Source organism: Gossypium hirsutum, chromosome A12 (assembly GCF_007990345.1).
Source record: "Gossypium hirsutum isolate 1008001.06 chromosome A12, Gossypium_hirsutum_v2.1, whole genome shotgun sequence".
NCBI classification, from domain to species: Eukaryota; Viridiplantae; Streptophyta; class Magnoliopsida; order Malvales; family Malvaceae; genus Gossypium; species Gossypium hirsutum.
In genome coordinates, this window is record NC_053435.1 from 3,696,835 (window position 1) to 3,752,846 (window position 56,012).

Sequence of the window (56,012 nt, forward strand, 5' to 3'; positions counted from 1 at the left end):
ACACATGTTTCTAGTTTGGTCCTGATTTATGAGTAAAAACTTCAAGGAACAAAGTAAAAATAAGGTATAGTTTAGGGAATAAATAATGCATTAAGCATAAACAAAACATACTTGGCAGGACCGTAGTCAATGGAGTGCTGCTAGCTTGCAATTCCCTTCAAAAGAAAAAAAAGTCAAACTTTCTTTAATATCTTATAACGTTCATCAGGTTTCTTGGAGTTGCATTTTGGAGAGGGATCAAATTCCAAACGCTTTAATTTTTAAGAGGGAGTTTTTTGTTCTACAAAAGGGAATGTAAAATTGAGCAAATTCAGATAATTTTACCTCCAATGTATATTTTTGTTATACCCTCATTCGTATCAAGCCAGTAGTAAGTGAAGAGGATATAATTAGTAAAATAGTTGTCAATAAGTCGAAAGGTAGTCCACAACCCTCTTTTCCAAGATGACCATTTGGACAAGTGCGTGCCACCCGCCATTTGGGTCCTCAAACTTTATCTGGAACATGAAGTTGTTGGTCACCAAATATCCACGTGAGTTTAATTACTTCATACCATCAAGTCAGAATAAATGACAAGATCTATCCCGTAACAAACATCATTGTCCCATCGAAGACATTCACCCCAAATGTTTCATAATGATGGCTTAGTGACAAGTCCAACATGTTAACATCACCTTACATGAAACCCTTGCCTATAAGTACCTTCAAGAACAAGAAAGAAAAGATTGATTCTTAAAGATACTAAGCCTACACTTTATTAACTCACTTTTAGCCTTCAGTCTTCATACTCTCCTCATATTCACCTTTCAAAACTTCTAGCTTTCCATCCTGGCTAGGTGAACTGGCTTCCACAGCAACTACTACTCTCTTCTTCATATATTCTCTTTGTTGTATCATTGTATCACCAGTTGGTGTGGTGAGTGTGAAAAACATAGGTTCACAATCATTGGGTGGTATCCTCATTGACCAGACTAACCAGGCCATCAATTCAACCAACTAAATCCACTCTTCCACTTCACCCAGCACCTCCATCCCACTTGCCTCAAGAACTCCCATTTGTATGAACTTTACCTAGAATCCTTCTCCTTTTACCCCTGTAGGAACCCCTTTACGGTACGCGATTATCCTTTTCCCCTACCCTGAAACAATTGATGAAGCACTAAGGGATCCGTTGGTTTCCAACCCTGTCATTTCTACTTCACCAATAGTAACCATTCCCCAGCTGCTCCGACTCCACCAATTATCATAGTGCCTCAACCGCAATGTGATGTCCCCTCCTAGATACTCATCATTTGTAAGAGGCATAACTTGTCTCACAACCATGCCTGCTCCATCGACCGTGACCCACACTCCCTTGGACTAGGGTTCTCACCAACAAACGCCAAGTCCTTAGCTTCATGAATCGGAAACTCAAGAAAAGTTGTGACTTTTAAAAGAGCAGTTTTCCCAATAGGAGCACCCTTTAAAGAACAAAAAGAACAACAACGCGTCTTTGACCAAAGGAACACCCAGAATGAGCTACATATTACTAAGCTAAGAGCTGTATGGGAGGTCCTTAAATAAGAGTTCCCTTACCTACGGTAGAACCATAACAACCCCAACTATTTCTTTTGATTCCCTTCGAATGGCTGGTACAGATTCTAGAAGACCTTGAGCTTTGGGTCCTTCTTTCTCTCTTGACAAAGGATGATGAAGCCAGTCGACAACCATCAAGAGGTTAGTGATAGTTGTGTAATAGTCCAAATTTGTCGGCCCATAAATAAATAATTAATTAAAAAAACAAAACAAAAAAATACTTATTAAATAATAAAGTCCATTTACAGTCCATTTACAAAACCCAGTTACATTTATAGCCCAAGACCCGATTAGCCCTATACCTGGTTGCACCCAAAGGCTTAAAACCCTTAGCCCAAATACCTAAAACTACCCAGTGCCCAATTACACCCAAGCCCATATTATAGACCAAATGCTGCCCAAAATACACAGGGCCCAAGTGGCCCAATCTGTTAACGGGAGACAGAAAGCCTAGAGTTTCAGAAACCCTAGGCGCCGCAAGCACTCCAACCGTCACTCTCCAATCGACGTCTCCATTAGTGCCGTGATTCCAGGCCCCGTATCGGGCCGTGATCGGCGCGTGAATCAACGCCAGTATACCATTATCAGTGCCCGATCATCGCTAGTCTCCTCGTCGTCACCTGCAAAAAGAGAAAGAACACAGCAAACAAGGCAAGAAATCGAATAGGGAATAAACCAAACTTGTAAATAGAGGCTATAAAAGCCGAATCATTTCACTGTAACAAGGACCGATTTTTACAGATACAAAAAATATACACACATATATACACAGAAGAAAGAAATAAGAAGCAGTTGTTTACTTAAAAAAGGTGATTTTGTTATATTTTTTTTCTTCTGTGTTCAACGCATATAAATCATTTTTTTAAAAAACGGTTAAGTTTAAAAGGGAGAAGGGATTACCTGCGATTCGCCGAGAGGAACGAAGGCTTTTAGCCTTCCCATCGCCGTGTACGGCGGCACGTACAGCGTGTGGGCGCTTGTAGTCCAGTGGCCGGAGGGCTCCATTTTTCTCCTCTTTTAGAGGATTTCAAAGTTTTTTTTTTAAAAAACTGATTACAAAATAAATTTTGGGTTAAGTTTTGACATATATAGCATTACAAAAACAGTGTCGTTTTGGCTTAGTTCAATAAGCACTAAAACGGCACCGTTTTAATAGAGGATCCGCGCGTTGACCCAATGACCCGGGGAGGATTCCGCGTGTTTTTGATAAATGGGCAAATTGCCCAATCGATCCTTCCGTTTTTTTAAAATTTATGATTTCATTTTATTTTTATTTTAAATTGGCCCTAACCTTTTATATTTAATTCAATTTAGTCCCGATGGCCATTAAAATCTATTCTGGAGAACGACGTCGTTTTTAGGGATTAGGGCTAATTGCCCAGTGAGTCCCTTAGATTTTAATGTGTATTTCAATTAGGCCCAAATTTTTTTTATTTATTTGTAATTAGCCCTAATTTTTAATAAAATTCGATTTTTGTCTTTTTTATATATATTTAATGTATTTTAAAATACTATATATATTATTTATTTTTATAAACATTAGTTATATATAAAAATAATGTATATTATTTTTATTTATATATTATATTATTATATACGTTTCTTATAAATTTTTATTGTATATACATTTTACTTTATATATTATTTATTTTACTATATTTATAATGTAAATTATTATATATTATTATATTATTTTTATTATTAACTATTTATTATGTATAATTAACATTTTTAAATTATTATTGAAAATTACATTTTTATATATCATTATCTAAAGTTTAGTATGTAATATTCTAAAATTTTAACATGAAATTTTGTTCCTATTTAACATATTAATATTTTATAAATATATATTAAGTATTTAAGTTATTAAATTTATATATTGACCATTGTTTCTTAAATTATTATTTATTATTATTTATATATCGTTAAATTTTTTTTACTTCGTTTATTCTTTTTGAATTGAATTTAGATTTTATCCTTCAATATATAATTTGTTTGTTTATTTTAGTATCTTTTATGTATTTATCATTTTAATATAATAATCTTATCTCATAAATTATTTGTTATTATTTATTGTTTTTACACATTTGCATGAAAATTGATTATTTATGGCATTATTCCAAGTTGTGTTTGCATGAAATGTTATTGCGCATATATTATATAACTGGTATTGTTCTATTCATTATTCGCTACGTTGTATTTTGCATGGAATGATAATGCATGAATGTGTATGTTATTTACAATTACATATGCGTAAAATGATAATGTATATTGTGTGATTTACGTCATTATTTATTTTTTCTCTATACTACATTTGCGTGAAATGTTGAAGCGTATATCATATAGCTTAGTTTATTTAATATTAATCTTTTGTAATATGTTAAATATATCATTGCTTTAAAAATTATTTCATTCGATCCAAAGGAATTAAAAAATAAGGCAATATTTTTGGTACTAGGGAATTCGGGAAATAGTGTCCTAACATGCTGGGTTGCGATTTCCCGTTTGTCTAAATGCCTAAAATATCCTTCTAAATAAGTTTTGAAAATCTCAAGATGATTTCAGTTACGAAAGTTTAAGAGTATCGTGTCCAAACATGCTGGATATGATATTTATATTCTTTGAAGTGAAAGGATCTTGATTTTTAAACTCAAATTATTACGGTTTTAAAAGAGATCATATTTCTAAATTCTTTCAAACTTTTGACATTAAGACAAAACTATTCAATTGGGTACCAATTTTGGGCGTTGCGAGGGTGCTAACCCTTCCTCGTACGTAACTGACTCTCGAGCCCGTTTTCTCATAATTTCGTAGACCAAAATGTTTTATAAGGTGATCCAATCACACTTTAAAAGGTTAGTGGCGAATCCCGTTTTTAAAATACCCTTTGTCTTTTAAAAAGAGGTTTCGACAGCTTAGCGACTCCGCTAGGGACTTATAAGAGAGTTAAGCCAAGAAATTGATTTTTTGTGTCTTAATGTCAAAAGTTTGGAAAATTTTAAAATATCGATCATTTTACATGTGTTTGCTGCATATGTTGTTACTTTGATTTCGCACATTGCATTTGTATGACCGCTGTGGTCGCACCTTTAAGTGGGAGTGAGAAGCTACACTTTCGTGAGGTTTTCACCCCCGTATGAGCTAGTGGATTACTTCCGGGATATTGTACCTATGTCTTCGTGAGATTTTCATCTCTGCATGGCCATAGGGAAATGTGTCCCCCTGAACTGAACTTGGTCTATATGAGCCTATAATGGATGAGGACCGAGGAATCTGCTGGTTCAGGTACCTTCGCTTTAGAACTGAAACTCATATAGTGAACTTTAAGTGCTTACCCTAGGGATTATGGTGATAGTTTTTAGTAAACTACCCTTATAAGTGTTTGTTTGTTATACTTTTATATGATACTAATTTATTTTGTTTTACTATCATTGCCTGTCATTCAACATTCAAAGGTATCGATTCACGGTTCGATTTTTGGGTTAGAAAGTTTTGTAATGGGGAACAAATATCTTGATAAAGTGGAGGACAATGCCTCTGTTTGTACCTGGTCAGAGAAAACCCAGTTAAAGAAAGGAGATAGTATTACTGAGGGGTATACATCAGAGTTATGGGACTTCACTCGCATTAATTCGACACAGAATGAGTTTCAAGAGTTGAGAGACATTTGGGCCCAATGGGATGATGAGGCTAAGTAGCTTTTCTATCAGAATTATGGAGATCTTCCCTATTTCCTAGACATCAAGGTAGATAAGCATCTGTTCTGAGCTATGGTACAGTTTTGGAACCCTGCTTATAGTTGTTTTACATTTGGGGAAGTAGACTTAGTACCTACTTTGGAGGAGTATACGACCTTGCTTCGCTACCCAAAAATTCAAGGTAACAAAGCTTATGTTAGGGCAGCTAATCCCACAACTTTCGTGAAGAAATTAGTGATGATTACAGGGGTGAGTAAACAGTGGGCCGCAGCTCGAATCCAACAAAAGGGTGATAGCAAATGTATTTCGTGGGCAAGTTTGAGGGATTTGATATTGGCACACCCAGATGTGAAAAAGAATGTTGATGTCCTGGCTTTAAGTATATATGGATTGATGATTTTCCCAAAGGCTATAGGGCACATAGATGAGGTAGTTGCAGATTTATTCGATCGAATTAGTAAGCAGAACACGCCTGTGCCTGCAATCCTAGCTGAGACGTTTAGATCCTTGAGTGCATGTCAGAGAGCTGGTGAAGGTAGATTTATTGGATGTGCACAATTGTTGTTAGTTTGGTTCCACGGTCACTTTTGGAAGGTTGATAAGGTTCATTGCCGGGTGTTCTTCAAAGACTATTCTCCACTAAAGGAAGTAACAACTATACCGATGAGGGATGACATTAGAGAGGAAAGGTGGATAGAAATACTCCAGAACCTCCGAGAAGAAGATGTTATGTGGAAAGCCCCTTGGATGACTCCTAGCGAAATCCTTTATCGTTACGGGAACTTTGATTAGATACCTCTTCCCGAAATTTGGGGGGTTGTTGGTTATGCACCATTACTTGTCCTAAGGCAATACAAGCCAGAACAGTTTATACCGGTAACACAAGGGCTAGCTAAGAGTGACTTCTCATATAAAGGTGATCATTATAAGAAGAAGATGCGAGAAATCTCCGAGGCTTGGAAGAAGGTTTGCTGTATGAAGATTCTGACTAAAGGACCGACGACAACTTTTGAATACAAAGGGTGGTTTAGTAAGAGGGTCAATGATAACATCCCTAGACCAAGTTTGGAGGCTGCTCGATCAATGGAGGAGAAGTTACGAGTGATTCCATCAGAGTTAGAGGTCATAAAGCAAGAGTTTGAAATGAAGAGTTTGGAGCTTGGAAGAAAGATAGAGAGGCTCGAGTAGGAAAAGATGTACCTAAGTTTAGACGTTGACGTTCAAAAAATCGAGGTCGAGAAAGTAAGGAAAGAAAAGAGAAAGATTGAGGAAGACTAAGATGACTTGAAGACGCAGTATAAGAAGACATAACTATCATTGAAAAGAGCTGGATTGGGGAAGTCTTCAGAGCAGTGGCAACAAGAGGTTCAAGAAGAAAAAGCCAAAGCCGAGTATTGGGAGAAGAAGTTCCAAAAGATGCAGTCGCGTAATCAGGCCCTAGAGAAGAAAAATCAAGGATTAAAAACTAAGGTGGCTGAGCTTGGACAATCTCTTCATCATCACCAAAGTCGTAACTTTGCGGTCGAGTTAAAGGCAAGCTTGGATAAGATTGAGGAAATGAAACACAATATTGGAGGGTTAGAAGCAGCACTACAAGACTGTGAGCTACGGATTGAGCAGCTCAAGGCAAGAGAAAAACAGTAGAAGGGAGAACTTCACCATCTTCAGGATCAAGTTGGAGATAGGGATTATCTCATGGGAGAAGCTATAGTCCAGATTCGAGAGGTTGCTGATTTACAAGACCTAGCAGCACAAGCTAATGTATTGAGTACAAAATATGAGTTAGTGTCAGATAGAGGTCTAGAGTTAGCTTTGTTGTTGGATAGGGTTAAAACCTTGGGCCTGAGGGCAAAGGTGTATTTGTAATCCGTTTTGTGTAAAGATTTTTGTTTCTTAAATAACATTTTCTAAAAAGAAACTGAATCAGAATCGATATCTTTTAGCATTCATGCATTTGTATCTCATCACATCATATGCATTCAAGTTTATAGAAAGACCCTAATTAGTTAAAATTATTAGGGAGAAAGAGAAAGTAAGAGCAAGAAAATCTGGAAGCAACACATCCTTACGGTACACGTGCTAAGTCAAAGAATATGGATCAAAGACTTGAGCAGATTCAGAAAGAAATGCAAGAGCAGTTACAGGAGCAATTGGCAAAAATCCAACAAGAGATGAAGGATCAAATGTTGGAGGCTCAAAGGAATATGATGACTGAGATGGCTTAGCTGTTGAGGGGAACAACAGATAAAGGAAAAGCCCCTATGACTACCACTGAAGAGGATAACGAGGGTCATCCTCTTGGTTTCACTCCACCTCACGTACAGACCCAACCTGAGGCATATCTCCGGGAGCCATCTGTCACAATAAGGCCTCAACAGGGTCTAGTCGATGCTGGAATACCCATGAACTTTCAAACTGGTTCGGGATTCAATCCTGGAGACAATCCTGCCAATCCGGTTATTCTCGATCTAGATGTAGCTGAGAGGGAAGAAATGAGACTCGAATCATCAAGGCAATTAGAGGAACGTTGCAGATAGTTAGAGGATAAATTTAGGGCACTAGAAAACGCTGATAATAGTCAGGGAATGGATGCTAAGGACTTGAGTTTAGTCCCAGATTTGGTACTTCCCCATAAGTTCAAAATGCCGGAATTCGAGAAGTACAATAGGGCTACTTGCCCGGAAACCCATATTACCATGTTCTGTAGACGGATGACTGGTTATGTAAACAATGATCAATTATTGATCCATTGTTTTCAGGATAGTTTGGTTGGGGCAACAGCTAGGTGGTATAATCAACTAAGTCGCGCAAGGATCGGTTCTTGGAGAGACTTAGCGCAAGCTTTTATGCAGCAATATAATCATGTGACTGACATGATTCCTGATAGAATTACCTTGAAAAACATGGAAAAGAAGCCTAATGAGAGCTTTAGGCAATATGCACAGAGGTGGATGGAGGTTGCCATGCAAGTTCAACCACCGCTCTTGGAGAAAGAAACTACCATGCTGTTCATTAACACTTTAAAGGCCCCATTCATTACCCACATGATTGGAAGTACCACCAAGAGTTTTGTCGATATAGTTATGGCGGAAGAAATGATTGAGAACGCCATAAGAGGTGGCAAGATAGAGGGGGAAGCTACTAAAAGATCAGCCTCAAGAAGGAAGGATAATGAGGTGAATAATACGAGTAGCTATAATTCAAAAGCGGTTACGATTAGCCAGTCCAGAGTAACTACGGTTGGGCAACAAGATTCTCAAAAGTAGGGATCTGGTTCGAGACAGAATTCTGAAAATGTCTCATTTACGCTTATTCCAGTAACGTATCGGGAGCTTTATCAAAGTTTATTCAATGCGCATGCAATAGTCCCTTTTCATTTGAAACCGTTACAACCACCATATCCCAAATGGTATGATGCAAATGCCAAATGTGAGCACCATGCGAGGATATCTGGGCATACAATTGAAAATTGCACTGGTTTTAAGAAGGCAGTGGAAAGACTAATCAAGATGGGGGTCATAAAATTTGACGGCACCCCTAGTACAGAGAACCCATTGCCAAATCATGGTAATCAAGGGGTAAATGCAGTTGGGGATACGGGTATGAGAAGGATTAAAGAGGGCGTGTTCGAGGTAAGAACGCCGATGAAAATTATTTGGAAAAAAATGCTGAAAAGAGATATGATAATCTCTAAAGAGAGGAATAAAGGAGTAATGGACTACTGTGAGTTCCATGCTGAAGAGGGGCACGAGATCCAGAAATGCGACGAGTTTAAGGCCTTGGTAGAAAGCCTTATGGACAACAAAGGGCTAGAATTTTATGATGTTGGCTCAAATGAGGGACATAAGTGCACATTAGAAGGTGCACTGGAGAATCAAAATCGGTCGAGGATTATTATTTCTTTACCAGTAAGTAATGAAGTTGAAACACCAACGGTACCGAAAGTCATCATTCATAAACCTGTTCCCTTTCCTTATAAGGATAACAAGAGGGTACCCTGGAATTATAACTGCCATGTGTCAATGCTGGAGAAGGAGGATATAGCTAGTGCTTCTAAGGAAGCTCAAGGTGAGGGTTCTTACACACGTAGTGGGAAGCGCTACGATACAGAAGGCGTCAAAGTTGAGCCTGCAAAAGCAAAAGCTTTAAACAAAGGAAAATGGACCGAGACACTGGTTAATGAGCCAATGAAGGAAGAAGAAGCCAGAGAATTTTTAAAATTCTTAAAACACAGTGAGTACAGCGTGGTTGAATAATTGCGGCAAACAACCAGCTCGTATATCAGTGTTGGCTTTGCTTCTAAGTTTAGAGGTACATCGGGAAGCATTAATGAAGGTGCTCAATAAGACTTATGTTTCTAAGGATATATCCGTCAACAAGTTGGATCGATTAGTTAGTAACATAAGTGCTGACAATTTCATTTATTTCAACGATGATGAAATCCCACTGGGAGGTATGGGATCAGCTAAGGCTTTGCACATTACCACTCGCTGCAAAGGATATACATTGCCGAGTGTGCTTATTGATAATGGATCAGCCTTAAATGTCATGCCGTTGTCCACACTGAATAGATTACCCATTGACAGTTCTCACATGAATGCATACCATAATGTAGTGCGAGCATTTGATGGCACGAGAGAAAGGTCATGGGAAGAATTGATATTCCTTTAATGATTGGGCCAAACATGTATGAGGTGGACTTTTTAGTGATGGACATCAAGCCCTCTTACAATTACCTATTGGGGAGGCCTTGGATATATTCGGCAGGAGCGGTGCCCTCATCTCTACACCAAAAATTGAAGTTAGTAGCTGATGGACGGTTGGTCACTATAAATGCGGAGGAGGACATTATAGCGACAATTACCAGTAGTGCACCCTATGTAGAAGCAAACGAGGAGGCAATTGAATGCTCTTTCCGTTCATTAGAATTTGTCAACGCAACATTCATTTCAGAGGGGAATGAGGTGCCGGTACCCAAGATATCCAGAACTACAAGGATGGGTTTGCAAATGACAATGGGAAGAGGAGCCTTGCCAGGAAAAGGATTGGGAAGATATCTTCAAGGAGGGATTCAAATTTCAGAGTTAAAGGAGAAGAGTGACCATTTTGGTTTGGGTTTCAAGCCAGATCAAAAGCAAAGGAGGATGGAAATGGAGAAGCGTCAAGAAAGGAGAAGGGTGCGTTTAAGCGAAAAAGAAGTAGAGTGGGAATCGATGAAATTCCCCCATATATCCCAAACCTTAGTATCAGGAGGGATAATTCACCCTAAAAGAGGGTTGTTTGAAGAAGGAGGTTGTTACATCAATGCTGTGTATAATGAAGAGTCTGAACGAAGAAACCTTGAGGGCATTCGCCCTTACGAACCAGGAAGCTCTTTAAATAATTGGGTTGCAGAGGAACTTCCTGTAGTTTTTAAAGATTCTTCAGAGTAATTTCTAGAATACTTTTATTGCTCTAAGGCCTAGGAGTAGTAAGATTTCATTTGTAAAATAGGCTCATGTTCAGATATTTACATTTCAATAAAACATAATTTATGTTATCAATTCAAGTGAATTTTCTTTTATACTGTTCAATATTCTTTTGACCTTTACATTCTTTCATTTCATTCATAACATATATAAAAAAACTTTCCGAAAATTCATTTATTCTTTGTATATTCTTTCGTACCACGCAGGTCTCTAGATATCAATGACATGAGCACTAATACTACAAATCCTATATTCTCTTTTGAGCAAGACATGTGTTTAGAAGAACTTCAGGATTTTGAAGATGATAGGGATTGTGATATGTCTCCAGATATTTTAAGAATGGTGAAGCAAGAGGAGAAACAAATCCTACCCCGTGAGAAAGAGGTAATAGAAAATGTAGCCTTGGAGGAAGGGAAGGAGGTGAAAATTGGCACGCATATTGCTAAAGAAACGAGACAAGGCTTTGTTGAGCTACTACGGGAATTCAAAGATATCTTTGCATGGTCATATGAGGATATGCCAGGTTTAAATACTGATATCATAGTACATCGCCTCCTCATAAAACAAGATTGCAAGCCAGTCCAACAAAAATTGCGAAGGATGAGGCCTGATATTGTGCTGAAAATAAAAGATGAAGTCAAAAAGCAGTTTGATGCTGGATTCCTACAAGAGGTTAAGTATTCAGAATGGGTGGCCAACATTGTGCCTGTCCCTAAGAAGGATGGGAAGGTATGAATGTGCGTTGACTACAGAGATCTGAATAAAGCTAGCCCAAAGGATAACTTTCCCTTGCCGCACATCGACACGTTGGTGGACAATACAGCGGGATATTCATTATTCTCCTTTATGGATGGTTTCTCAGGGTACAATCAGATAAAGATGCATCCTGAGGACATGGATAAAACCACATTTATAACATTATGGGGCACCTTTTGTTACAAGGTAATGCCCTTCGGACTAAAGAATGTAGGGTCAACATATCAAAGGGTTATGGTGACCTTATTTCATGATATGATGCATAAGGAGATTGAGGTGTATGTTGATGACATGATTGCTAAATCTGTAACACCCCCTACTCGTATCCATTGTCGGAATAGGGTACGAGGCATTACCGGAGTTTACTGAACATTTTCAGATAATTCTGAGTCATTTATTATTCATATTTTAGAAATAATCATAACGTTTCTCTATTGGGCCCTCGAAGCCCTAAACATACATTAAAAACCAATCGGAATTAAATCGGGATTATAAAAAAAAAATTCGCAAAATCTTAAATTTTATTTTTATCTAAGTACTTACTATTTCAATGCTCCTTATAATTAAACATGTTACCGTTCAATCAATAGGTTGGCACTTGTCTAAACGTCAAACAACATCATTGTTAGAATACTTGCACACATTTCATCTAAATTCAACATTGATATACTTATTTTCTCTACATATCGCACTTGAGTTTAATAATAATCTCAACTTACATAATTTCCTTGTATCAACATATCAAAGATAATCATATATGTACATGTCATGAAACATATCATGCTCTTACCGTTTCTTCATAAGCATATATCATTCATTTCATTATATCAATATTTCATGCTCCATCATTTCCATATATTTTATGTATATTTATTTCGGTAATAGTTTATATCAAACTTGACATAAATTATATTCCATGTACTTATACTTATTTCGTTTATTTATCTTCATAATTATTTCATACAACTATTTTGTACATATATTTCCATATGACCAGTTCTTGTAAACATTTCACACAACCATTTCATATAACCATTCGTCATCTGATAAGTATTACCTGAATATCAATTGTTCAATAGATGTGATAATGTCTCCCATCCACGGTCTTATTTATCTTTGACATGATGCCATAGTGTCTTTCAACTATGGTCTTACTCATTCATTTTCTGCCATGTTGCCATGGTATCTTTCAACCATGGTCTTATTCTTTTCATGTCACGTTGCCATGGTATCTTTCAACCATGGTCTTATTCATTTCATATCAGGTTGCCATGGTATCTTTCAACCATGGTCTTACACATTTCATATCAGGTTGCCATGGTATCTTTCAACCATGGTCTTATTCTTTTCATATCAGAGAGCACACTCCCGCGAACCTCATCCTTACAGTGGGATTACCAGTCCAGGCTAAATCCCCTGTAATATAAACTCATAGAGTATTGTCGGGATTACCAGTCCAGGCTAAATCCCCTGCAACGACAATTACTCTAATGAGCTTAGATCTGAATTACCAGTCCAGGCTAAATTCAGACCCTAATTCGGATTACCCGTCCGGGGTAAATCCATTTTACACGTATTCTTCGGGAGGGCTGTATCAGAATAGGATCACCCGTCCGGGCTAGATCCTTTTTACCGTCAATTCCTTTTCAGAGATCCATCGAATTTTCCTTTCATTCAACCGAGTTTTATTTTCAATTTATATCGAGTATTAGCAATATTTCATCAATTATCATGAATTGAACATTCAAATCATATTTTCATCACATAACCACATATTTCAAGTATTTAAAATACAATTCAAGTTACACAAACTTACCTCATTGCTTGTTTGTGTTTATAATTTCATTAATCCGATATCTTTTATTTTCCACGATCAAGTCTCATTTTTGAGTCGTCCGGATCTTTATAAATAAATTTGATCATCATTTTCATTCATTTCATATTCTAATGCATTTAATTAATGCTCTAGGAAAAATTACCATTTTACCCCTAAACTTTTAATTAATGACGATTTCATCTTTAGGGTTAGGAAAATAAAATTCCTGCAATTTAATCCTTATTTCTAGATATTATTCTCATACATATTGATAACAATCCATGAATTCTATAAAATATCAGAATTTTCCATAATTTCAACACTTTTCAATTTAATCCCTAAAACATGTTTTCCTCCGATCTTGAACTAAATTAATAATTTCATTCAATTTTGTAATTTAAATAATAAAATAATCCATTTCATGCAATTTGGTCATTTCTGACATTTTTAAAAAATTACCCATAAATTTTTACTTTTATTCAATTTAGTCCCTGAGCCTAAAACATGCAAATTAGCCATGCTAGATGAATATTCATACATATTTTTCCTCCTCCTCCTCTCCATTCCACATCCTTAGTGTATATAACACACTTGTAAGTAACATTATCTATAATTTTTATTATTTACTTTTATGAATATTCAAGCTATCCATCTGTGTCATACTCACTAAATTATTTATAACTCGAGATACGGAACTCAAAATTAAGATCCGTTAATTTTCCCTGAAACTAGACTCATATATATTCTTACCAGAAAATTTTCAGAATTTTTAGTTTAGCCATTAGGTACAGTTTATTCTTTAAATTCACCCCTATTCTGCTGTCTAACAGTTTCGACCCTTCTTCACTAAAAATTAATTATATCACAGTACAGAACTCGGATAATATTCCCGTTGATTTATCCTAAAAATAGACTCATTATGAATTCCAAAAAATATAACTTTAAGCCTATAATTATTTTTATTCAATTTTTGGTGATTTTTCAAAGTCAGAACAGGGGAACCCGAATTCATTCTGACCTTGTCTCACAAAATTTATTATATCTCATAATTTACAATTCAATTACTTACAACGTTTCTTTTATAAGAAACTAGACTCAATAAGCTTTAATTATATATTTTATTAATCCTCTAATTCAATTTATACAATTTTTGGTGATTTTTCAAACTTAGACTACTACTACTGTCCAAAATAGTCTTAGTGCAAAATGTTGATTTTCTACTTTTAATTTCAATTTAATCCTAACTAAATTCACTCACTTTTCTATCTTAATTCATACTTTATTTCTACTCAATTTTTAACTAAACTCATATTTAACTATTAAATTTCCAGCATATTTTCCTAATTTCGAAATTTCATCAATTTAGTCCCTACAACATAAAACTTATGAATTAATTTACAATTCGATCCTTATTTTATTTCTAACTTGAATTCCTATCAATCTAACCCCTAATTCATCTTTTTATTCAACATGAACAATATTTAAAAATCTAATAACTTTCAAAATATTCACTTAATTTCATCAAAACCTTGTCCCAAAGCTTCCAAAACATCAAAATTAAGTAAAAAGGGGCTAAATTGACTTACCTATTTAACTTTCAAGCCTTAAAATCCAATTTTTCCCTTTTTCCTTCTTTCTTTTTTCCCTTCCTTCTTTCTTTCTCCTGCTCTCTGTTTCGTTTCATCCTTTCTTTCTTTTTCTATTCTTTTTCTTTTTTATTCCTTTTACTTTATATATATAAATATATATTATTATAACTTAATAATAGCTATAATAAAATATTTATTTAATATCCAATATCTATTTTACATTTGTATACACATATATTATTACATTTGTCTTTCTTTAATCTATTTATTATATAAATATCTTTTACTTAATAATAATATATAATTTAATAATATACTTATATAATAAGTAAATATACATGTATTTTACAAATGTATGTATATTAGTATCACACATGTCACTATACATGCCATACATTTGTCAACTTTTTATTTATTTATCATATAATATTAATTTAATAATAATAAATACATTAATATTTACTTAAATAATAAGCAAATAAATATATGTATTACAAATGTGTGTATTATATTTATTATACTTGTATTTTATTTTTGCCATACACTTGGCACTCTTTTTGGTTTATATCCTTATTTAGTCCTTTTAATTTTCTTTATTCTATAATTAAACTTTCACACTTCATTCAATTTAATCCTTTTATCTAATTATCTTTTATTTAAGCTAATTTGCTTCATTAAACTTTAATTAATCACTCTCTTAACTTCGTAAATATTTTTAATAAATATTTACAAATCTATTTTTTAGAAACGAAGACCCGAAAATGCACTTTTTTGATAACTGTAAAAATTCAGGTCATTACAAAATCTCGAACAGAAAAGGAGCATATTGAAGTTTTGAGGAAGTTATTCCTGAGATTAAGGAAATTTCAGTTGAAGCTTAATTCGGCAAAATGCATCTTCGGAGCTAGGTCGGGGAAGTTATTGGGCTTTGTGGTCAGCGAAAAGGGAATAGAAGTTGACTCAGACAAAGTTAGAGCCATACGAGAATTGCCTCCACCACTTACTCAGAAGGAAGTTCGGGGTTTTCTTAGAAGATTGAATTATGTTGCTCTGTTTATTTCACAATTAACCGAGAAATGTGATCCAATATTTCGCCTCCTTAGAAAACACAACCAAGGTACTTGGGATGAGGAATGCCAGAATGCTTTTGATAAGGTTAAGCAATACTTGTTAAATGCTCCGGTGTTATCTCCGCCTAGTCCAGATAGACCATTAATTTTGTACTTATCAGTGTTTAGTAATTCTGTGGGATGTGTGCTTGGCCAACATGACGAGTCGGGAAGAAAAGAGAAGGCAATATACTACCTCAGCAAGAAATTCACAGAGTGTGAGATGAGATATTCGCCAATTGAGAAATTGTGTTGTGCTTTAATCTGGATGACTCGAAGGTTGAGGCAATATATGTTATATCATACGACTTGGCTAATTTCAAAACTTGATCCATTAAAGTACATGATGGAGTCAACATCATTAAATGGAAGAATGGCAAGATGGAAAATATTACTTTCAGAATTTGACATAGTCTATGTGAGTCAAAAGGCTATAAAAGGGAGCGCGATAGCAGAATTTCTAGCGAGCAGAGCTCTAGAAGATTATGAGCCATTAAACTTTGATTTCTCTAATAAGGAGTTGATGTATGTGGCAACTATTGAAGAACGTCCATGGAAGATGAACTTTGACGGTGCATCCAATGCGGTAGGAAATGGAATTGGGGCAGTCTTGGTATCCCCAAATGGTGATCATTATCCATTCACATGTAAATTGGATTTTGACTGTACGAACAATATGGCTGAGTATAAAGCATGCATCATGGGGATTCAAGTGGCCAGAGAGCGAAAAATTAGAACTCTGGAAGTATATGGAGACTCTGCGTTGGTAATATACCAGCTTAGGGGTGAATGGGAAACAAGGGACCCCAAATTGATTAATTATCGAAAGGTAGTTTTTGAGTTACTTGAAGAGTTTGATGATGTCACTTTCAGTTATCTCCCAAGGGATGAAAATCAGATGGCGGACGCTTTGGTGACATTGGCTTCCATGATTAAAGCAAATAAACAAGTAGATATGAAACCAATTCAAATGAGCATTTCTGAGGTTCTAGCTCTTTGTTGTAACATAGAAGAAGAGGAAAAAGATGACCATCCTTGGTATCAGGATATATTACGGTATGTGAGAAATCGTGAATATCCTGAGCAGGCAACTGAAAATGACAAAAGAACTTTGAGGAGGTTAGCCTATGAATATGTGCTAGATGGAGATATCCTTTATAAAATAAGGAAATATCAGGTACTTTTGAGATGCGTTGATGCTGTAGAAGCTAAACAAATCCTGGAAGAAGTACATAAAGGAGTTTGTGGTACACATGCTAATGACTTTACGATGGCAAGACAAATCATGAGGTTTGGATACTATTGGTCTACTATGGAAGGAGATTGTATCAGTTATGCTAAGAAATGTCATAAATGCCAGATATATGGAGATAAGATCCATGTACCACCTTCACCCTTACATGTTATGACTTCTCCATGACCTTTTTCCATGTGGGGCATTGATGTCATTGGGCCAATGTCACCAAAAGCTTCGAATGTGCATCGTTTCATTTTCGTGGTCATTGATTACTTCACAAAATGGGTAGAGGCAGTTTTATATGCTAGTGTTACCAAGTAGGCAGTAAGTCGTTTCTTGAAAAAGGAGACCATTTTGTCGATATGGAATGCTTGAGAGGATCATATTAGACAATGCACTGAACTTGAACAACAGCATAATTGCGGAAGTCTGTAGCCAATTCAAGATTAAACATCATAATTCATCCCCATATCACTTAAAGATGAATGGAGCAGTGGAAGCTGCTAACAAAAACATCAAGAAGATAGTGGGAAAAATGATTGAAACCTACAGAGATTGGCATGAGAAATTACCATTTGCACTCTAGCCTACCGAACGTCCATCAGAACCTCTACTGGGGCAACTCCTTTCTCGTTGGTTTATGGGATGGAGGCTATGTTACGCATTGAAGTTGAAATACCTTCTCTTCGAATTTTGTCGGAGATAAAGCTAGATGAAGCAGAATGGATTCAATCGCGGTATGACCAATTGAACTTGATCGAAGAAAAGAGGTTAAAAGATATTCGCCATGGTCAGATGTATCAGAAGCGGATGATGCGAGCCTATGACAAGAAAGTTCGTCCAAGAGAATTTCACGAATGGGGCCTGGTGCTAAAAAAGATCCTTCCTATACAGAAAGACTTTAGAGGAAAATGGATGCCGAATTGGGAAGGGTCGTATGTTGTAAAGAAGGCTTTCTCTGGAGGTGCTCTGATTTTAACAGAAATGGATGGGAAAAGTTTACCCAATCCAGTGAATTCAGACTCAGTCAAGAATTACTTTGTCTAAAGAGAAGGGAAAACAAAGTGAAAACCCACAAAAGGCGCTTTGAGATTTCTAAAAAAAAATGGAGAGGCCAGGGTGAAAACCTGCAAAGGACGCCTTGAGACTAAAGGGGTTTTGAGTTGAAAACCCGAAAGGGCTGCTCAAATATTCGAGAAACGTGCGGTGACTTTGCTATACCGAATTTGACAAGAAATGGAGTGTGTTACATACCGGGGCATCAACAAAGTACTTTGGATCTTCTAAACACATGTTAAACTCAAAATAGTCTTTATGGAAAAAACTCAAAATAGTCTTTATGGAATTTGTGTACAGAAGCTCAAGCTGTGATATGTTGGACATCGAATTTTTGTTATGATTACTATCTTTAGATTCTTTTTCTTCTCAAAGATATGTTTTCAGATTAATTTCTTGTTGTACTCTGATGATTTATCTAACTATTCTCAAGATTAATTCATTTGTCTTCCATTACTCATAAAGAGTGTTGTATTGAAATAATAATTGACGAACTAAATATTTTTACAAATGAAGTTTTGCATATTACTTTGGAAATCTCTAGAGAATACAAGAAACTAAAACAGAACAATTGTTTAAAGAATTCCCATGAGTAAATGTAGGAGGTACTCGAGGAGATTTCTTTTTCAATTTAAAGGATGATTGGATAATTCAAACGATTCAATTGTGGGAGAGGTTCGCCTTCAGTAGGTTGTAACGTTAAAAGAATGGTATAATAGGACCAATTTGATTTAAAACGCATGAGCGGAGTATGATTGATACTTTAAGTAAAATAAAAGTGAAACTTTGATGGATGAACGACTAAAGACGTCTGAAATAGGAATCATTTTCATAATATTTTGCATAATTAGGAGCATTTGATTCAGTTCGAGCATGGCATCTTAATCATCAGGTATGAGTACATATGCATTCTACAGGTTATGTCCTTTAAGGAACAATGTAGATCACCGATAGCTGATTTGGCATCTCTTTATTGTCAGAGAGCAAATTGAAGATAGCAGATTTGGCGTCTCTGTATTGACAGAGAGCAGATCGAAGATGACAGATTTGGCATCTCTGTATTGTCAGAAAGCAGATCGAAGATAACAGATTTGACATCTCTGTGTTGACAGAGTGCAGATCGAAGATGACAGATTTGGCGTCCCTGTATTGTCAGAGAGCAGATCAAAGATGACAGATTTGGCGTCCCTGTATTGTCAGAGAGCAGATCAAAGATGACAGATTTGGCGTCCCTGTATTGTCAGAGAGCAGATCGAATATGACAGATTTGGCGTCTCTGTATTGTCAGAGAGCATATCTAAGATAATAGATTTGGCGTCTCTGTGTTGACAGAGAGCAGATCGAAGATGACAGATTTGGCGTCTCTGTATTGTCAACGAACAGATCGAAGATAACAGATTTGGCATCTCTGTGTTGACAGAGAGCAGATCAAAGATAGCAGATTTGGCGTCTCTGTATTGACGAAGAGCAGATCGAAGATAGCAGATTTGGCGTCTCTGTATTGACAGAGAGCATATTAAATATAACAGATTTTGCATCTCTGTATTGACAGAGAGCAGATCAAAGATAGCAGATTTCTATATTGATGGAGAGCAGATCGAAAATAGCAGATTTGGCATTTCTGTATTGACGGAGAGCAGATCGAAGATAGCAGATTTGGCATCTCTGTATTGACAGAGAGCAGATCAAAGATAGCAGATTTGGCGTCTTAGTATTGACAAAGAGCAGATTGAAAATAACAGATTTTGCGTCTCTGTGTTAGATGTGGAGCAGATCGAAGATAGCAGCTCTGACATTTGTATGTTTACATCAAAGCAGACTGAAGATGACAGATTTGGCCTTTCTGTATTAAGCAAGGAGTAGATCAAAGATTTCAGTATGGCGTTACTGAGTTTGCAGGAAGCAAGTTGAAGATAGCAGATTTAACATTCTTGAGTTACAGTAAAGCAGTTGGAAGTCATCAGAATACCTTTAAGAAGATAAGGATCAAGATTTCGAGACTTGGCCAGACCAGGCAAATTTGGTCCTTTTACAATCTTTACTCTATTCCTGTTACACAGTAATAAGCAAAGAGGGGCAGCTGTAATAGTCCAAATTTTCCGGCCCATAAATAAATAAATAAATAAGTAAAAAAAACAAAACAAAAAAAACTTATTAAATAATAAAGTCCATTTACAGTCCATTTACAAAACCCAGTTACATTTATAGCCCAAGACCCGATTAACCCTATACCCGGTTGCACCCAAAGGCCTAAAACCCTTAGCCCAGAGACCTAAAACTACCCAGTGCCCAATTACACCCAAGCCCGTATTATAGACCAAATGCTGCCCAAAATACACAGGGCCCAAGTGTCCCAATCTGTTAATGGGAGATAGAAGGCCTAGGGTTTCAGAAACCATAGGCGCCGCAAGCACTCCAACCGTCACTCTCCAATTGACACCTCCATTAGTGCCGTGATTCCAGGCCCCGTATCGCGCTGTGATCGGCGCTCGAATCAACGCCAGTGTGCCATTATCAGTGCCCGATCATCGCTAGTCTCCTCGTCGTCACTTGCAAAAAGAGAAAGAAGAACACAGCAAACCAGGCAAGAAATCGAATAGGGAATAAACCAAACTTGTAAATAGAGGCTATAAAAGCTGAATCATTTCACTGTAACAAGGACCTATTTTTACAGATACAAAAAATATACACACATATATACACAGAAGAAAGAAATAAGAAGCAGTTGTTTACTTAAAAAAGGTGATTTTGTTTTTTTCTTCTTCTTCTCTGTTCAACGCATATAAATCAGTTTTTTTTAAAAACGGTTAAGTTTAAAAGGGAGAAGGGATTATCTGTGATTCAATGAGAGGAACGAAGGCTTTTAGCCTTCCACCCGCTGTGTACGACAGCGTGTACAGCGCGTTGGCGCTTGTAGTCCAGTGGCCGGAGGCCAGAGGCCTCCCCTTTTCTCCTCTTTCAGAGGATTTCAAAGTTTTTTTAAAAAAAAACTGATTACAAAATGAATTTTGGGTTAAGTTTTGACATATATAGCATTACAAAAACGGTGTCGTTTTGGCTTAGTTCAATAAGCACTAAAACGGCACCGTTTCAATAGAGGATCCGCGCGTTGACCCGATGACCCGGGGAGGATCCGCGTGTTTTTGATAAATGGGCAAATTGCCCAATCGATCCTTCCGTTTTTTTAAAATTTATGATTTCATTTTATTTTTATTTTAAATTGACCCTAACCTTTTATATTTAATTCAATTTAGTCCCGATGGCTATTAAAATCTATTCTGGAGAATGACGTCGTTTTTAGGGATTAGGGCTAATTGCCTAGTGAGTCCCTCAAATTTTAATGTGTATTTCAATTAGGCCCAATTTTTTTATTTATTTGTAATTAGCCTTAATTTTTAATAAAATTTGATTTTAGTCTTTTATATATATATTTAATTTATTTTAAAATACTATATGTATTATTTATTTTTATAAACATTAGTTATATATAAAAATAATGTATATTATTTTTATTTATATATTATATTATTATATACGTTTCTTATAAATTTTTATTATATATACATTTTACTTTATATATTATTTATTTTACTATATTTATATATGTTCCTATTTAACATATTAATATTTTATAAATATATATTAAGTATTTAAGTTATTAAATTTATATATTGACCATTGTTTCTTAAATTATTTTTTTATTATTTATATATTGTTAATTTTTTTTTACTTTGTTTATTCTTTTTGAATTGAATTTAGATTTTTTCCTTTAATATATAATTTGTTTGTTTATTTTAGTATCCTTTATGTATTTATCATTTTAATATAATAATCTTATCTCATAAATTATTTGTTATTATTTATTTTTTTTACACATTTGCATGAAAATTGATTATTTATGGCATTATTCCAAGTTGTGTTTGCATGAAATGTTATTGCGCATATATTATATAATTGGTATTGTTCTATTCATTATTCGCTACGTTGTATTTTGCATGGAATGATAATGCATGAATGTGTATATTATTTACAATTACATATGCGTAAAATGATAATGTATATTGTGTGATTTACGTCATTATTTATTTTTTCTCTATACTACATTTTCGTGAAATGTTGAAGCGTATATCATATAGCTTAGTTTATTTAATATTAATCTTTTGTAATATGTTAAATATATCATTGCTTTAAAAATTATTTCATTTGATCCAAAGGAATTAAAAAACAAGGCAATGTTTTTGGTACTAGGGAATTCGGGAAATAGTGCCCTAACATGCTGGGTTGCGATTTCCTGTTTGTCTAAAAGCCTAAAATATCCTTCTAAATAAGTTTTGAAAATCTCAAGATGATTTCAGTTACGAAAGTTTAAGAGTATCGTGTCCAAACATGCTGGATGTGATGTTTATATTCTTTAAAGTGAAAGGATCTTGATTTTTAAACTCAAATTATTACGGTTTTAAAAGAGATCATATTTCTAAATTCTTTCAAACTTTTGACATTAAGACAAAACTATTCAATTTGGTACCAATTTTGGGCGTTGCGAGGGTGCTAACCCTTCCTCGTACGTAACTGACTCTCGAGCCCGTTTTCTCATAATTTCGTAGACCAAAATGTTTTATAAGGTGATCCAATCACACTTTAAAAGGTTGGTGGCGACTCCCGTTTTCAAAATACCCTTCGCCTTTTAAAAAGAGGTTTCTACAAGTTGCTTGTAGCTATTTTATAAAAATTTAAAGCCTCCCGCATAAAAAGATGCAGCGGAAAGGTAAAACCCATTCTAAAGGATACAAAGGGAAAAAGAAGCATAGAGGGTTCTTGTAAGTCTCGTGCAAGCTATTTTTCCCTCCACCTGAGATATCTTATACAAAGCCATCTTGTGGTAGAGCCCTCGAGCTTGCAACAACACGATAGATTTTTCTAGTATTGTAATGCATTGAAAACACCCACTAAAATAGCCTCCCACATTGTTCAAGGAGGTTTCTCTTCTTCACCACCATCAGTACCTTTGGAAGAGCCTACTTCACCTTTGTGGTTTCTTGTCATTAGAGATCCAGAAACCTCAGATGAACTCGATTGAACCTCAAAAGAAGACATCATAGCAAAGGCAAGTAGTAAAATAAAAGGTAAGCAAAGAAAGATTTTTACCTTGAAAATGAACTCAAAAGAATATAAGAAAAGAATCAAGATGAGATCGAGAGAACTCGAAACAAAAAATGAAAACAAAACAACAAAATAGTAGTGCAAGATATCTAACCTTCCCTGCAATATTATATCGAGACCAATCCAAATCAACCAATCCAATTCAACATATTTTCAAGATAAATTCATGCATATTTATAAAATAACATTATCACATACCCAAAACCAGGTTTGTTAAGCATACCAATGGCTAACTCTACATTCATTTCATAGAATCATTTACTTTATTAGCTTATACATGCCATTGATTTCCAAAATAAAGTTTCTTTATATACCGAAGTCCTGAGGTTGATAGTGTGATGTGTCTCCGACCAAATCCAACCTCCGAGCTCTTAACACTACAAAATAGGGAAAAAGGAAACGGGGTAAGCACTTTGTGCTTAGTAAGCTCATGTAACAAGAATTATACTTACCTAATATTTTCAATACAATACAATAAACATTCCTATATCCATTCAATGCATTATTACCCTAATATGCACAAACTCAACATTCAAGTTAGTACAATAATTTCCATGTACCAATAATATATACTATGATTGATGAGCTCATCGATACCATGATTTCCATTTCCTTGTTATTTTTCCATATTTATCCCGTTGAATTTCTTAGAATTTTCGATGGATTTTCAGAGATACACTTTTAGTGTACATTTCTGGGTCCGTCAATTTATATTCATGTGCGCACATATCCATTTCAGAGAGCACACTTCCGCGAACCTCAACCTTGCAGCGGGATTACCAGTCCAGGCTAAATCCCCTGCAACGACAATTACTCTAATGAGCTTGAATCTGAATTACCAGTCCAGGCTAAATTCAGACCCTAATTCAGATTACCCGTCCGGGCTAAATCCATTTTACACATATTCTTCGGGAGGGCTATATCAGGATAAGATCACCCGTCCGGGCTAGATCCTTTTTACCGTCAATTCCTTTTCAGAGATCCATCGAATTTTCCTTTCATTCAACCGGGATTTTTTCTCCTTTTATCAAATATATCAATGTTTCATAAATTTTCATACAATGAACATTCAAATCATATTCACATAAATAACATACAATCTCAAGCATTTAAGAATATAATTCAAGTTACATGAACTTACATTGATACTTGTTTGTAAACAAAAAAAAATCTACTAATCCTGAACTTTTTCCTTTCCTCGATCTAGTTTCGTATTTGAATCTTCTGGATCTAAATAAATAAATTTAATTATCAATTTAATACATTTCATGTTCATATGCAACATTCTCTATAATTCAACTATTATTTATAGTTCATTCAAAGCTGTCTACTTGAGTCATAGTCACTAAATTATTTTTATCTTGAGATACAGAACACCAAATTAGGATCTGATAATTTTCCCTGAAACTAGACTCACATATATTCTTACCATAAAATTTTTAGAATTTTTGGTTTAGCCAATCAGTACAGTTTATTCTTTAAAGTCACCCCTGTTCTGCTGTCGACGGTTCTGGTCCTTCTTCACTAAAAATTAATTATATCTTCATACAGAATTCAAATGATGTTCTCATTTGTTTCTCTTAAAAATAGACTTATTAAGGATTCTATACATATAAATTTAAGCCCCTAATTGTTTTTTCTAAATTTTCTATGATTTTTCAAAGTCAGAACAGGGGAACCCGAATTCATTCTGACCTTGTCTCACAAAATTCATTATATCTCAAAATTTACAAATCCATTGCTTACACTATTTCTTCTATGATAAACTAGACTCAATAAGCTTTAATTCCATATTTTTTTTATCTTCTAATTAGATTTCTACAATTTATGGTGATTTTTCAAAGTTAGTCTACTGCTGCTGTCCAAACTGTTTTTGTGCAAGCTGTTTATTACCATTTTTCCCCTAAGCTTTTAATAAATGATAATTTCGTCCCTACTCAATTAGCCTCTCAATTGAACTGATTTTTCTCAATTATTATTTTATCTATCACCTTAAATTAGTTTACAACCTTTAGGAATCAGAATTTCAGCAATAGACTTTAATTCCAATCATTTTCACAATTAGGTCCTAAAAATTAATTTCTATTGAAATTACCTAATAAAATCACCTCATAAACAAATTAAAGCTTTAATTTCATTCTATTTCATCATAAACTTACAGCACTCAGCCATGGTGACTTTCAATTTCATCCATGAAATCAAAAACTAATGAATTTAATAGTAGGACCTAGTTGTAAAAGTCTTAGAAACACAAAAATTACAAGAAAAAGGCAAGGATTAACTCACTTGGTGCAAGAATTATGAAATACCAGCTTATAGAACCCTCCTATGGCATTTTTAGCTGCTGTAATTGAAGAGAAATGAAGAGAAATCTAGATATTTCCTATTTAGTCCGAGCTTTATTTTGTTAATTTTGCAATATTTCAATTTTACCCTTAATTTATCAATTTTTTCTGCTGATTTCATACCCTTGCCGTCCAGCCCAAATAAATTTTGGGTCTAATTGCCTTTTAAATTCTTTCTCATTAGACTCTTAAGCTATTTAATCATTCTAGCAACTTTTACACCTATTACAATTTAGTCCTTTTCATTTAATTGACTACCCAAACATTAAAATTTCCTAACGAAAATTTAATATCACACTAATAAAATTTCATAAATATTTATAAAATTATTTTCGACTCGGTTTTATAAGATAGAGGTCCCGATATCTTGTTTTTACCCAATTTCTTCAATAATTTCTTTTTCTAACTAACCACTAAATCAGTAAAATTTTTCTATCAATATTTTCATACGATTTTCCTATCATATCAATTTTCATGCAAAAATATTGAAATAAATTTCTCTTTAAATCGGATTTGTGATTACAAAACCACTGTTCCAATAACCTTGAATTTAGGCCATTACAGTATGGACCATTCACTCTAGCAACAATTAAAACCACTCAATGCAACAATTATAGATTTAACATTTCATAGCACGAAAAACTATCTGGAGAATGAAGACACCTTTTGGACAAAACATTCCATCAATACCATATCATTACGAAATAAAAGACAAGACATAGACACAAAAGAAAAGAAAATTGTGTATATTTCATTAAAATTAGAATAATATATGATGGAGAAATTATAAACAACTATACAAATAAAATTTTATACAAGCTTATTCTATAACAAGACCTTTTCCCTTATTATGGGAGGTATCTGGATCTACAAGACCTTTCCCTTTGTTGCGAGAGGCATTGAGATCAGGATCATTGTCGAAATCATTTTTTGGAAGAGCGTCGACTTGGTTTGAAAGCGAAAATTAAAATGGGAGTCGCCGCCAATCACTTTTTTTATGAGGTGTGATCGGATCACCTCGTAATTTAATTGTTTTAAATAAATGGTTTGATTTGCTAAAACAAAGATTTTGATCTACAAAAATTGAGAAAAAGAGTTCGGGAGTCGGTTACGTGCGAGGAAGGATTAGCACCCTCGACAGGCCCAAAATTGGTACCTAATTGATTAATTAATGTCTTAATGTCGAAAGTTGAAATTTTGAAGAGGTTTTAAAATACGATCCCTTTTTATTTAGCACTCATTTAAAAAATGCTTGAATTAAATTGAAGCGAGCTTCAAAGGCCCACTCGCCCCAAGATAACAAAATGCTACATCCGGTAAGTTAGGATGCGACATTGGAATACTCGAGAACAAGTTTGCCCTTAAGTTTTATAAAAAAAAAACTTCATGTACTCTTAAATCCAAAAGGATATTTGGCTATTTTGGTTTATCAAGAAAATCGAAACCCCGTACGTTAGGGTACAATTTCTTGAATTCCCAAAATATGGAATATTGCCTTTTCTTGAAAATTTTTATTTTTGAATAATAACAAGTATAGCATTTAACGATACGTGTTCATTTTGTTTCGAGCAAAGCAAATTGGTCTATATTGAACAAATGCGTTGGAGCTTGATGTACGATATGATTTGAACTAGATAAAACAAAATATAACATAGAGCATGGAATAATAAAACATGAATTAGATGCAATGTTGATGAATGCCAACAATATGAAGATGTTAATAAATAATTTCTAGAATATGTAATGACAATATTCACACGATGTATATTATTTTTTTAATACCAATCAATAATCAAAGACAAATGAAGTAAAATAATATACGAAAGAAAAAAAAATTTAAAGTAAACAAGATAAAAAGTTTAAAATAGATAACAAACGAAATAATTGAAATTTAAAACACATAATACAAAAGAATGGTTCAAGATAACAATATATGAAAAAGATTTGACATAAATAAAATATATAACAATTTGAAATAAAATAATATGTAAAATAAATTAAAAAAAATAATACACAAAGTAATAAAAAATAAGACCCTTTAAAAAAACTATAAAAGAGCTTAAAATGGATGATATGTAAAAGAGAAATTTAAAATAAATAATACACAAAAATAGTTTAAATAATATATATATAAATATAATCCAAAGTAACATATATATGTATAAAAGTTTAAAATAAGGTGTATATAAAAAATATTTTAAAATAAATAATATATAGAAAGTTCAAAATAAATAACAATAAAAGGAATTTAAAACGATTAACATATAAAATAGTATAATTAAATAACATATAAAACATTTGAAAATAGATAATATATGTAAAATAGTTTAAAATGAAATATATATATAAATCAAAATAGATAATATGTATAATGGTTTAAAAATAAATAGTAAATATAAAAAACTTAAAATAAATATTTTAAAATGGATAATATATAAAATAGTTTAAATTAAATATTACACATGGAAATTTAAAATAGATAATACGTAAAATAGTTTAAAATAAACAATTCAAAAAAATTATCTAAGGTAAATGATATATAAAAGTTAATAAACAATATATGAAATATTTCATAAATAAAATAAATAAGTTTAAAATAATTTGTAAAGCAAATTTTAATATATAAAAATCCAAGATAAAAAATGTATAAAACTGTTTAAAATAAATAAAATATATACAAAAATGAGTAAATAAATAAAATAATAAAAGTATTAAAATCAAACTGATTAGGGATTGAATTGGAACAAAAATAAAATTAGAAGTAAAAATTATAACAAAATAAAAACACAGGGGCAAAAATAAGAATGCGCGCAGGGTTTGGGGACCAAACGGGGCAAAAAACCCAGTCTATGGACACGTGTCCATCATCGAGCGCAGCTATGAGTCAGGGACCCGAATGAAACCCAAGCAAAACTATCTGGCTAAATTTAAAAATAAAAGAAAAATAAACAAATGGATTAAATAGAAAGGAATAAAAATGCGAAGGGACCTGTTTTGTAAATAACTCATTTAATGGAAACACGCTGACCCCCTGGAGCGGGTCGGGTCGCGCACGGGTCACCTTAAACAGCACCGTTTTGGCGCTGGTGACCTAGGTGCAAAATGGCGCCGTTTCACGTCTCCTATAAAATACATTTTCTTTAACTTCATTTCTGCACTTTCTTTTTGAAAAAACACAAATAGCCTTTTTTTGCTCTCTCCCTCTCCCTTTCTCTTTTTTCTGTTAGGGTTTTGATCCCTAGCTTTTGCGCCGCCACCGTCCCCTAAACTCGCCGTAGCTTCCACTGTGAACGGTGGTTGAAGCCGCAGGAACCCGGGTTTTTAACTCTCTTAAAACAACCTTGAAGGCCATGCCTTCTTAGCCCCCCAAGAAAAAAAACGACAGAAAAGGCCCCTCCCCCTTTTGGATTCGACTTCGACGACGGCGTAGGGACTCCGCCGACATGACCCCGGGTTTCAGGTAAATCTTCTCCTCTTCTCTTTTGTTTTATCTTTTTATTTAAAATGGACTCAAAATAGAAAAAAATAAAAACAGGAAATCAAAAAAGAAAAAAACGAGAAAAGAAAATTACAATAAACCTTTTTAGCCTTTTTTTTTTTGCTTTTGATTGCTTAATGTGCGTGTCATACAAATTTTTTTATTCAAAAATCCCCCCTTTTACATTGATAAATCGTGGATCTATATAGCTGATTGTGTTACAGTTTAGTCACTATCTTCTTTTGTTTCTGCTATTGTGTTTTTTATTTCTATCCTCTTTTTCGCTGTTTGTAGGTCTTTGGAGGTGCAGGCAATTGGACGGGGCGCCTGTCTCAGGTGTTGAAAGAGCTGACACCAAGTGGCGAGCAGTGCGGTGCTAGAGAGGGGAACCCTAGGGTTCCTCCGAAAAATGTTAAACATTTTAGGCTATAGTTTGGGTCCTTATTTTGGGCTTATGCGTAGGCTTACAAAATTAGGTAGTGAATTTTGAATCCAGGCTTGTAACTTTGGTATTGGGCCTGTAGCCTGTTTTGTAATTTGGACCTTGTAATAATGGACTGTTGTTATTTATTTTTTATTTTGGTTTCTATTGATTTAGGCCCGGGTAAATTTGGGAATTTACAATCATCATCACCAAAAGAACTAGAGGCATATTCGCTAGCAACACCATCCGTAGTTGTTCTTCCGAGTGGTCTGAATTGAGTTGCAATGTCTTCAAGATGAAGAAACGAATTCCAATGAGAACATCCTCTCATAGTATACTAACCTCCTGAAAAATTTTTTATAACTTCTCCAATTCATACCTATAGGGGTATGTAGAAAGAGTTATAGGATGTTGAAACAGTTAGTATAGTTAGTTTTTTTCTGTTATGAATTAGTTATGCTTGTGTTGTATAAATACATTAATAATTGTAACTTTATGAAAGTGGAATATGCAGATACATTTTTAACATGGTATCATTTGAGCCATTTTTTCTCTAAGTGGTTTAGGCATCGTTTTTTTCTTCTTCTTGGGCTAGTACCTATTTTACTACCCATGCTTCGTCTAGGGCACAAATCTTCATTTTTCTCTAAATTTTTCTGTTATCGTGCTTCTTTGCTAGCTTTTTCATGGATGATATTGAATTTCATCATCCTTTGTTCCTTTATCCTTCCGATACCCCGGGAGCGATCCTTATTTCTCATCGTTTGACCAGTGTTGAGAATTATACTGTCTGGAGTCATTCGCTTCGAATTGCTTTGCTCGCGAAGAACAAACCCAGCTTTGTTGATGGTGTTTGCCTCCGTTCGACTTATCCTGAATCTCTGCATGCTCAATGGAATTAGTGTAATGCCTTCGTGCTTTCCTGGCTTCTTAACACTGTTAGTCCAGATTTGTCTGCGGGGCTCATCTTTGCTTCTGATTTTGCGACGATTTGGAAGGATCTCAAGGATCGGTTTAGCAAAGTGGACGGTTCCCGTATTTTTTTCTCCACCTATCAATTGCACATCTTACTCAAGGTGATGCTACTGTTTCCTCTTATTTCACGCAATTAAAGTTACTTTGGGATGAATACACTGCTCTTGTCTCTTTTTTCAATTGTGCATGTGAGGTTGCCCATCAAAATTCGAGTCACATTCATCAGCATTGATTATTCCAATTTTTGATGGGTCTCAATGAGACCTATGCTGCAGTTCGAAGCCAGATCCTCTTGATGCAGCCTTTACCCTCGGTAAATCAGGCATACTCCATGATTGTCCAAGAAGAAGCTCAGAAGAGTTTTTCCTCTGTTTTGTCACATGTTTCTGATCCTGTGGTTAACTACATCTAGCAGCCGTAAGAAATTCACTGGTATCTGTGATTTTTGCAAGTTGAAAAGGCATAAAAATGAGTCATGTTACTGCCCGATTGGATTCCCGCCTAATTTTAAGTTCAATAGGAAGAAGGCTTTTCTAGCTGCTCTTGCTATTTCCTTTGATGACTCTTCACTTAATCCTCAAAGTGCCTCTGCCTTCACTCCTCAACAGTATTCACAGATCCTGGACTTGCTAAATAAGAGTCAAGCTACTGTTGCACCTGCTTCGAATTGTACAAGTATACCTTCTATTCCTTTTTCAGTTAATCATAATTTTTCCTGGATTTCGGACACTGGTGCAACTAATCATATATGTTTTGATTCGAAGAGTTTGAATTTTCGTATTACTTACCCTTCTAACTCTCGTTTTGTTCAGCTTCCCAATGGTAGACACTCTCCTATCACTCATTCTGGTTCTTTTGCTTTATCTCCTAATATTACCCTTACTGATGTTCATTGTGTACCCACCTTTCACTATAATCTTATTTCTATTTCAAAATTGGCTCACGATTTGCATTATGCAGTTGTTTTTTACCCTAATTTCTACCTTCTACAGGATCTCTCCAATGGTAAGATGAAGGAGATTGGTAGACATCTGAATGGCCTTTACTTGTTTGAGCATTCCTCTGCCCTGGTTAGTCACTTGGTTCTCTTTCCTATTTGTCCAACTCATTTTTACCTACTTTTGTTTCTTGTATGACGTCTACTATAACTAAAATTCCCTTATGGCATGCACGTTTAGGGCATGTGCCTATGCACAAATTACATCATTTGTCTTTTTTGATAATTTGACAATTAATAAAGACTTCACTTGTTCTGTATGTCTCATGGCTAGACTGTCTAAACTGTCTTTTCCTATTAGTACTTCTAGGGCAGAGACTCCATTTAGTTTGATACATCTTGATGTTTAGGGACCTTATAAGGTGTCCACCCATTGTGGTCATCGGTTTTTCTTAACCATTGTTGATGATCACACTCGAATGACATGGGTGTACTTACTGAAGCTTAAATCTGATGTTTTAACACTTCTTGTTCGTCTTATTTTACGTCCTTGGGGATTCTCCATCAAAGTTCCTGTGTTGATACACTTCAGCAAAATGGCATTGCTGAGCGTAAGCATAAGCATCTCTTAGAAATTGCTCGTGCTTTGCATTTTCACTCAAATGTTCCAACCAAATTTTGGGGTGACTATATTTTAGCTGCTTGTTACATCATAAATAGGCTCCCTTCCTCTATTTTAGCTTAGCAAATGCTACTTGAACTACTCTATAACAAACCTCCAGATTTTTCTCATTTTCGTGTTTTTAGGTGTCTTTGTTTTGCAGTCAAACCCTATTATTCTGATAAGTTTTCTCCCAAATCACTTCCTTCGATTTTTATGATATATGCTTCTTCTCAAAAAGGTTATTTTTGTTTTGTTTGGAGTCTAAAAAGTTTTTTGTCAGCAGAAATGTTAAATTTGTTGAAGATGTCTTTCCTTTTTGGTCTACTTCTGATGAGTTTCCTGTTTTGTTTCCCCCTACTCCTGAAATATAAGATTCGAATTTTCTGCTCATTCCTCATCCCACCTCTGTTCTTTCCTCTCCAATAAATCCTCATCTAGATATTCCCTCCATTATCCCATATTCTGTTCTAGCTTTAGTAAGTACATCTCAACCTCTAATTTCTCCTCATCTGCCCATTGTTGAACCCAGGCAGTCTAGCAGAACCATTAAGCCTTCTTCTCGGTTATCCTTTCAATACTCATGCATTTGTTTCTTCTCTTGCAAACATTACTGAGCCTTTTTCCTATTCTGAAGCTCAAAAGACTCCTCACTAGATTCAAGCCATGCAAGAGGAAATTCAGGCCTTAGAATCTAATCATACATGGACTGTTGTACCTTTGCCTCCGGGGAAGGTTCCTATAGGTTGTAAATGGGTGTACAAGGTAAAACTTTGAGCTTCTGGTAAAATAGAAAGATATAAAGCTCGTTTGGATGCTAAAGGATACAGTCAAAGAGCGGGGATTGATTGTTTGGACACTTTTTCCCCTGTTGCTAAAATGGTCACTGTTCGAACCATTTTAGCTCTTACTATTTCTTTCAGTTGGCCCTTTTATCAAATAGATATATCCAATGTATTTCTTTAATGTGACCTTTATGAAAAGGTCTTTATGTCTTTGTCTGAGGGTTTCCGCAGCTAGAGGGAGCATATGGTATGTCAGCTGCAGAAATCATTGTATGGGTTGAAGCAGGCATCCAAGCAGTGGAATGCCAAGCTTACTGAAGCTCTTAAGTTGGCTGGTTTTGAGCAAAGTATGCATGGCTATTCTCTTTTTACAAAAAAGAAAGAGGGAAAGATGGTTATTATACTAGTGTATGTTGACGATCTTTTATCACTGGAATTAACATGGATATGATTACTAATTTGAAAGAGATTCTAAACCGAAATTTTAAGATGAAGGATTTAGGAGAATTAAGATACTTTCTTGGGATTGAAGTTTTAAGGTCTCAAAAGGGAATTTTACTTAATCAGCTGAAGTATGCACAAGAACTCATCCAAGATACTGGTTTAAGTGAAGCGAAGGTTACTCTCACACCACTTGAGCAGAATCAGAAATTAACGACGGCAGAATTTGATGAAGTAATTCAGCAGCATCAAGAAGATAAGTTGATAGAAGATAAAACAGTTTATCAAAGACTCGTTAGAAGATTGATCTATTTAACCCATACAACGCCAGACATCACCTTTGCTGTCACTCATCTTAGTCAGTTTATGCAAAATCCAAAACAGTCACATATGGAAGCAGCGATGAAAGTAGTGAGATATACAAAGGGAGAACCAGGGCCTGAAATTTTATTGAAAGCCATCAATAAACACCAGTTGGTAGCATATTGTGATTCAGATTGGGCCTCTTGTCCAATGTCAAGAAGATCAGTTTCAAGTTTCTGTGTGCAGTTATCAGTTTCAGGTTTCTGTGTGCAGTTATCATTTTCAGGTTTCTGTGTGCAGTTAGGAGACTCACTCATCTCCTGGAAACCGACGAAACAGTGTACTGTGTCCAAATCTTCTGCTGAAGCAGAATATCGAAGTATGGCAGCTATTACATCAGAACTGGTTTGGATTTCAGGCTTATTCAAAGAACTGAAGATAAATGTAACTGAACCAGTGAGACTGTTTTGTGACAACAATGCAGCCCTTCAAATAGCAGCAAACCTGGTGTATCATGAGAGGACTAAGCACATAGAGATCGATTGTTATTTTGTAAGAGAAAAGATACAAGAAGGGCTTATAGCTACTGAATATGTTTCAATAAATCAACTAACAGATATTATGACGAAGGCCTTAGGGTCACAACAGCAGTCATATGATTTCCAAGTTGGGGTTAAAAAATGTTGTTACACCTCCAACTTGAGCGGGAGTGTAGAAAGAGCTACAGGCTGTTGAAACAATTAATATAGTTAGTTTTTTCTGTTATGAATTAGTTATGCTTGAGTTGTATAAATACATTAATAGTTGTAACTTTATGAAAGTGGAATATGCTGTTGCGCGGAAGCGTGTGAAAGAGTAAAATTATTGTACTGAAAAATCACACTAAGTTCAATTCCCAGGAAAGAGAGGTGGATCACGAGGATCGCTTACATACCAGATCTTTCCTAGCCAGAATATCCCTCTATCGTAATTTAATAGCACAATAAATCACTACAATGACACTTGCAAAATATGCAGAACAAAAATAAAGAACACTAGAATTTTAACGAGGTTCAGCAAATTTTGCATACGTCCTCGGGCACTACCAAATATATTTCACTCCAAAAATACAAGTGAAAGTTTACAAATAGGGAGAGAGAACAATTGCCTTAAGTAGAGAATGGCAAGTGTAGGATGAAGAAAGTAAGAAATGGTTAGGCCTATTTATAGTTGAGGTTCAAGGATCAACTTGCAATGTCCCTATACAATTAGGGACCAAAATTGCAATTATCCCATGCCAACTTTTAACCCAACTTGCCAACCAATTTTACTTTCTACTTTCGGTGCCCACCCTTTTTGACTTTTCAAACAATGGGTGGGTTCCAATAATCTCCACCTTGAAGATTTGATTAGGATAATCTTATCTTCACACAATTCTTTCTGCCTTTGACAACAATACTTGATAGTGCCTTCTTCAACTGTTAAACTTGCAGGATATTAATCAAGTTCAAACAATGTTCGAACTTGGTGCTGTTACCACCTTGGTCATCATATCTGCGGGATTATTTGCAGTCTTGATCTTCTGAAGACAAATTTTCCCCTCTTCAATAATTTCCCGCACAAAATGGAATCGTACGTCGATATGTTTTGTACGTGCATGATAGACTTGATTCTTTGCTAAATGAATAGCACTTTGACTATCACAATACACGTTAATATGCTCCTGAACCAACCCCAAGGTTTTAGCTATACCTTGTAACCAAATAGCCTCCTTTACAGCCTCTGTTACAGCCATGTACTCGGCTTCTGTGGTTGACAATGCAACTGTAGACTGTAGTGTAGACTTCCAACTTATTGGTCCTCCAGCAAGTGTAAACACATAACCGGTGGTTGATTTTCGCTTGTCCAAATCACCGGCATAGTCAGAATCAACGTACCCAATAACACCTTTACCAAGTGTATTATCCTGCTTGAACAGTAATCCAACATCCACGGTCTTCTGAATATACCGTAGAATCCATTTCACAGCTTGCCAATGTCCTTTTCCAGGATTATGCATATACCTGCTCACTATACTAACTGCCTGTGAAATGTCGGGTCTTGTACACACCATTGCATACATCAAGCTACCCACTGCATTAGAATACGGAACTTGCAACATGTATTCTCGTTCCGTATTCGTCGAAGGAGATAGTTGTGCAGAAAGCTTGAAATGAGAAGCCAACGGGGTACTTACAGGTTTGGTCTGCTCGTTCATGCCAAACTGCTGTAGTACTTTCTTCAAATACTGCTTCTGAGACAAGCTAACTCTGCCATGAGCTCTATCTCTACATATTTCCATGCCAAGAATCTTCTTAGCTTCACCTAGATCTTTCATCTCAAACTCGAGATTGAGTTGAGTCTTCAATCTCTCAATCTCAACTTTGCTCTTAGATGCTATCAGCATATCATCAACATATAAGAGCAAGTATATGAAAGTTCCTTCTTGTAGCTTCTGAAAATATACGCAATGATCAAATTTACTTCTTGTGTACCTTTGACCTTTCATGAACTGATCAAATCGCTTGTACCACTCCCTCGGAGATTGTTTCAATCCATAAAGCGACTTTGTCAGTTTGCAAACCCAATTTTCTTTATCAGCAACATTGAATCCATCAGGCTGAGTCATATAGATTTCCTCTTCCAAATCACCGCGTAAAAATGCTGTCTTCACATCAAGCTGAACTAGTTCAAGATCGTATTGCGCAACCAAGGCTAGCAAAATCCGAATAGACGAATGCTTCACAACTGGAGAAAACACTTCATTGTAGTCTATTCCTTCTTTCTGAGCGTAACCCTTTGCTACCAATCTAGCCTTGTATCGAATTTCATTTTTACCAAGAAATCCTTCCTTCTTTGCATATACCCATTTGCATCCAATTGCCTTCTTTCCCTTGGGCAGTCTCACCAACTCCCAAGTCCTATTTTTATGAAGAGACTGCATTTCTTCATTCATAGCTTGCTTCCACTTTACACCATCAGAGTTACTTATTGCTTCTGTGTAAGTGGAAGGAACATCATCATCTGCAATTGGAAGTGCATAGGCCACCATATCATCAAAGCGAGCAGGCTTACGAATCTCTCTTCTTGGCCTCCTATATGCAATTGAATCTTGTTGCTGTAGAAGTTCTTGGGTCGAAACTTCTTCATCATTTGTTCTTTCAATATTAGCTGGATCACCATTAACCTTTTCAAACTCCACCTGCTGCAAAGTACTACTGGTTTTGTCATCCTTTTGTGAATCCTCGTTCTTCATCATGGTTGATTCATCAAAAGTTACATCTCTACTGAAAACAATCTTCCTTGTATCAAGACACCAGAGACGGTATCCTTTTACACCACCAGTTATACCCATGAATAATGCTTTCTTTGCTCTTGGGTCTAACTTAGATTCTTTTACATGATAATATGCAGTGGAACCAAAAACATGTAAAGAATCATAATCAGTAGCAGGTTTACCAGTCCACATCTCCATAGGAGTTTTTCCATTTATTGCAGCTGATGGCAATCGGTTAATTAGATGGCACGCATATGTAACTGCCTCAGCCCAAAATTCCTTGCCCAATCCAGCATTGGACAACATACATCGAACTTTCTCCAGTATAGTCCGATTCATGCGTTCTGCCACCCCATTCTGCTGTGGTGTATCTCGAACAGTGAAGTGTCGCACAATGCCCTCATCTTGACATACTTGTAGAAATGGATCATTTTTGTACTCAGTACCATTATCTGATCGAAGTCGTTTGACCTTTCGACCTGTCTGAGTCTCCACCATCTTCTTCCACTTCAGAAATGCATCCAAAACTTCATTTTTTCTTTTCATTAGATACACCCATACTTTTCTTGAATAATCATCAAGAAAAGTGACAAAATAGTGCATACCTCCCAAAGAAGCCACTTTGGTAGGTCCCCACACATCACTGTGAACATAGTCCAGAATTCCTTTCGTATTGTGAATTGCTGAACCAAATTTTACCCTCGTCTGCTTGCCCAGAACACAATGTTCACAGAATTCCAATTTGCAAGAATTTGCACCTTTCAACAAGCCTTGCTTCGCCAAAGTCTGCAAAGCTTTTTCACCAGCATGTCCCAATCGCCTATGCCATAACCTGGTAGCCTCTGAATCTGCATCTTTCGCAGAAGCTGTTGATGTTGATCCAATAACTGTACTTCCATTTAAATAGTACAAGTTATTTCTTCTAGTGCCTTTCATCACCGTCAATACCCCAGCTACTACCTTTAGTAATCCATCTCTCAAAGTGATTGTGAGCCCTTTAGATTTTAGGGCCCCTAATGAGATGAGATTTTTCTTCAAGCTGGGTACATAGCGAACATCTGTCAGAACTTGGATTGAGCCGTCATGGTTCTTCAATTTGATTGTACCTACACCCATTGTCTTACAGGCACTATCATTGCCCATAAAAACAACTCCACATTCTAGTTCTTCAAGACTAGAAAACCAGTCCTTATTAGGACACATATGGTAAGTACATCCCGAATCCAATATCCACTCATCCGTTTGACATGCCATTGCCATGCCAACCAAGCTAAAGTCTGACTCCTCATCATGCTCCGCTACACATGCATTAGAAATAGACTTGCCCTTTTGTAACTTAGGACAATTCTTTTTCCAATGCCCTTTCTCACGACAAAAGGCACATTCATCTTTGGCGGGTCTCCCTTTGGACTTACCCCTTCTACCAGGTTTGCTGCTGTGTGAACGACCTCTTACTGTTAAGACTTCTGCAGTTGTATCTCTGTGATCTCTTTTATCTTTCTTTCGAGTCTCAGATCTATACAACGCACTACAGACTGCATCAAATGTGATTGAATCTTTCCCATGAAGCAATGTGGTGGTAAGATGATCATATTCATCAGGAAGGGAATTCAACAACAATAATGCCTTGTCTTCATCTTCAAATTTCTCATCCAAATTTAGCAAGTCTGCTAAAATTTTATTGAATGAGTTCACATGGTCATTCATCGACATACCGGGTGCATACGTGAACCGAAAAAGTTTCTTTTTCATATAAAGCCTATTTTCAAGACTTTTCGTTAGAAACTTTTCTTCCAATGTATCCCACAGCTTCTTCGCTGATGTCTCCCTCATGACGGAGTACTTCTGCTCTTTGGCCAAACATAGGCGGATTGTACCACACGCCTGTCTATTGATCTTGGCCCACTCCTTGTCATCCATCTTGTCAGGTTTTTCTTCAAGGGCTATATCCAGCTCTTGCTGACATAAGACATCCAGGATCTCACACTGCCACATACCAAAATTATTGGTACCGTCAAATTTCTCTACTTCAAATTTTGCATTTGTCACAGTAGTCCTTGCTGATGACGATGCTGCTGCCATTTTTCTCCTCAATCCCAACTACTGTATACGTGAACAGTACTGTATACATGAATAGTGCCGTATACGTGAATAGTACTGTATACGTGAATAGTGCCGTATACGTGAATAGTACCGTAAACGGTCGTATTCCCCAAGTACGAACTTGGCTCTGGTACCAATTGTTGCGCGGAAGCGTGTGAAAGAGTAAAATTATTGTACTGAAAAATCACACTAAGTTCAATTCCCAGGAAAGAGAGGTGGATCACGAGGATCGCTTACATACCAGATCTTTCCTAGCCAGAATATCCCTCTATCGTAATTTAATAGCACAATAAATCACTACAATGACACTTGCAAAATATGCAGAACAAAAATAAAGAACACTAGAATTTTAACGAGGTTCAGCAAATTTTGCCTACGTCCTCGGGCACTACCAAATATATTTCACTCCAAAAATACAAGTGAAAGTTTACAAATAGGGAGAGAGAACAATTGCCTTAAGTAGAGAATGGCAAGTGTGGGATGAAGAAAGTAAGAAATGGTTAGGCCTATTTATAGTTGAGGTTCAAGGATCAACTTGCAATGTCCCTATACAATTAGGGACCAAAATTGCAATTATCCCATGCCAACTTTTAACCCAACTTGCCAACCAATTTTACTTTCTACTTTCGGTGCCCACCCTTTTTGACTTTTCAAACAATGGGTGGGTTCCAATATATGCAAATACATTTTTAACAGGGTAGTATACGTCGAAACCTAGGTGATAACCCTCCTAAAGCATGCCAATGAAGGGTTGGAAGTTTAACCCAGTGAGGTTTAATGACCCAAATGTTGCTTGCATAGTAGCAAGTAACCCATGCACAATAATAGCAGGGACAACCCCTTCCATTGTATCTATGATCTTTTAGTCTCCACCTATATCTTCATCTCCTCCCTTTGGCGAGCCCTTTCTTCCCTTACAGACCGAATTTGCCTATCCAACCTCCCGATAACAGTCTTAATATAGCACCCCTCGCCCAACCCGATTGTCAGGTTCGAGTTATGGGATGATACAATTGTTGTTGAAGCAATTACCATCAAATACACCATAAATAAATCATTTAAACATTTCATCATATCTTAAACACATTCACATTATGATATACAATTAAATTTGATCCTAAATCGAGCTTACGAAAGCTCTTTTATAGACTTGAGCATGAAAAATTACCATATTGCAATGTTTTCAAAGTTTACAGAATAGGTATCGATACCCCATACCAATACCATTTTGACATTTAATGTTTTAGAAACATTGAAATAAAAACAAATGTATCGATACCAGACACAAAGTGTCAGTACCCTTGTCAAGGTATTGATATGTTATCTCTGTATCAATACCATTTTTAAGTTCGATGTTTGAAAATTTAAGAAAAGTTACCAATATATTGATACCCTTTTCTAATATATCGATACCTCTGAGGCAAAATGACAAAAACTTGCATTTTGATACCTATTTCATGCCAACTTAACAACCAACTCAAATGATGCTTAAATGCACACTAAAACCTACATAAAACCAATCAAAACACATACCAAAATGTTTATTTATCCATATCTAAAATCAACCAATCCAATGTGCCACAATTTGGCACCAAACATATCAATTTAACCTATACCAATTCGATCTACTAATCTATGTCGTATAGCCATTCAAATTGATCAATTTATCATGCCACTCCATGATCATTATACGATTTGAGTGTCATACCAAAATATCATAATATGTTACCAAAACAAACACAATTACACATATGCATTAGCTTCCAAGATCAAGTATTAGATAAGGTTCAAACCAAACTATCATCCAAAGTAACAACATAGATTAATACCTATGTACATGCCACATAACCGAATTCAAAAACAGTTAAAAGACTATCTATTCTATAGTAGGATAATGTGGTCTTCGAGTTGATCCGATCGAATGGTTCCACAAATTAATAATCTACAAGGAGAAAGAAAAACAACTAGTAAACATAATGAATGCTTAGTAAATACATATAAAATTTACCTTACTTTATTTAAATTCGTATTATTTATCTAGGTTTTTACATGATAATTTTAATCATTTCTCGAAACAAATCATTACAAATTCAAAGTACAACAAGACAAAGCAAAGCAATTAATGATGCATGAAAGCATGAAACCGAACAGCTAAAATTTGTAAATACAAACACCAACTAAGACTACAATAATTAATTAGACATTTATATATACATAGGGAATTGGAAATTATATCATATTTTTTCACGTGCAATGAGAGGGTGTGAGCCTCCAATGCTGTTGACCCATCAACTTTATGTACCTTTGTACCCGAATCTGAAGTTGATCTCCATTGGCATCATGCACCTCCCACTCTCTGTTTCTTACGTTTCACAAACTCAACCCATCCTTTACTGAGGACAGGCTTGGGTTGGCCCTCATTTTTCCTAGTGTACAGTCGAAAGGTCCACACCTTCGTATCCTTGTCCCTCACCTCTAAATCCATCATCTGTCTCCCTTCCTCTACTTTCAAGTGTTCCCTCGGTGTAGCTGTTGGAAATGATAACCTAACCCTAACATCTGTGCGACTAATATCTTTGAGCAAATCTCCATTCCCAATGGTTCCAAAGTGAACAACAAGTTAGTTTAAGTTCTCAGAGTTTGCCATTCAGTACTTGTTAATTTGACAACAATTTATAGCTTGCATCAGCCGTTCAGCCGGCCTTTCCCATTTCGCTGGCAACTGCAAATTTAGTTGAAATAAAAAATAATTAAACTATCGAAATGATCACAACGTTAAATGTCTGAGAAACTTCTAAATATAAAGGATAATACGTGCTGGCATCTGTTCTAGATATGGGGCGGTGTGGTGGAGATGTTTCAATTTCAATTTTCATCTATTATAATTAATAGCGGATTGTTCATGCCGTCAAATTTTAAACAGGGCCGGGTTTATTATTATAAAGTCAAATTAGAGAAGATGTGAAGTTCAGAATTCTATAACGGGTTCCATTTTGAAGCCGACCTGGAAATTTGACTGTTCTGTACTATGAAGTACATATAAAAGGCCATTCGCATTTTACTCTTTTTATTAAAATAATAAAAATAATAGATAAATTAGTTCTTACGCATTAAATTAAAGAACAAATTAATCCTTTTGTTATATTAGTAGTTAACTTTCATCAAATCAATCCTAAAACTCGAATCAAATAATAAAAAAGTTAACATTGTTATTTTTAGGTACTAAAATTTATAACTTTTGTCAAATACTAGTATTAGATTGAACCAAAAAAACAACACAACTACTACGTTAGAAAAAAATGTCAAAATCGAGTACCAAAGTATGTATTAAGCCAAAACAATTTATAGCACTACAAGAAATCGGCATTTGACTATGAAAATTTGATACCAAATAATATATTAAGCATGTTGTTTTTCATATAATGCAAATTTAATTGATTAAAAAGAATTTTAATTTACATCGGGAGGGAAGTTAGAAAAAAGTTTTTCGGTCGAAATTAAATTGTATATTTTTACGATAGTAAAAATATAATTTCACTATTTTAATAGAATATACTTTTATAATTTTTTAAAAATTAAATTAAATTTTTATATTTTTATATTTTTAAAATTTTAATTTTATTATTATTAATTTAAAATTTTATAAATTATAATATATATATTAATATACCAAAAAGTTAGCATAAAAATGCGGTGTTGCATTTTATTGGAACTAGTGGTGGCTTCTGGGAGACCAAAGTGTAGCTTTGTGGTTGGTACCACTCATGAAACTTCATAATTATTCAGAATTATATCAATAATCATTATTACTCATTCTTAATTTATTTTTGACAGAATATTAATTAATATTTATTCTACGAATTAATTTATTTCATTTATATGATCTGCATTATTTATCTAATATATTTACGATGACGAAGACTTGATTCCCCCATTAATTTATTTAATTTTGGCATTTAAGAAAGTTAACTCTAGTTAATTTCCTAATTCTATTTCTCGAGTTTAAAAACTCTACTGATAGTGGTATCAATATTCATTTTATATTTCTTTATATTATTTATTCTTTTATCAATTCAATCGCTAAATTTATTGATATAATTATACTTGTTAGGTATGTAATTACTCAAATCAATTCAATATCTCTATCATATCAAGATACATTAATAGTTGAAATTTTTTTACGTAAAACAAATATATATTTTTTTCATTTACTCAAAACTTAATATGCATAATCTATATGAAATATGATGGTTGAATTTTTAAAATATTGATCATATGAATAATTATAAAAATATGTAATTCTAATGTAATTTTACGTTCCCTTAATATAAAATATAATATTAAATCCTCCCCTCCTTATCAGCTAACTTCTCTTCATCAATAATAAACTCATTTCACCATCGACAAACTTGTCATATCAACTGTAAACTCTTTCTCCTCAACTATAAACATCTCCTCATTGGTAGTATGCTTTTATTTAGAATCAAACACAGCAAAATCTTGCTCTATGTAATCCCTACTTTTGATCTTCAACAGAAAAATTCCGTCTCAGACAACTCAAACTTATGCTCTTCAATAGTAAAACCTTGCTTCGCTCAATTAGTTCCTTAAGTTGGCTCCCATTTAAGTGGTAGATCCCAACCCCTCAAGGGACCATTTGACTTTTGTAGATTTACTCCCTCATAATTGGTAGAGCTCAATCCCTCCATGGATGCAATCACACTAACTTAGTTCTTGCATAAGTCCTTCAATGGATACAAAGAAACCCCTCAAGGGATATAATTATGCCACACAAATTGGTTTTCACAAAATTCCATCAAGGGATGCTATTCTTCCAAAACGAATTAGAGATTGGTTAAACACAAAAGCCCTTAGGGGATACAATAATGCTAAATAACTTGGCTTCAACAAAAATCCTTCACGAGATACAATAACGCAACAAAAAATTGATTTTCATAAAATCAATCATAGAGTCTGTTTGAGAAAAAAATCATTCAAAGGACATAATTACATCAAATAAATCAATGTTCGCATAAATGCTCCTAACCAAATAAATCAATGTCCTTCGAAGGCCATGAAGTGATGCAACTAAATTTTCGATGTTCTGCACAAAATTGTTTACAAAATTTTACTCCGGTGGAATTGATAAAGCACAAATCCCTTAGGAGTTGCAACAAAATTTATATTTTGTTTATCTTGGTCTTCACTTAGTCACTTTATAACTAATCTCAAACCTAAAAGAGACTATTGTTGTACCAACCACTATGCTAGCGGATGTGGATGGTGAAGGGTGGTGTCGAATTTAGGGGCTTATTTAAAGCAATTAATGTCTACAAAAAAATTAAATTTTAAATTAAAAAAAAAACCTTGGCTTAGTTAAAGCAATTAATTGCTTAATTAAGAACATGGCCGAGAGTGCCAACAAAAGTAAAAATACGCGCGAAAGCCTGTCGAACTGAGAAAGATATTTTTATTTTCAGGTTAAAATATGCAATCAGTCTTTGTAGTCTTTCAAATTTCGAAATTTACTTTTTATATTTTCATTTTCAGGATATAGTCCCTTTATTTTTAAAAATTTAAAATTTAGGTTCAATTGTTAACATTATTAAAATTTTCGCTATATTTGTTGGTGTAACATTTTGAACTTAAAAAAAAAATTCACTTAGTAGCCATATAACTAAAAAAATCAACATTATAATAAACCTGAATTTAACAAAATGATTTTAACAATGTTACCTAAATTTTGAAATTTAAAAAGTAGTAAAGTTGATTTCTTAAAAATAAAAGTATAGAGACTAAATCTCAAATTTAGGAAAAGTACAGGGACTTGTGACAAATTTTAACTTTTTTTTTATGGAATTACAGGCCAACCGAAAGGCAACCCAAACATATCCATAGTTTACGTACGACCAATCTTTGAATTCCAATGTTGTCGAACGATGCTGCTGCTGATATTGTTTTAATTAGAAGTTGTTGAATCAGCAAGAATCTTTGACTTGACTCACAAATTCAACTTGGTTTTTCGACTACTTTCAGTTAATCCACCACACTACAAGGATTAATGATCATTTCCTAAGCACCCAGAAATTAAAGGACTCTCAAATCATTCAATTATTTCCCTTCATAACAGAAACTGGGTTTTTCTTGAATAGCAGAAAAAACAGTGATGAAAAGATGGAAAATATCTTTTCTTTTCACATACTCACAAAAAAACTAAGCTACAATTATTTGTTATACATACAAGTTCTCCTCTTCACTTCAATTTTACACAATGTCCCTGAAACTCTGTCATCGTCCTTGTAAAAAGCGACAATATCACCTGAACGGAGTTTTTTACTATTCACAAATTGAATCCAATCTGTTTCAATAGCTAGTCTATCCGCAGCCCCATTTCGTTTCTTGCAACGGAAGTTCCATAAGATTTCGACATCATCCATAACCTGCAACGTGATTCCATTTTCATGACTCCCTTCGAACCGTGGTAAAGCAGGTAAGCAATCAATTGGCAAAATCAGTCTTCTCTCCACCTCGATGCTTGTCAGAGCTCTTGCGAATAGCTGCATGGCTATATTTTATTGATTTCAGCTGCTGCTGCTGGATATGTATTTAGAGAGTGGCATGAAAATATGAGACTTTGAGAAGCATTATATATTAGTGGGGGAGAAGGATTTGAAGTGAGGCTTTGAATTTTGTAAAGCACGTTAAAGCATGTGCAGTCTTTATGCACACACTATAAAGTTTTATTTGTTAAATTATTACTCGCTCGCTGTTTTGGTTTTGTTATAAAGCTACAGCTGAAGCGCCTTTTCTGTCGTGATGCAACGCATATGATATATTCTCGCACGTCTCATGCTCATGACAGTCGACAGATTCACTTGCTAGATCGCGCTACTTATGCTCTGCTTCTTATTGCTTTTTCAAACTCAAGACTACTTTTCCAAATCATATGTAACATCAAACAGATATTTTTTTTTCTATTTTATCAATTGAACCAAAAATAAAATATTTACAACAATGACCTAAATTCAAAAATAATTATTAAAATGACCTGAAATTAATAATGAAACTGGGTTATAACACCTCATAGTCGACATCCACATAAAATTTCCCCAATCATTACCTCATGATTATTGCATACCTTAAAGGAAAAAAAATTTTGGTTGTGGCCATGCAATGTTCAACACCCATGTATTTTTTTTCAAACTGTATCATACTAGTATATATATTACACCAGTATTAAAAAAATTTTGGAGGTGCCGTGAAACAGGTGATCGACACCCATTTTACAGTTAATTTTTTTTTGGGGGGGGGGGTTGGTCATCCCATGGCCAACATCCCTTTTCCTGTGTAATTTTTTTTGAGGGGGGTGTCGTGGAATAGGTGCCTAGCACCCGTTTTTTAGCATTCAATTTTTTTTCCTAGGGTGCCATGTACAGGTGGCCGGCACTTATTTATCTGTATAAAAAATATTTTTTGGGGTGTCGTGTAGTAGATGGTCGACACCTCTTTGTCAGAATTCAAAAAAAAATCTTTTGGGGGTGTCGTGTACTAGGTGGCCGACACCCCATTTGTATTTTTAAAAAAAATATATTTTTTTCACAAATACAGTTGAAGAAGATTGTGTTTTCAAAATAGTCAAAAAATCAGAATGAGATTCAACAAGTGTGTTTTACTGGAGGAATTGAAACGGAAGATCAAGACAAAGATAACTACCCATTGCGGGAAGCAAATTTTAAGATTGCATTACAAATTTCCAATTTCAACAGATGATATGTGGGCCACCTCTAACATAGACATGCAAGGGGGTCACCTCTCATGTCGTACGTTCCATAAAACAATATATGGGGCATGTTTGACAACCCAAATTTTGGTGTTTTTACCCTTTTTATCTATGTTGTGCACGTCATGGAAGTCTCGTGGAGGGTTCAAAATATGTTGAATGCACCCGAACTGTCTCAAAACCTGATCATCATTGTGCCACTCGACCATATTAAAATTAATCAACGGGACGTTGGTTACAAACACTAGTTGTTGCTCGAAGACCCATGATGGTATGACCCTCATAACATCTTGCCCCGAATATGACATCCATAGAAACTGCGCAGTATCGACAATTTATATAGTTAAATAAATTTATTTCAAATGTTACAATAAGAGAATATTTATGTAAAAAAATTGTAATTTTAAAAACATATTTGGAATCATATTTACGTTGTACCCAAAATGCGCATCGATCATTTGGCGATATATTGGCACCATCTCTGATCTCCCGATTGTCGGTGTCGTCAACCATGTGAAAAATATTTTTAATTTTTTTAATAATATAGACAATGTTAAAAGTACAATACTATTGAGAAAAAACTTAAAAATGAAAATTTTTCACCTATTAACAAGTGACCACACGGGTGGTTGGTGGCTCACTGATGCCATAAATGACATTCGATATAAAGCCCAAGATTGCAGCAAAAGGCAACAACCGCATATGTCCTTCGCATTTGGCTTTATCGCTTGACAAAGCTCACAATACAGCGTCACCAAAATTACTGAGCCCCAACTATAGGCCCCGGCATTGTTGAGATCTTCCAATATGGACAAGTACATAATGTGGACTTTATTCTGATTGGCGTTCGACATTAGTACCTCACTTATCAATTGTAGAATTTATGCTCAAGTAGTGTAAATAATGCTCGACTCCGTAGGACTTCTCGATAGCATTTGGAAATTATTTCTTAACCATGCAAATCTTAGACTGGTTAATCTTTCATTGTCATCATTAAGGGGGACTCTCTCAAGTAGTCAGTGGCAAGTGGCCCAAGGATCGACCACTTTACTAGGTCTAGTGATCCAAGTCCTTCAGTAGATAGCCACAGCTAGACCAATACGTCATCCAGTGTTATAGTGCACTTCCGACACAGAAGGTGGAATATGTGGGTCTCTGGGCGCCATCGTTCAACCAGCACAGATACCAAATCAGACCTTAGGTCAGAAATCTCAATGAATGTCGTTGTGCCAAACCTGATGACATTCAAGTATGTTACAATTCTATGATTCAGAAAATATCCCAGATCATAGAGTTAGGGCCTCAACCTCTAGTACTCATCCTGCACACATAATAAACCCCATATAGTTTATTTCTCGAAATTAAATTTTAATACATAATGAATAATTATTTTAAGCAATCAAATAGATTGACCACACAAATGATTTTTTTAAATAAATTATATAGTTTTTATTAAAAACGAACTCGGATCACATTTATCGTATTATTAACAAATTTTGCTATGTGCTTTTTAATTTCGATAAGAGAACCCATTCCGATACCTACATAAAAATTGAATAATTTATCATGAACGATAGAAAAGAACATTTATATTTAAAACATGCTAAATTATCTTAAACCTTTAATAGTAATACAAAGCCAACAAAATGAAAAAAAAAACTTCCGTAAATGGTGGTCAGTCGGCCAGTGGTTAGAGGTGGTGCTTTATGGTGGTGGACGGGTGGGGTGACCATTGGGAGATATAAATAATAGGGAAGGAAAGAGAAGAAGAAGAAAAGGAGAAAAAAAAAACCTGTAGTGAACAGTGACGCCGTGACCATCGAGTCACATCAGTGTCTAATGGCAGGCCGATGCTGGCCACCAGCTGACCGTGACCTGCCTGCCACCTGACATCAATGTGACCCGACGGTCACGGCGTCACTGTTCACTATAGATTTTTTCTAACATTTAAAATTTTTAATTAATTTTTTACCATAAAATTATTTTTTTAATTTTGTAAAAAATAACACTAACAAGAGTTTTTATTCAATTAATACTAATAAAAAAAACTTTCTTTTTGTTATGAATATTTTATTGATGTCCATTAAGATCTAGATAAGTTTTGATGTACTCTAAATTCTAATAGTCATTAGAAGTAGATATCTATTTCATTTATACTTCTTATGCCTATTGTCGAAACTTTTTTTTTTGAAAATCAACTTTTTATTTTGAAAATGAAAATGGGAGTCACCACCAATCCTTTTTATAAGTGTAATCGGATCACCTTGTAATTTGATTGTTTTTAATAAAAAATTTGATTTACTAAAATAATGATTTTTGGTTTACAAAATTCAGGAAATGGGTTCGAGAGTTGGTTACGCATGAGGAACGATTAGCACCCTCGTTATGCTCAAAATTGGTACCTAATTGTTTACTCGATGTCTTTAGTGTCGAAAATTGAAAATTTGAAGAGATTTTAAAATACGATCCTTTATTAAGACATTACTTAACTAAATTAATTTTCACGAAAATGAGCTATTTTCAAAGTTAATCGAGAAGAAAGGATCATGTCCCGTAAGTTAGGACACAATGCCTTAAATCCTCGTAAACTAAAACAAACGCTAAAATCTTATTTTTTTCTATTTATTTTAAAATATATATTTGATTATCTCGATTTTAAAAGGAAACCATATTCCGTAAGTTAAGAACACGACTTTTCTAATTCCAAAATAATGAACATTTGCCTCGGTTTAAAAATTTCTTTTTTTATGCATAGTATGAAAAACGAACGTAACGCTTAAAACGGTATGCATTTTACTTATTCGGGCATAATATAAACATAGATAAATGCTATAATAATAATGTAAATATGGCAATAATAGAATTATTAATTCATGGCATTAACAAAAATAAAATAATAAAATAAAGTAATTTAAAATAAAAAATAAAAAAATAAAATGAAAGGGAAATATAAGTCATATCAAATTTAAATATAAAAAAATAATAATTAAATAATTAAATTTAAGTATTTAAAAAAGTAAAAGAATAAATAAATATATAATAAAATAAGTAATATTAAATTTAAATACATTAGAAATATAGTAAAAAATAAAAAATAATTATAACAATATACACAAATAAAAAGAATATAAACAATAATTTTTTAAATATATGAGAGAGAATAAAGAAAGAATAAATAAATAAATAAGTAAATAAATATAAAAGAAAATAGTTTAATAAAGATTAAAAATAAAAGACTAAATTGAAATTTAAATGGAATTTTGGGACCAAAATAAAATGCGCGTAAAGGAGGAGGGACTAACTGGGAAATTATTCCCTATCCCAAAACACGTCGTTCCGTAAGAGACTGAAATGAAACAAAATTAAAATCATAGGGTATAAATTAAAAAAATGAAAAAAGACTGGATTGAAATATCATTGAAAAGCGAAAGGACCGAAAGCATAAATAGACCATATAAAAAAACACGCGAATCCTTGCTAAGGTCGGGTCGGATTTATGGTCGGTCTTCAAAACACGCCATTTTGAATTAACACTTTGGCATCGCCTCTTCGCTGGATGAGTTTTAGCCCGTAAAAAATACCCCAAAGTTCAGCATCAAGGATCGAGCAATTAACTAGGTACTTGTTATAACCTAGGATCCATTCTCCATTTTTGTCGCGCAAAACTCCCTTGTAGCTGCAGCCCCATAAGTTCACTCAAACAGCACCAAAAGCAAACCTTTCAAAGTGCTAAAATAACCGCCAAAACTTTTTTGCAATCGCTCAAATAAGAGCTAAACGTTTTTTAAAGTGCTCAAATAAAGGCTTCTCAAATAAGTATATTGGGTCTCAAATTATACTTTTATTTTTTTTTATTTTCAAGTATATTTGATTCAATTGTCATGTATTTTATTTTAAATACGTTAAAATTTACTTAATTTTTACTCAAATTAAATTAAAGTACGTGAAATGATTTTATTTAAACATCTTTTTATAAAAGTTATACCTTTATACGAGCATTTTAAAATGTTTGATATTATATGAGTAACCCTAGGAGGCTGGGCTAAGATATAATCTATTTAACTTCAAAGCTATTTTTAGGTCTATATTTTATTAATTGCAATATCAATATTTTTCTTGATATTATTTTTAAATGGACCCTTGGCAAAGAGTACGGCATGTACAGGCCCAATATTGCCCGGGCCCATAAACAAATATAACAGCCCAATAGACCCAAGCCCAAAACTAAACCTTAGCCCAACTAGTCCTAAAATTTCTCAGCCGACAAACCCTAGCCCCCAAGTTCAATCGCCCATACTGTCTGCCATCGCCCCATACCCTCTACTCGGCCACCACGCCTCTGTCATTGCCCTCCACGCCCCTGACCACACCTGCAAAAGAAAAGACAGAAAATCGAAACAAGACACAAACAGTGGTAGAGACAAAGGAAAACAATATTTTTCTACTATTGTAATCGGCTATAAAGCCGAGAAGAAATCAAAACGAAAGGAGGGGAGGATTTTTGATATTTCAAAGGAGGGAAAAACAGATTGTATTTTGGATCGGGGATTTGAGGGGAAACAGATTGTATTTTGGAGGGGAGAATCGATTGTATTTCGGAGGGGGGGTTTGAGATACTACATACTCATATTGAATAAGAGAGTTCAAAAGCAATTTTTTGGAGAAGGTGATTTTCGATTTAAATCTCTGTATACTTTTTTTTTGGTTCTTCATTCTTTTGGGTTCATCGTTTTTATGTTTGAAAGCAAATAAAAAGAGAAGAAAGAAGTTCTTACCTGGCAAATACGTCATAAATCTCCTTTTTGCTTTGTTTGAATCGAAGCCAAGAAGAAATTTCAAGGCTGAAAAATCATTCCCCAGGCTTGAATGTGTAGCTTAGTGTTTGGGAGGGGAGAGAATCGGCAGAATAAGGGGAAAGTATAGGGTATTAGGTTTTTTGCCTTAATTGTTGTGGCTTGAAGAAATGACCGATTGCCATTCAATTTCCTGCCATTTTGAAATAAATTGAAACAGTGGTGGTTAAGGGTGGGGACCACGTGTTGACCCATGCCATAACCCAATTGTGCATTTGTATGTCAAATGGGAAATTTCCATGATTAATCCCTCACTTTTTGCACCACATTTCAGCAGGCCCCATTGGCATCCATGTGTTTTATTTTAATTTTTCCCCAAAAATTTGTACACCATTTCATTTTAGTCCACTCCAAGGTGCAGCGTTTTGGGACCTGGATTATTTTCAGTCCTAGTCCCTATACATTTATATACTTTGCACTTTTTATTTTTTTAATTTTTTTTAAAACTATCTTATTTGTAAATTATTCCTTTTATTTTAGGTTTAATTTTAATCTAGTCTTTTATTTGTATAATCTGCTATTTTAAAATACTTTTAATATTTTTGTATATGTTAGTTTTCATTTGTTCAATTATTTTGAGATTTCTTTTATCCTATTATTTTTACATTTTGCACAATATTTTTATATACATATTATTCTCATTGAGTGTTCAGTTTATAATACTTATTATTTTGAAGATTCACAATATTTTTGTACATGAGTGGAACCATCTTAATAACTTTAGTTTGTTTTATAAAATCATCATTTTAAAATTCTTTTCGCATTGAGCTATTTTAATACTTTCATATAACATCTTGTTTAAATACTTATATATATATATATATATTATATTACTTGTTTCAAATTTATTTTTCATCTGTTATTATTTTAAACCTTTTACTATTTATTTTAAATTGCTTTATAAATCATTTATTTTATTTGTTCTATGTATCATTTTTATTGTTTTGTACATTGATGATTTTAAATTGTTTCATACTATTTATTTTAAATTGCTTTTTGTAATATTTATTTTAAACGTGTTTTTACATATATTACTCATCTAAAATTAGCTTGTTATTCATTTTTTATTTATTTTAATTTGCTTTGTATATTATTTGTTTTAAATCGTTTTATACCTCATTCATTTTAATTTGTTTCATACTAGTTACTTCAAGTTGTCTCATATATTATTTCATTTCTTTATCATTAATATTTATGCCAATATAATACGTGTTTGTATGGTTATTGTCATTAGGTACTTTGTAGTTCGTTTACTCATATTGTCATTGTGATTTATTGTGGTAGTATTTTATTCGCCAATTATTATGCCACGTTTATATCATCATTTTTTCTCGTTTCATTCAAATCACATCGTGCATTAAAGCTCGAATGCATACATTTGATGTAGATTGTTTTACCTTATTCCAAACAAATCAAATACTCATCGTTTTAAATTTCATACTTGTTATTCTTTCATAAAAAGAAAATTCTCTAATAAAGGCAATATTCCCAGTTCGGGAAATTCGAGAGATCATGCCCTAACTTACTGGGTTTTGATTTTTCTCGTTTAACCCAAATAACGGCATATTCTTTTAAATCACAATATGAGTTTTAAATAAAATGCTTACTCTCCAAGATTTGAGGTGTCGTGCCCTAACTTACTGGATATGCCATCTTATTACCTCGAGATAAGATTTTTTTTACAAATAAGGTAATATTTCGTGTGTGAAAATTTCGAGAAATCGTGCCCTACGTGTTGGGTTTCGATTGATCGTTTGACCGAATAACCGAATAATCCTTTTTAAAATATCAACGCATGAGTTTTGAAAATCATGAGATAATTTTGGGTATCGAAGGTTGGAAATGTCGTGTCCTACGTGTTGGATGTGATATTTTACTCCTTCGAAACAAAAGAATTTTAATATCCACTTCGAGTACCCAAATATTCATAAAAAGGGATCGTATTTTAAAGCTTATTTCAAAATCTTTTCGACTTTCGACATTAAGACATTAATTAATCGATTAGGTACCAATTTTGGGCATTACGAGGGTGTTAATCCTTCCTTGTACATAACCGACTCCCGAACCTATTTTCTCAAATTTCGAAGACCAAAACCGTTGTTTTAGTAAACCAAAATGTTTTATTAAAATGACCAAACTTCTTGGTGATCCGATCACACCTAAACAAAAAAGATTGGTGGCGACTCCCAATTTTCGTTTCCATTTTCAAAACCAAAGTCGATCGCCCGTTTTTTCAAAAAAATGGTTTCAACACGGCAGATTGAATTACCTTATTATATAATTATACCAAGACAATATGAGAAAGTTATAATAATATATATAAATGTGTTAAGAAAGTTATAATATATATAAATGTGTTAAATTTTTTAAAAAAAAATATTAACACAATTTGTAAAATAAAAATATTCAACATAAATATTTTTTTTAAAACATATCAAATTCTATAAAAGATCCTTCTACAATGTGCTTTTGGCGGATTTAACCTTTTTACTATTATTTGATAATATTTAATTCTTTTACTTTTCAAAATATGTATTCTTAATTTCGAGGATTGTATCATGAAACTAATTAAAAAAATTGAGATAAAAACATATTTCAAAAAATAAACAATGTTCAAATTATACTAGAGCTAAGCCTTAAAAAAATGCATAATGTAGCGATGTAAAAATTTTGCTTTGGTCGCTAATTGAGGCGATTATTTGAAAATTTGAAAATAGAATTTCAGTTTTAAAAAGAAAAGGAGTCGCTACCGATCTTTTTTCTAGGTGTGATCGGACACCTAATAAATCCTCTTTTTTTAAAAAGAAAATTTATTTTTGAACAAAAATGAAGGCCGAATTTGGGTCTACGAGAAGATCCAGAGGGAAATAGGGTTCGGGAGTCGGTTACGCACGAGGAAGGTATTAGCACCCTCACGACGCCTAAAATTGGTATCTTGTTAAACATGCATTGTCTTAATTCTCAAAAATACAAGTTTAATTTAATATTTAATCGCAATCCGATTGAACTACGAGAATTTGAAATTTTAGTTTTTTAGAAGGACGTCTCGTTTTTAACACGAGCCAATGATATTCACCCAACATAGCGATGAAATCAGTGACTTGGTGTTGAAATCGGTACGTTGCCTTAAAAAAATTAATTAAAAGCATAAAAAATAATATTATTCGCAACAGGAATTTGTAAATAATGCACACGATGATACAATTAATGAAAAAATATTAAAATACAATATTAGAATAAGAAAATAACAATAATATTAATATATACACGAATAATAACAGAAATAATAATAATAATGACACGACAAGTCAAAGTAGAAAATAATAAAATATTATCAATAGTAACAATCATAGATTAATAAAATGATGACATGTTAACAAGGACAATAATAAATAATAATTAATAATACTAAATTAGTTAATAATAAAATAATAAATAAATAAACACAAAAAGGAAGGCATGTAATATAATAATAATATTAAAATAAAGTAATTAAAAAAATACTATATATAAATATATGTATATACACATATAATAAAAACATACACTAATATTAATAATGATAATAATACTAACAATAGTAATGAAATACAAAAAAAGTAAATATAATATAATAATAATATTAAAATAAAGTAATTAAAAATAATACTATATATAAATATATATACATATATAATAAAACATATACTAATATTAATAATAATAATAATACTAGAAATAATAATGAAATACAAAAAAATAAAAATAAACATAATATAATAATAATATTAAATTAAAGTAATTAAAAATAACACTATATATAAATATATATATACCTATATAATAAAAACATACACTAATAATAATAATAATAATAACAATAGTAATAATATTGAAATACAAAAAGCAAATGTAATATAATAAAAATATTAAAATAAAGTAATTAAAAAATAATACTATGTATAAATATAAATACATATACGTATATAATAAAAAAATATATACTCATATATAATAATAATAGTAATAATAATAATATAAAAATAAAAATAATAGTGTTAGACAAATTGATGCGAAAAAAAGGACTAAATTGAAACTAATATGGAAGTTTGGGGGCAATTTGAAAATAAATAAAGAAGAGAATGATCAATTTGGGCACGCGGATAACAAGGGAGGACCAAAATGG

General features: G+C 34.0%; 2 protein-coding genes and 2 long non-coding RNA genes across 4 annotated transcripts; 3 read left to right on the top strand and 1 right to left on the bottom strand.

Annotated features, from left to right (window-relative positions):
• The first annotated feature begins 7,861 nt into the window (after nt 1-7,861).
• Nucleotides 7,862-9,532, top strand: LOC107921080 (uncharacterized). Its single transcript, XM_016850938.1, has 3 exons — nt 7,862-8,140; nt 8,303-8,452; nt 8,543-9,532. The coding sequence occupies exons 1-3, from the start codon at nt 7,862-7,864 to the stop codon at nt 9,530-9,532; spliced, it is 1,419 nt and encodes a 472-aa protein (XP_016706427.1).
• Nucleotides 9,533-16,714: 7,182 nt separating this feature from the next.
• On the top strand, nt 16,715-20,170 carry LOC107921075 (uncharacterized). The gene is made up of 2 exons (XM_016850931.2): nt 16,715-17,261; nt 20,070-20,170. The coding sequence occupies exons 1-2, from the start codon at nt 16,715-16,717 to the stop codon at nt 20,168-20,170; spliced, it is 648 nt and encodes a 215-aa protein (XP_016706420.2).
• Nucleotides 20,171-28,858: 8,688 nt separating this feature from the next.
• Nucleotides 28,859-29,867, top strand: LOC107931736 (uncharacterized). The gene is made up of 2 exons (XR_001693295.2): nt 28,859-29,272; nt 29,585-29,867. It is a non-coding gene; the product is annotated as an uncharacterized lncRNA (long non-coding RNA).
• Nucleotides 29,868-50,235: 20,368 nt separating this feature from the next.
• Nucleotides 50,236-51,971, bottom strand: LOC121210822 (uncharacterized). The gene is made up of 2 exons (XR_005906037.1): nt 51,770-51,971; nt 50,236-51,364 (listed from the first exon to the last, which is right to left on the bottom strand). It is a non-coding gene; the product is annotated as an uncharacterized lncRNA (long non-coding RNA).
• Nucleotides 51,972-56,012: the final 4,041 nt, after the last annotated feature.

What these genes read in the sequence shown, in the direction of transcription:
- LOC107921080 (XM_016850938.1), top strand. Translation starts at nt 7,862, where the DNA reads ATGGATGCTAAGGACTTGAGTTTAGTCCCAGATTTGGTACTTCCCCAT. An exon ending in TTATGCAGCAATATAATCAT is followed by an intron (nt 8,141 to 8,302) that starts GTGACTGACATG and finishes AACACTTTAAAG; the next exon opens with GCCCCATTCATTACCCACAT. An exon ending in CAAGAAGGAAGGATAATGAG is followed by an intron (nt 8,453 to 8,542) that starts GTGAATAATACG and finishes TCTCAAAAGTAG; the next exon opens with GGATCTGGTTCGAGACAGAA.
- LOC107921075 (XM_016850931.2), top strand. Translation starts at nt 16,715, where the DNA reads ATGGGGATTCAAGTGGCCAGAGAGCGAAAAATTAGAACTCTGGAAGTA. An exon ending in AGTACATAAAGGAGTTTGTG is followed by an intron (nt 17,262 to 20,069) that starts GTACACATGCTA and finishes TCTCTGTGTTAG; the next exon opens with ATGTGGAGCAGATCGAAGAT.